Source organism: Papaver somniferum, chromosome 11 (assembly GCF_003573695.1).
Source record: "Papaver somniferum cultivar HN1 chromosome 11, ASM357369v1, whole genome shotgun sequence".
Taxonomy (NCBI): Eukaryota; Viridiplantae; Streptophyta; class Magnoliopsida; order Ranunculales; family Papaveraceae; genus Papaver; species Papaver somniferum.
Window position 1 is genome coordinate 80193897 of NC_039368.1, and position 72089 is coordinate 80265985.

The 72089-nt window shown below is 36.2% G+C and overlaps 2 protein-coding genes across 2 annotated transcripts; one reads left to right on the top strand and one right to left on the bottom strand.

Moving 5' to 3' along the window:
* Nucleotides 1-25403: 25403 nt before the first annotated feature.
* Nucleotides 25404-26488, top strand: LOC113324645 (uncharacterized mitochondrial protein AtMg00810-like). Its single transcript, XM_026572942.1, has 2 exons — nucleotides 25404-25946; nucleotides 26309-26488. Exons 1-2 carry the CDS (start codon nucleotides 25404-25406, stop codon nucleotides 26486-26488), a joined length of 723 nt encoding a protein of 240 aa, XP_026428727.1.
* Nucleotides 26489-30273: 3785 nt separating this feature from the next.
* On the bottom strand, nucleotides 30274-31180 carry LOC113324646 (LOB domain-containing protein 1-like). The gene is made up of 2 exons (XM_026572944.1): nucleotides 30956-31180; nucleotides 30274-30840 (listed from the first exon to the last, which is right to left on the bottom strand). The coding sequence occupies exons 1-2, from the start codon at nucleotides 31178-31180 to the stop codon at nucleotides 30274-30276; spliced, it is 792 nt and encodes a 263-aa protein (XP_026428729.1).
* Between the last annotated feature and the right edge of the window lie 40909 nt (nucleotides 31181-72089).

A 72089-nucleotide genomic window follows, 5' to 3' on the forward strand; every position in this document is an offset into this window, starting at 1 on the left:
AAGAGTATCCATCGAATAAGGCGAGCTTTAGCATCCTTCTTGGAAAGAAGATACTTCAAAGCCGCATGGTCAGTGTATATGATGATCTTAGATCCTATGAGATAAGATCTAAACTTGTCTAATGCGAAAACGACACAGCAATTCCTTCTCGGTAGTTGTGTAATTGAGTTGAGTATCATTAAGGGTTTTGCTAGCGTAGTATATCACGTATGGTAGTCTATCAACACGCTGTCCTAAAACAGCACCAACAGCATAATCAGAGGCATCACACATGAGTTCAAACGGTAGTTCCCAGTTGGGTGGTCGGACTATAGGACTAGGAGCGCGGTGAGAAGAGTTTTTAATTCCTCCCAAGCTTTCACACAAGCATCATCGAAATTGAAGGTAACATCTTTGGCGAGTAGACTACACAGAGGTCTTGAGATTTTGCTAAAGTCTTTGATGAATCGCCGGTAAAAACCAGCATGACCTAAAAATGATCGAATTTCCCTCACAGAGCGGGGTTTTGGTAAATGTCGGATGAGGTCTACTTTAGCTTTATCTACTTCAATGCCTTTTTCCGAGATGATGTGTCCTAGAACTATTCCTGAATTCACCATAAAATGGCACTTTTCCCAATTTAGAACAAGGTTCCTTTTCTTACATCTGGAACACAAGGGTAAGATGTCTTAAACATTTATCAAACGAAGAACCGAACACGGAGAAATCATCCATGAAGATCTCGAGAAAACTATCTATCATGTCAGAAAAAATGCTCATCATGCATCGCTGAAAAGTAGTAGGTGCATTACACAACCCAAAGGGCATGCGTCTATAAGCAAATGTCCCAAAGGGACACGTGAACGTAGTTTTTTCCTGATCTTCTGGTGCAATGTGAATTTGGTTATAACCGGAAAAGCCATCTAGAAAACAGTAGTGACTGTGTCCAGACACACGTTCTAGCATTTGGTCTATGAAAGGGAGCGGGAAGTGATCCTTCCTAGTTACTGTGTTCAACTTTCTGTAGTCGATACATACTCGCCATCCTGTGGTTGTACGTGAGGGACTAACTCATTCTTGTCGTTCTGAACTACAGTAATGCCTGACTTCTTAGGCACAACTTGAATGGGACTAACCCATTTACTATCTGGTATTGGGTATATGATACCCGCATCAAGTAGTTTCAGGATTTCTCCTTTGACTACATCTCTCATGTTAGGATTAAGTCTCCTTTGCATTTCCCTAGATGGTTTGGCATTCTCTTCGAGATTAATGTGGTGCATGCAAATGGTGGGGCTTATTCCTTTGAGGTCTGAGATGGTCCATCCTAAGGCCTCTTTGTGTTCCTTAAGTACTTCTAAAAGCTTACTTTCCTGTTCCGTGTCTAAACATGATGAAATAATGACAGGTAAGTATCAGAAGAACCTAGGAATGCGTACTTCAACGTACTAGGCAATGTTTTCAATTCAAGCTTGGGTGGCTCAACAATGGATGGAATGAGCTTGGAATCAGAGAGTAAGGGTGGTTCCACTTCATATTTCCTTTTCAGTGACGTCCATTTGAGGTACAGATTCGAGCAGAGATAGGACGTCACTACAGTATGCATCATCATAGGAATCTGAGTTAAAGTTCTCCATACATGCTTGAAAGGGGTCGACGGATAGAATGTTAGTCAACGAATCTTGTATTAATCCTTCAATCATATTAACTTCATGCACATCATCATCATCAAGATTCACAGGTTGTTGACTAATATCGAACACATTCAATTCTACCGTCATGTTGCCAAAAGACAGTTTCAACACTCCATTACGACAATTAATGATTGCGTTGGACGTAGCCAAGAAAGGACGTCCTAAGATGACAGGAATGTGACAGTCTGGGTTTTGTACAGGTTGAGTGTCTAAGACAATGAAGTCTACGGGAAAATAGAATTTGTCAACCTTGATCAAAACGTCTTCGACCACTCCACGAGGAATCTTGACAGATCGGTCTGCCAGTTGTAGAGTGATAGATGTTGGCTTCAACTCCCCAAGACCTAACTGCTCATAAACAGAATATGGCAGAAGGTTAACACTTGCACCTAGGTCTAATAACGCTTTATTGACCGTGTGTTCTCCTATAGTGCAAGAAATTGTTGGACATCCTGGATCCCTAAACTTGGGTGGAGTTTTGTTCAGAATGATGGAACTCACCTGTTCAGCTAAGAAAGCACGTTTGTGCACATTAAGCTTGCGCTTTTGAGTACACAAGTCTTTGAGGAATTTAGCATATGCGGGATTTGCTGATTGCTTCAAGAAAAGGAATGTTGATGTTGACTCTCTTGAACAGATCTAACATCTCATTATAATGGGTACTTTTCTGTTGATAGATCAATCTTTGAGGAAATGGGGCAACAGGAGAATGAGTTGGCAAAGGGACATTCACAGCAGTAGAATTGTCAGGCTTTCCAACTTGCTCAGATTCTTTGGTTTTCTGGGGTTGTGGAGACAGCGTGGAATTTGTATCAGATTCATTAGGTTCGCCCACGTTGTTCTCGATGACTTTACCACTTCGGAGGGTGGTAATGGCATGGACTTGATCGGGTGAGGTTTCAGTGCAGGATGTTGTGCCTGTTTGAAATATCCTCTTTGGATTTTGTTGGGGTTGGCTAGGAAGTTACCCTTTTCTCTCTCGCTATGGAATCACAGATTTGACCCATCTTTTGATCAAGATTTTTCTGACTTGCACCAGACTCTGGACATCTCCTCTAGGGCGGATAATCTCTTGTCGGTATTGTGTTGAGGATATGATTGTTGTTGAGAGTTTGATTGTTGAGGGTTCCTAGGATATTGATAACCTTGATTGTTCTGAGATCCCTGATTGTTTTGATAGCTCTGATTGGGTTGAGATGGTCCTCCCTGAGTGGGTCCTTTGGACCATGAAAAGTTAGGGTGGTTTCTCCATCCTGGATTGTAGGTCTGTGAATAGGGGTTATGCTCTTGTTTTTGAAACATGGCATGTGCCTGTTCAAGCCTAGATTCCTGGACTGCAAGCAAATCGGGGCAATTTTGGAATTGATGGTTGGGATCGTTACAAGCGGCACATACAGACGAAGCGACATGTTCTCGGAGAGTAGTGGTGGAAGGTTTTGAATTTTTATGTAGTTCTAACTCTTCTAATCTCCTAACTATTGATGCCATGTTTGCTCTTCCCTCGAAATCTGCTTCAATCCTAAAAGCCTTAGCTTCGGATGTAGTCTTTCTGGGTTCACGGATGGATTCCCACTGTTGCGTCTTTTCAGCTACTTCAATCAAGAAGTCCCAAGACGCATCAGCAGTTTTGTCTACGAATAGACCATTACACATCGACTCAACCGTTGTTCGGGTGGACACATCTAGACCTTCATACAAAATTTGCACAAGTCTCCATTTTTCAAAACCATGATGGGGACATTGGAGCAATAATTCATTGAATCTCTCCAGGTATCTAGCTAAGGTCTCACCCTCTAATTGCACAAAGCTATTCAGACTTTGACGAATTGTCGCAGTCTTGTGATTCGGGAAAAACTTTTTGAAAAACTCCTTTATGAGGTCATCCCATGTCATGATGGATTGAGGCTGTAAAGCATAAAGCCAGGCCTTTGCCTTATCTTTCAGGGAGAAAGGAAAGAGCCTTAACTTTAGGGTTTCGTCGGACATTTGAGTGAAACGCAGAGTTCCACAAATTTCCTCGAATTCTCTCACGTGGTGGTACGGGTTTTCATTCTCAACACCTCTAAAAATAGGAAGCATCTGTATTGTGCTTGATTTCAGCTCATAATGGCCATTAGCCTCGGGTAGCACAATACAAGAAGGTTGACTGGCTCTAGTTGGGTACATATAATCCTTGAGGGTACGGGGTTCTCCCATTGTTTCGGGTTGATCTGGGCTGTCTCCCTCAGAACTTAGAATTTCGATAGGTTCGTCTTGATTAATTCTAACAAGTCTGTTTGTTTGGTCTCTATAGGTCACAATCATGTCCTGTAGGTACCTAACTAACATTTGGTCAGACAGAGCAATCGGAAACAATTTGCCCACAAGGGTTAATGGGTTTTGAGATTTGGTTTTGATGGTGTTGGATAAGGGATTTTGGTTTTTGGTTTAAAATTGGGCTTTGGAAAATTTTTGAACTAAACCTAGCATAAATTAGCACAACCCATAAAAGAAAATAAAAACAATAATAATAATTACAAGCCCATAAAAGAAAAAAAGAAAAAATAAAAGAAAATAAAGACAAAAATAATTACAGTCCCAAAGAAAAGAAAAAGAAAAAGAAAATAAAGGAAAAATAAAAATTATTACAATCCCAACTAAATAATTAAATTAATTATTACAAGCCCGAATTTGAATTTAAATGAGGCCCAAGTGGGTTAACTCATGGGTTAGGCTTACTTGATTTTTGGAGGGAAGCCCAAAAATAGGCTTTTGGTCCCCTTTTAGTTGCACAGCCCAGTTGGGCTTTAGGATCGTCCTAAGCAGCTCACGCTCAAGCCCAGCAACAACAGGTGGAACAGAGCCCAGCAGCAGCAACGAAGCCCAGCTCACAGAAGACCACGAGCCCAGCAACAAAAGAAGGCAGAGCCCAGCAGCACTTGGCAAGCCCAGTTCAGTTGAAGTTGGTGAAGCCCAGTTCAGAGAAGTACAAGCCCACCAGTAGAAGGCAGAGCCCAGCAGCTTCAGTTGGAAGCCCAGTTGCTTTGGCTTGGCAGCAGCAGGCTTGGTTCACCAACAGCAGCAGCAGCAGCAGCAACAGTACCTGCAAGTGAACAAGAGTGCAATGATATCAGACAACTCTGCAATGATCTTGTGCAATGATTGCAGGGCAGGAATGAATGGCATGCAATGATCTTGACAGAGATGCAATGGTAGATGAAAGACAGCAAAGGAAATCAGCAGATGGCAGCACCACTCCCCGGCAGCGGCGCCAAAAACTTGGTGTGAAAATGGGGTTGCACACAAAACTTGCAAGTATACAAGGCCAAGTTTTATAGTATAGGGATGAGTAGGGGTTTGTCCACAGGGAGTGGGAGCATACAAGAAGTTTTCCTAAGCTAGTAATGGAGACAAGGCACTATGGCAGTGAGCAGGGCAAGGTAACAGTGGTAGTGAAACAAAGGCAGCAGCCTAAGGCAAAGGTATTGAGCAACAGTGACAGAAAAGGAAAAAGATGCAGAACTGTGTGAAGTTACTAAGGAAATTGAATCCACCTTGTGCCCTAATCAAGCAATGCAATCTAGGTTGAGTTGAAAATCCTATGCATACATCTAGAATGGGAGGAAAATCAGCTTGCTCACTAATATGCCCCTAGCATTGACTGTCTTTTGACAGCACAATCAATCACAGGCATGCCAGAGCACTGAGTACTTCCCATTGCTCAAGCAAAACAAGCATCAAGAAAACTATCCTAACCATGCATCATCTAACAGTGCACTAGGCTTCATCAGAGCCTTAGTTGCAGTGAATTAGCTCATGCTAGACATGAGTATAACAACAGCATTCATCAAATAAGCTAAATTAAGATACAACATGCACACAGGTTGCACACAATCAACTGTAGCTAAAATGGATTTTGGAAAATGAAAATTGATTGCAAATATTGTTCACTGGCTAGCCCAGATATCATTTCTACAACACCCATAACATCAATTTATAGTTTACAGAACCCTAAATTTCTACAAACCCTAAATTGGAAAATCCCCAAATCAGCAGGATTAGGGTTTCGACAAATAATAAAATTAACTCACCCTCTGATGCAAATAGACTCGACCCATGCTTGTACTTCTCCTCCTCTGCTAATCCTCTACTCGAACGTGCTCCAATTTCCTTCTTCTCTCCACTGTGAAACCCTAGCTATGTTTGTCTTCTTGGTAGCATCAAAAATTAATGCTAAGAACAAGACAGACACGACTAGGGAAGAGGTAGGTGATGGTGGTGGTGTCCTTGTGGTCGTGGTGGAGATGGAGACGGCGGAGCAGACATGGCAGTGTCTGCCATGGTCGGGGGAAGAGGAGAAATTTGGGGGAAGTGAGTTTTGGGGAAGAAGAAGGTGGGTGTTTTTTTGGGGTCGATGGGTTTGATGGCTAAGGTGTTGAGCGGAATCATCTGAAGTTGATGCGCAGCGAGGAGATCCGTCGGATGTGAAGATGGTAGGTGGATCCAACGGCGATACGGAGGTAAGCGTGGAGCGACCGTCGGATGAAGGGATGTAGCAAAACGGACGACCCAAGATGGATATGGGCGTTGCAATGTAAAGCGGGCCTTCGGAGTTTGATGTGCGATGATTGGAGCGACCGTAGGCTGAAATGCTTCGATCTGACGGCTGAAATCCGAGACGGGCTTGGATAGTGGAAATGTGTTGAGTAGGGTTTTGGGCCTTGGGTATGCCAAGCCCATATCTTCTTTAAGGACAATTCTTCTTCTTCAAGACCATTCCTAGCCTCTTGGTTTTGTGCACAACGTTCTTCGCGGCTTTCCTTGCTTATATTTCTTCCGGCTTTTCATCACTCTTCAGCTCTTTTCCGCTCCGCAAGTCATCCAGACTTTATTTATTACCTAAAATGCAAAATTAAGTAAGAAAAATATTTATTTTTGAAAACAATGAAAATACAGAATATGTGATAAAGTAGAATTAATGCACAAAAGATGAGTTAAATGCCAAGAAAAAATATATAGAAATATGCACTTTTTAGCACTCATCAACCTGCAAAAAAAAAAAAAAAAAAAAAAAAACACCAATGCATAACTTCCATACCAAATTAAAGTTCAAGTCTTTCAATTTAAGTAACTAACCTAACAACAAACCGATAAATCCCATATTAAAACCTAACTCCATGCATCTGCATAAAAATACCAAAAAAAAAAAAAATGGTTAAAATCAACAAGCCAAACCTAACATCAGTATTAAACAAAAGGTAAAAATCACCTAAATCGAATAAAATCAAGTATACCCGATATGAACTGCGACTAAAGATGTTGAGATCTACCTGTAAAAGATCTGAACTGCAACTTAAGTTGTTCCATCTACCGGAAACCAACCAGAAAAAATAATTGTTAAACCCCCATTAAGAAAATCGACCAGTAAGAAATCAAGAAGAGAAAAAAAAATTAAAATAAAAACCCTAACTGTACCTGATGATTTTGTAAAATCAAACATAACTGCTGCGCAATTGAGAGATGTTGAAGGCTAATATTCATAATGAATTTTAATGAGGTTTTGTCATATAGGGCTTAAATGGTTGGTAATGGTAGAGTTCAAAGAGAGGAGGAGATATTTTGGCTGGTCTGGTTTTCGTTTGCAAATGAACTGATGAAAAGAGAGGGGATACAACAGGTAAAAGTGATAATTAGGGTTATGGTTTGCTTATATTGGTGGCAACGGTTGTAATTATTGTGAATCTTTAGGGAAAATTCGCGACATTTAGGGTTTCTCCCAAAATAGATGGCCAATAACCATCTATTGTGTCTCATACGGATTAAGAATCCAATGGTTTACATAAACCTATTTTGTTCATACATATCATGAAGTTTGTTTTTATTTGCTAAATTGTGTTTCTTTGCTAAACTCAATTCGTGTTTTTGGGGTATTAACAACCTTCATTATGACCAAGTATATTAATAAATGTCGTGTATATTTTAGTCCACGTCTAGATATCGATCATATTTCACATTGTCATATTTCGAATTAATAGATATGAAATATATCATATTTCAACATCTCGGGTTCAAAGATTACTAGAGTTAAAACAGAAGTTCTCATTTCGATGAACTGAATATGAAATATATCGGATTTCGACATCTCAGGTTCAAAGATTACTAGAGTTAGACACGAGGTTCTCATTCGGATGACCTGAGGATGGATTATATGAGTTCTTATCATCCCGGTTTCGTATATTACACGAGTGAGACTGGAGTCTCTCACTCGGATGAACTGAGGATGGATCATACGAGTTCTTATCATCCCGGTTTCGTATATTACACGAGTTAGACCTGAGTCTCCCACTCGGATGAACTGAGGATGGATTATGAGTTCTTATCATCCGGGTTCGTATATTACGTGAGTTAGACCCGAGTCTCTCACTCGGATGAACTGAGGATGGATTATGAGTTCTTATCATCCCGGGTTCGTATATTACACGAGTTAGACCCTACTCTCTGACGCAGCGGTAACGATAAGAAATAGCCTTGAATCCACAAGGTGTGTTTTAAATCCACAGAACAAGGTATAATCTCAAGAGATTTGTGTTGTTAATCCATAAGAACAACAAATAGAACACTTGAAGATACACAAACAGAAAACAAGTTTCTCTGTGTTCCATTTTTTCTATTATGCTTTCAAACAGTTTATTTTGGTTTTATCTACAAATAGAGGTGTTCCTAGATAAGAATCTTTCAGGGCTCACTGGAACAGAAGGTGAAATTAGGGATTCAAGAGAATCTCCCAAAAAAGGCGAAGAGAAAGATAGTCTTCTTGCAATAGAGATATTATTATCAGATAAAGATGGGGAATCAGTATTTGGTATCGGGTCTGGAGAGTCCGACCCAGATCCGACTTCAAGAGTAGTCATGGGACCCGCATAAGCTTGGTTTTGTGTTTTTTTTTTTTTTTGAAAAGACCACCAGGGAAGGGATAGAAAGGCACAATTAATTTTGACAAATCAAGACAGAACTAGGTTGCATGCAAAACATATCATTCTGCCGCACGTCCTAGGTTAATTAAGACTGAGAGACTAGGAAGAGGTAGAGGAAGCTCATACAGCAAAAGAAGGAGACAAATCAGCAAAAAAAGATTACAGGATCCTGAGATGATCTCTCTCAGGATAGAGATAGAGACGGACTTAGCATGTTGAAAAGAAAAAAAGATTCTAGGATATGCATGATGAAAATATGATTTACTATTCGGGAATGATTCGGAGAATTGCTAACTAGGTTTTGTTGGATATTTTTACTACCTATGTATTCTATATTGTTTTTAAATTTTAGTGGATTTTTTATACACATTTTTCCTACCTGTGTATTCTTAGTTTTTAAATTTCAAGTCACCCTAACCAGTGATCTTTATCTGACACTAAGCTGCTAACTTCCTTCAAAGAACATGGAGTAGATAAAATATCTAAGCATCAATTTTTAGACGCAGACACGTTTAAAAGCAGAGACAAGCAGCTATACATACATAACTGAAGGACCATAACATGATAAACAAAATATAAACAGATATATCCAGGATATAAGAGTCCATCGCCACTAACTTAGATTTAGAACTACAACTGACATCTTTTTCAACTATACACATCCAAAAAACAGGGACCAACATGCTGGCCAGGAATTATACTACAAGATCATATGATTACAGTTATTATTCGCCATTTGTGCCATTCACCTCTATGAATTATTTCTTGAATAGTTGCACCACAAGTTTGCATCGATAACGAGTAGCGAAAGCAGGTTCGACTTCACAAACAGGAATCTTCCTGACTATATGCTCGATAAACTTGAAAGCAAACACCCCACAAGAGTTATTGCATAAATAGTATATGGATCAATTCTCCAAATATAAGGTTAAAAATTCAAGGTTAAAAATAGATTTCAAGTAAGACTCACGTATCATTTTGATTAGGGGTATTTAAGTCATATATACACCACCATGGACCGCGGTTGTATGCTTTCTCTAAATAATCACGAATTTGACAGACTTCCGGGTGAATTTTGCTTGAGCGATTATTACTATTCGGTCTAAGAGAATCATAAATTATAATTGTCTTCTCCTTTACTTGAATGGAGACTGCGACCCAGTGAATATTTTGAATACAAACTACACCATATACGACATCAACCTTATCCCAAGAGGGTAAATGCCCACCAGGTGGTGAACCACGGCGTCCTGCTAACCCTAATCTGAATCTGTCAACTTGGAAAAAATCACCATTCGCAAAAGGTTGCTATTTCACGAGCAAGGAAGCTCAGTCACAATGTATTCATGAAATAATATAAATAAGTAGAAAATATCCAATCTATTTTGCACAAAAACTTACCGGTAAGTGAGTTTCAAAGTATGACCAGGTACCAGTCGATTTGTTAGAAGGATAAGACTTGTGTAAAAGCACCAACGCACTATCAATAATCTGCAGTAAGACCAATAAACATATAACTTCTCACAACCCAAATAATGTTCTCATTATCATATTTAGTCGTCAATATCAAATGATGCAATCTGACTCACTTTACCGCTTAACCAACCAGTTGAACGTAGTAGTAGTTTATACTCAGAGCAAGACAACATTGATGTACCATCACCATTATAGTTATCGCCATGTTCCTTGCTGTGGTAAATTAAGATCCATTACAAGGAAACACCAGGATTGTTAGTTTACACATATACAACAAGACATAGAAACAAAAGGGTATACTAGGGAGGAGAAACAACAAGACACGGAAACAAAAGGGTATACTAGGGAGGAGGCTAACCCGAGGTTTATGAATCTTTTCACATCATCTATATCCTGCTTCGTTATTCTCTGATCCAATATGTATTCTTCAAAATAATTCGTGATAACAGGCTCTTCGCCTGTCAGAACCTTGTTTACGTTCTTTTTCGCCACTTTCCATGTAGGAGTATACGGGGGCAAGAGGGAAGGTGCGGGGTTTACTTTCCTACTAGCCCTTCCCTGACATTTTGTAACATCATCATAAAGAACGATAATGGGTGCAACAGGGCCAGTGCAGAGTTTATTTTTCTGATGCTTTCTTTTTTTCCCCATTGAGCTGTTACAAATGTTTTTTTCCTACATATCAGACACAGTCAAAAAGTCATACCATGATAGTCTTCTGAAAAAAGTACGAAATATATACATGCTAATGTAGCAACAAAACTAGAGATGAAACAAATACTTACAACAGATCGTCTCACATCAACTTCGTTATTTGGAGGATTGTATGGAAATTGTGGACTTAACTCAGTACTGTTGGATCCATTGTCGGGAGTCACATATGGCTCCTGCATTTCCGCACCATCGAAACCTCCTTCTTCGTTATGTCCTCCAGGTGGAGTCCCCTGTTAAAACAACATAAATATCAATAAAACTTCAATATCATAATAGATGTGACATCCTATCTATCTTAATACAAATAATTTCCAATTAACTCACCGTTTTTGTCTTTGACAATGCGTTGTACGTCTGGGTTTCACCAATCTTATCCTTTATTGATTTGATCTCGGCAGTTAAACACTCCACATGATTCAACATTGTTTTATGTCTATTACTTACCTGGACGCTTAACTCCTCCAACTGACCCTTCACTGCACTTTTAAGTACCTCCATTTCACCAATCACTGTCTTTTTCAAATCATCCGTATGACCAATCATTGCATTTTTGACAAAAGACTCGAATGAAGCAATAACTGAAGTTAATGTCCTAAAACAAAGAGCATCAGGTTAGGAGCTATGAGGTGCCGCACGTGTTATGTCTTCCACCATATTTTCATTCCCTAACAGATCTTCTTCGTCCTCATCATCATCCATTCTGCTCTCCTCCGGAACCTTTTCATCCACAAAAACATTTTCAGACTTTAACATATTTTCTTCCTCACCAATCTCAAACAGATCTTCTTTCACCACCGCATTTTCATTCTTTAACGAATCTTATTCTTCGTCATCTACCAAGGGACCTTCACATAACCCCAACATTACCAACCGCTTTGCATCTTCTCTATGCCACATAATGTCATTACACACTTCATCCTGTAATTTTATGAAGTCACTCGACCAAATTAACAATACAACAAACAAAAAAATAAAGTAACTAAGGTAGTTATTACTTCATACCTTTGAGTCCTCCAAAACCTTAAGTATATCAACATGGTGTATTACTGAATTGCATGTAATACTATGCATATGGGGGCACCAATTTGAAAAAATAGTCTTTTTTCCAAACCCGCTAAGCAATCTCGGCAACACTTCCAGACCCAAAACCTTGGTGAAAAAAGGAAAAACTATAAAACAACAATCGCAAAAAATTAAACTAGAAAATATCAACCCAACTGATTCTTACCACCAGGATATGGGCCATTCCTTGACACTTGTAAGTCACCTCGCTACCAACAGGCTTGTCGGCCTCAATCTGATAAACTAAGGCAGCATTGCTACTATCAATAGTTCTTTTGAACGCTATTTCACCCCAAGGATAAGAGTTGAAGTCGACGAGGTTATCCACCAGGTACCAGTGATCATACTCAACTACTTTGTCATCTCCCTTTCCCAAGACATACCTGTGTACAACGTATAGTAACGACAATTTCACCTTGTCATTATATTCCAGTGGGATTCTGACATTTTCACATTCAGCATTAGAGTTGTTTGATTGGTGACATTCACACAATTTTTCCTCCTCCTCCTTTTTGCTTGATCGCTGACATTTCCTCGATATTTTTTCGTCGTCCTCCTCCTCCTCCACCTCTTTGCCAAAAAGAAATAATTTCAAACTTTTTCCAGTTATTGGTTTTCCTTCATCGGGGAAATGCTTCATCTTAAGGCAGGGCTTCGTGGCGGGACGAGAAAATTTTTTGTTCGACTTCCTAAAACTAATCCCTGAAATCAATGCAAACTCTTTATTTTCGAAGGAGAGTTCCTTTCCGCAAACCATTACCCGCATTTCTTCACGATTACCCTTATCACCTTCATCACCCGTGGAGATCTGACTAGCCAATAAGAAATGAAATAAGGAACCATACCACTTTTTCATGGGTAGGTGCAGTAAGGGGCCAATTGCAGTTGACATAAATTTATCTTGCTCAGCAGGAGCCAGCAGGTTACGCACCCACTTCAAAACCTTTGGGCTTGAGTATGTTTTTACATTGCACGTAAGAGCCCGGTACCTGGCAGGGTGAAGAAACATCCTACAATGCAGAAATAAATAGTTACACCAATAACAACATACAAGTTCTTAGAATAAAGTATTTGAGAGCGGCAAGCACGAACATTAAAAAAAGATAAATAGTTGTACATTCAACCTAATCCAATAACCACCTATATTCAAGTTGTAAAAGTGACTCAAGGAATGACCGGCCTAGTTCCCGTTTACAAGTGGCTTATACCAAATACACTTAGAAAGAACAATGCAGCAACATGGAAAAAATAGGATTCACATAGAGGCATCTAACTTTCTTTTATATATAAATAATTAAACTATTGTTATTGTTCAAATTTAACTTATATGACATTAATGCATACATTTCAGCATTTGACGGGGAATGCTCAACGTTGGCACAATTACAGTATATCATACAATCATATATTAGAACAAGTAGATTCAAAACTATATCTCAAAGTAAGTATTCAGCTCCTCGATCTTTACTGATTATTATTCTCAGGAAATATCTTATGTGAATCTCCAGCAATAAAAAAAAAAGTGACCATACACAACACATAAAATGAATGGTTAGCCTTAATAAGCTAAATATCACATATCTACCTTTCAACACCATCTGTAGATACCACTCTTTTTTCCTCAATAGTGGCATCCAACACTGTTTTATCCACATGAACAACAGATTTCAGTTTTGGAGAACACTTCTTCTTCTTCCTTCCTGCACCCATAACTTGGAACCTACAAAAATAATATAGTCGAGATTAGTAATAACATAGTAGTAATTCAAATTCTTTAGTTACTCAAAGTACACTCCGGACACAAAGTTATAGTGATTAAGAAAAACTAAGTTCATATCTACCTAAAACTACGTGCAACACACACATACCAGCACCAGCATAAATAATCTGAAAGGTCTATTGACCAAAACAAGCTAACAAAGAAACAAGACTAAAAGTTGATGAAATGCATTATACATGTGATATGTAGTTAGTAGAAAAACATTACTGAATTAAATGCGTTATCTGTGGATACCACATCCCTATGGTTGTCTGGACGCTACCAATTGAAAAATAAACTAGTTTTTACTGTGAGCATCATTGGTATACACCAGTGGAAGGATAGATCCTTCACACTCAACAAGCCAAATAAATGCAATCTTAAATTACAACAGGAGGAACAACTTATGGATCAAATTTTAAAATAGGTACAAGCCAGCGTTTTAAGTTGCAAAAGAATCATAGTTTATGGCCATACATCAGAGGAAAAAAGATACTATGACAGCGTTTAATCCTACCACCAAGAGCCAATGTCATAAGCACCATACACAATTTAGTCATATAGTGCCCTAATTCTTCAATCTAAATCATGTTATAAACCCTCATTTCCCAGAGTCTATTGTAAATTCTAAAATTTAACCCCCACATACCCATTGATTTTTAAAGATTAAACCACAAGTTTTTCATTACAATAAGCATAACTGAAGCATCATTTACACATCTTATCACAAAACATAAAAGATAAGCATGTTGTAACATCAGAATAACAAAACCAGAAAATGATAATCTATGGTAATACCACAAACTAACATTACAACAAGTTTGTTATTAAGAATGTTGTAACAAAAAAATAACAAAATGATAATATATGGTAATACCAGAAACTAACATAAAAACATGATAAACAAACTAAGATTCAGTTTCAGAAACCCCAAAAATTTAAAGACAAAATCCCATCTTCAATTAACCAAATAAAGTTTCATAAAACCACTTTTCATTCAAAATCTTAAACACCTAACCATAAATTGCCGACTTTCATTTCATATCCAACAAAATTGAATCCTAGTTTCAGATTGATGACAGATAATTTTAAACCCTAAATCATACCTTTTTTTTCTTCTGCTGGTTTTGAAGTTGGGTTATATCTTTCTATCCTGCACTCTCTTCGCTCTCCGTTTATCCAAATCTTCTTCCCTAATCTCTTCTTTCAAATACCTAATTTCTATCTGTATTTATTAATTCTTCATAGATGGCGAATTGGATATGTAAAAATATAGGGTTTTTCTGGTTTTTCAGTTATGGGGTATTGGTGTTTTGCTGTGAATCGTCTACTGTTTGTCCTGTATATCAATAAAAGATTCAATCTTGTAGCGGATTGAATCTGAGAAGAAACTGAGAGAAAAGTAAGATAAAATGAGGCAAGGGTTTGAGAGGGTTAGGGATGAAATAAATGAAATTCAATCTTGCAGCGGATTGAATCTTCTGAAACTGAGAGAGAACTGAAGAAGAAGAATGGAAGAGTTGGAGAGGGAGATGAAATGAGAGAACTGAAAATGACGGTAATAACAATAGGATGGAAATAACGAGAGATTTGTCTCAGTGACATCTATGCTGAGGTGGTAGCTGACTCATTCGAAATTTTGCTGAGGTGATAGCTGACTCAGTCAAGAGGGTGTGGACTTTTTCTAAACAAGGGTATAAAAGTCCATAAAACCCCAAAAAAGTATTATCTGTATATTTCATTTAAGATGGCAGTTTTGGAAACTTGTTTTCAGAGGGGGCTATTTTTACACATTAAAGTGTAGGGGATTAAAGATGAACGATACTCCATTTTCTCACGATGGTGATGTCATTTTTTTTTTTGAAACGATGGTGATGTCATCTTTTTTAGAGAGGAATGATGGTATTGTTACTACTTTAGGGTTGATGATCAATCAGCTCCATGTGTCGGTTCTGTTTTTATTAGGCTCACCGCACATTATTTGCCCATTCTAAGCATTTGCTTCAATTTTCTTCTTCTCACAGGTGGTCAAGGTTTCCTTTTCCCTTCAAAGCAAAATGATTAAATTTCATTTAAAACCAGAAAATACAACTCTCAAATAGGAAAGAAGAGAATCACAAACTACAATACCTTTAGGATACTTTTGAATCACGAGACATGGTAGATTTCAAGTTGCCAACTTCTTTTTGCCAACCAAATAGATTTTTCCATTTTGGGTTTAAGTAAATTTGGATCATGTGGCAAGTTTTGTGCAGTTTTTAAATCGCATTTGCAGATTCCGGATCGTTAAGTAATCTCCCAGCATTATTATTTCATGGCACAAATGCGACAGGACTAACTTCCTACCACCATGATGATATCTGGTTAGTAAAAGATAGAGACTTTAGTAGTTGGTACATCTATAACTCATTCATCATCCCAAGGGTCCAATTCTTTGTGTGCATCTTCGTCTCGCCGATGCACCTGAAATTCAGGAAAACTAGAATCTACTAAGAAATTCGTCCGTGTCCTTTCTCCAACGATTCCACAAAGACAAATAAACTTGTAGACTTGAAGTTTTTCATAAAACATTCATCTCTGACAACACTAAATGGTCCGGTATTTTCCTTGCCCTTAGAAAAGATAGAACCAATTTGAAAATTTGATCACTTCATAATCTTCATTATTATTATTATTATTATTATTATTATTATTATTATTACTACTAACATTTCACTCCTTCAAAATAATTGGGACCCAATATAAAATTATCAGTGTTGTTTTGGTATTTAATACTCGAATATACGAATATCGTCTCTTCTTTGGTTGAACATGCATATCACAACATTTCACTTTCTTCTTGACAAATTGGATATATGGGGTCTAAAATGGACTGGTGTGTGATAGAGTAGTAACCTAGCGACAAACTCTTACGTTCCTTTCGTTATGGTATTTCCGAACAAGTTCTTGGATGACAGGTTGTTTCGTTCAAAGGTCAACAGCTCAGTAGAGGTTTATTCATAGTTTCCGGCTTTCCACGAGACAAATTGGCAAAAATGTGGTGCATGCTTAACACGAGGTCGGTGCGAAGAGTACTGAACATGACCTTCTTAACTTCTTGCCTGAGGTCATACTTTTCTTTCGTGCAATTTTTGGGTTCTCCTTTTTCTGAACTGTCTCTTTTAAGTGGTATTTCCCTTCGAGTAACAGTATATGTTAAATTGGCCAAAAAAAGACAGTGATAGAGTAATAGTATATCCATGAGAAGGGAAGTATGAGTAGGGAGTTGGAACATCTACCGTTTAAATTTAAGGATATTGATAAAAAATAAATTCCTAAATTCTAGTTAAGTTTTCATCATCTACCTATATTTTATATATTTTATAGTGAAAAATACTATAACCCCCTACTATATGGGTTCAAACATATAGAAGTCTCACTAAATGGATCATCCACTGTCAACTACATAGTTTAAGAAAATGATATTACTAGGTCCAAAAAATCAAATTTTCTTCAGATCTGGTCCATAATTAATTATTACGAATTTTAATAATACCAAGGCTACCCTTTAATATTTATACAAGAGGAATAACAGAAGATAATTTCATTTTCTATTTCATTTTCTCTCTCCGTCTAAAACCAGAGCTGCTCTCATAGATTCATTTTCTAGGGTTTTATCTATTCGGTTGTACAAGATCTAATCTTCTGATTTGATTTCACATCAACAATTTGCAAGAAAATCGATCTGTGATTTAGAAAGAATCAATTATGTATAAATATTTTTGTTCTACTCTATCTTCTGCTAAAAGAATTTAGTGGTTTTCGATCTATGTCATCTATGGCTGCCGATGTACGACGAAGAGGAAAAAATGACATCGATCTCTACTTCTGTATCTGTATCTACTGATGATGTTTGTAGATCATCATTTGTTTGTGAATAAGTCGAAATCGAGATGCAGAGACAATGGAATTCGTCATCAACTATTTGATCTGAAGATTCAACAACAAAAAGTGAGAAAGATAAGTTTCTCCCTTCTAATCCTGTTTAATTCAATTAAAATTCCTATTTATGTGATTTGAAAATAAAATTGACTCTAATTTGTTGTTTCGAAGCTACTTCAGGTAAGGTTTTCTATTTGATTCAATAGGTTTTCCTGATTTAGTAGGTCTACTTTCTTAGTTTGATATGGTTCTGATTTTTGTTTCGTTGACTTTATTCAGATCGGAGAAGAACATTATTTTTATTGAATCAACAGGTTTTGAATCTAGGTATGTTTAGGTTTGTTGTTTGTTTCTGCCGATTTGTTGATAATACTAGTTAAATTCTCCATTTAATAAAAACGTTGATCTCTCATAATTCTAATAGAGCTAGTTGTGGACTCTTGTTGGTGTTTTTATGTTGCTTATCTTGACTACATATGTTGAGTTTGGTTAACGAATCTATGGTGGTGTTGATGGTGGAGATGCAGGTTCTGGAGGAGTATGAGGAGGATGTGGTGGTAGAGGTGGTGGTATTGGAGCAGGTTTGAAGGAGGATTTTGAAGTCAGTGGTGGTGTTTTTCAGAATTGATGAATTGAAGGAGATGATGAGAAGATAAATGATGAACTATTTTAAGTTTCTACTATTGGTGCTAGTGGTGACAGGTAATTAGCTGATTTCACAAGGTTCTCTTCTTTTTTAAATGTTTATGTTTTTGTTGTGATCAAGGTTAACTTGTTCTGATAAATTTACTACGGTAGCATCCCTGTCAATGATTGGTTTTTACTGTTGACTTATGCATCCTTGTAAAGGTAGTATATGAATTCTGTAATGTACATCAAAGGGGTCAATGCTTTCCGTTGAATGAATGTATATCAAAAGGTAGTATATGGATATAGGTCTGTACACTACATCTGTTTAACTGCACATTATACAATCCATATGCATGACAGTTTGCACATTTAACTATCATTGGCAGACTATATATGTGTAACTAGTAGTTACACATCTAATCAAATGTGTAACTTCTAGGTACACAAGCTAAATGAATGTGTATCTACTAGTTACACATGCAAATTAGATGTGTAACTTATAGTTACACATGTTAATTTGATGGGATATGCATATGTAACCTAATATGAAACTTCTATTTAACTGTAACATTTTTAATTTTACCTTCTTTTTGTAGAGTCTGTAACTCTGTAAGGGTGAACTATTAAGTTTTGTATACTTGCTCTAGTTTATTCAGTTATGAGATAGATTTGACTACTCTGTGGCCATTGGTTTTTGATTTTTGGATGTCATGTGTTTGTTCATTTGTATGAGAAGTGTTCTAGCTGCTATGGTACTGATATCATTTGCTTGTCATGTAATTACTAAGAAGGCTGACCCCAAGGTGCTGGCTAACAAAGCTTCCAAGGCTGTCAAAGCTGGAGCATCAACCATTAAGAAGAAGGCTAAGAACATCTGCACATCAGTCACATTTCACAGGCCAAAGACATTGCAGAAGGAAAGGAATCACAAGTACCAATGTATTAGTGCACTACCAAGGAACAAGCTTGACCATTACCAAATCCTGAAATACCCATTCACCACCGAGTCCGCAATGAAGAAGATTGAAGACAACAACAAGAAGAAAACAAGGATGCTTTCAAGAAGATATACAACATCCAGACAGATAAAGTGAACACCGTTATCAAGTAAGCCTTCTTGATTACTTACGACTAGATACTTCTTTTTCTTGAAAGGTAGTATATGGATATAGGTCTGGAATGGTTTCACTTAACTCATACATCTGTATAACTGCACATCACACAAGCCATATGCATGACAGTTTGCACGTTTAACTAGCATTGGCAGACTATGGATGTGTAACTAGTAGTTACACACGCTAATTAAATATGTAACTTCTAGGTACACAAGCCAAATGAATGTGTATCTACTAGTTACACATGAAAATTAGATGTGTAACTTATAGTTACGCATGCTAATTTGATGGTATATGCATATGTAACCGAATTATGAAACTTCTATCTGCTATAGTGGTTATATTTATGAAATTCAGGAAAGAACATCAAGTCCTAGTAGTACGGAGTAGTAGTGGATGCAGATTAGACTAATTAGATGCAGGTTATACTTATAGTTCCACATGTTAATTAGATGTGTAATTTCTAGTTATACATGATGATTGTATGTGTAACTTATGCTAATATGCATGTGTAACTATTGTTTACATGTGTAACTACTGATTACACGTGCATTTTGTTTCCTGGGTTCATATCTATACCCTGCTGAATCAGTTGTGTGATCATTTTTTGCGATATTAATGTGCTAGCACAAGGTTCCCAGGTGTTTGTATTATTCTGCCAGTATAATTACTGTCTGAAGCTTTACTTTCTGTTGCTTAAAATGTCCGTCGTCATCGATAATATGAAAATGGCTTAGGTACATCTAGACTAGCGCAATAAAACGTTTTTCTGTTAATACAGTGCTAACAACGTATTTCTGCTGAAGCAGTGATATCTTAATTAAGAGCTTTTCATTCACTTGCAAGGTTAACTGTATTATTTTATGACTGGTAATTGCTTGATAGTCACCTCTCGTTTTTGCTAGTGTTATTCATTTAGAGATGGATTTGCTGATTTTATGTTGACATATCTAAGTCTGATGCATGTGTAACTCCTAGTTACATAATTCAGATGCATGTGTATCTGCAAGTTACACATGCTAATTAGATGTGTAACTTTTACTTACACATACTGATTTTGGGTACACATACCAATATGCATGTGTAACTCCTAGTTACACTAGTCATATGCATGTGTAACTGCTAGCTACACTAGCCAGATGAATGTGTATCTCCTAGTTACACATGTTATATGCATGTGTAACTCTCAGTTACACAATTCAGATGCATGTGTAACCGCTAGCTACACTAGTCAGATGCTTGTGAAACTGAAATATACATTGTTTTATGTACAGTTCATTTTAATCGTATAAATACTGATTGCTTGTTGTTATATTTCAGGTTTTAGATAACTTCATAAAAGCTAATTGCTTAAACGTGGTAATGGTCTCGCTGGAACTGGAGTTGACGTTGAATACACAAGTTAGATGCATGTGTAACCCTCAGTTACACTAGATAGACACATATGTAACTCTCAATTACACTAAACAGATGCGTGTGTAACTTCTAGTTACACATGCTAAGAAATTATTGTAAATGAATATTAAAGTAATAACTTTTTTTTGATGTCTATTTATTTGCATATATATACAAGTGTAACTTTGCATTACACATATCATAAGATGTGTAACTTCCGGTTACACATGTCATATGCATGTGTAACTTCTGTTTACACCTTCGCACTGTATTTTAATAATTTCGGGCCTAGATTTAATAATTTTGGGCCTAGATTTAAATTTTATTTAATTATGGGCTTGACAATATGCATAAGGTATCAAGGTCTTTTAAAAACTCGGGGCCTAGATTTAAACTTTTTTTAATTAAGGGCCTCATATTATGGGTTATCCATGGGTTGGGTCTGAGCCTAATTTCCCCTATTTTATATGCAAGATTCTTCGGCTACGGACTATGTTAGTCAAAAGGATAATGAGAGGAGAACTATCATGTGGTCTGGTGGTTCTCCGGTTCTCTTCCACAGGGGAAGTTGCAGATCGAATCCTATAATAAGCATAATAAAGTCTGACGAAAGGATTTAGGAGTACTCGAGAACAAATTGAAAAAAAAGAAAAAAATGAGTGTTTTTTTTTCTTTCTTTTTTGTCGGTGTCGCCGCCTTCTGCATAGGTGGTAACTGTGAAAAAGGAATGTCATAGACTCATAAAACTAGCTTAAGATATCTTTTTGATTGCATGTGCCATTATGGATGTACTCTAATCCGGCTCGTATAGAAATTATGAATCCGTTGTAGTTAGCTAGTCGAGTAAGATTTTAGCTTTCCTCAGGGTCACACATTTTGCTCACTCAAGAGTCATTTTATTTCTATGTTAAAAATCTCATTGTTGTCCGGTCCAATCCCTCGCCAGAATAGTAGTAGAAAGCATTCCTTTCTTACGCCTGTGTTACCCTAATATGTGATGTGTCATTACTTTACAGGTTGTCTTTATTTTGATGTGTACTGATTCTAGTGGTCAACTGACTTGTGAGGTGTCATGTTTTGATTGGTTCTGTCTGATCTAATACTGACTGTCTTGTCTGTATAAAACACAACATTGTCTGTGTGTTTTGTAAGCTTTCTGTTTAATAAAGAATTTCACTTCTTGATTTCTAGTATGGTATCAGACACCAATTAGGGTTTTTAATCCATCATTGATCCTGTTTAATTCCACCATTAATTCTTCTTTCGCAACTCAACCAATTTCTTCTGTTGCTACTACAAGAACATCTTATTCATCATGTCAAGAGCACAATAATCTAATTCTTCTTCCTCTATTACCTCAATTCCTCTTCATACTCTATCAAATATCATCCCTCTTAAACTTCAAGAAGACAACGGGTTCACATGGAAGACTCTTATCATTCCAGTTCTAAAGAAGTTTCATGTTCTAGGTTATGTTACTGGTGAAATTTCATGTCCTGATGAATTTGTGTCAATGGCTACCAAAACACCAAAACAGTAAATCCTCTTTACACCTCATGTCAAGATATTGATACAACCATTCTTTTACTAATCAATAATTAAATTTCTCCATCTATTATCTCTTATATTGATGGATCTACTACTTCTAAAGATCTTTGGGATAATCTGAAAGAAAGATTTGGTTCTTCATCTTCTACTCATGTTGTACAATTGAGTACCAAGCTTCAGAATCTCAAGCTAGGTATGTCATCTGTTACTGCTTATATCTCAGAAATTAGCAAGATTTGTGATTCTTTGGTAGCTTGTGGTTCTATGATCACTGATAGTGAATTACTAGTTTCAGTACTTCGAGGTTTACCCTATGAATATTCATCTTTTTGTACCTCAATTCGAATTAGAGATCCACCTGTTTCTTTTCAAAATCTACACAATATTCTACTAAGTGAAGAAATCATCGTCTCTGATTCGAAACAATCTCTTATGTCTGAAGAAAATTCAAAGGAATTTCTTGGTAGTAGGTCTGCGTGTAATTCACATTACAACATTAATTTTTCTCGTGGTGATCGAAATAATAATTTTCGAGAAAGATGAAGAGGTTATAATCAATGCAGAGGAGGTGGTCATTTTCAATTTTTCAATGGAAATTCTAAGTTTCCTATCTCTAGTGGAAATTCTAGTGGAAACCCAAATAATTCTGGATCAAATGCTTATTCAAGAATGGGAAATGATCGTCGAACATGTCAAATCTGTGGAAAATATGGTCATTCTGCTACTGAATGCCGTCATAGAGGTAACTTTGCTTATCAAGGATATTCTGCTCCTCAAAATTTATCTGCAATGATGGCTTCTGGTTCTCATGGTACTGGCATTCTTGGAGAAAATTCCTGGTATTTCGACACTAGTGCTACCAGTCACTTGATATCCAATATGAACAACATCAACAATTCCACACCTTATAATGGTTCTGAGAAAATCAACACGGCTTCGGGAGAAGGTATGTTCATATCTCATTATGGGAAGTCCAACATTAATGTTACAAATCATAATTTTCAATTAAACAATATACTTCATGTTCCTAAGTCATCAAACAACTTAACTTCTGTACACAAATTTGCTAGTGATAACATTTGTTGTCTAACATTTGATTCAAATGGATACTCCATTAAGGATCTCAAATTGGGGAAGACTATATTTTAAGGTCCAACTGAAAATGGACTATATCCATCATACTGCAACAACTCTTCTCAAATTCAACAACCAGCTTCAGCACTTACTACTTCAACTTATTCATCAACTACTATTCAGCTCTCTCCACAATTAAAACTTCAACTGAATGTTGGCATAGAAGACTGGCTCATCCTTCATTTCATTCTTTGTCCAAAGTTTGTAAATACTTAGGATTACATAATGTAGTTAAGAAGTCACTGTTCTGTACGTATTGAATGTCAATTGAATAGAAGTCATAAACACCCCTTTGCTATGTCTTTTTCTATTAGTAGTTATCCTTTACAACTTCTACATATGGATGTTTCGGGACCAGCTCCAGTCGGTTCTTTACTTGGATATAACTACTATGTAAACATAGTTGATGACTTCTCTAGATTCTATTGGGTTTATCTACTTAAATGCAAGAGTGATTTCAAGGTTATTTTCAAACATTTCAAGTATTATGCTGAGAATCTATTGTCCACTCATAATTCTGTTATAAGCGCAGATGGAGGTGGTCAGTTTGTCAACAATGAATTAGGTGGTTTTCTTCTTACTTCTGGGATTAGTCATGGACTCACTTTCCCTCACACTCCTGAAAAGAATGGAGTGGCTGAGTCTAAACACAAACATTTGTTGGATATTACTAGAGCTTTTTTAATTCAATCTGGTTTGTCAGATTACTACTGGGTGGATACTCTTCAAACTGCAAACTTCATTATCAACATATTACCTGCCAAGTTACTTAATTCCTCTTCTCCTTATGAGGTTTTTTTCCAGAAGTCTCATAACTATCATTTTTTATGAAGTTTTGGATGTTTATGCTTTCCTTCGTTGAAACCTTATACAACCAATAAATTGCAACCAAGAAGCATCTCTTGTGTTTTTCTGGGATACAACTCTAATCACAAGGGGTATAAATGCTTAGACTACAAAACAGGAAAAGTTTATATTTCAAGACATGTAGTATTCAATGAAGACTGTTATCCTCTGCTAGCTAATTCTCCTTATAAATATTGTTTACCAGCATTACCAGACACTATTGTTACTTCTTCGGTTTCTAGTGTTTATACTTCTACAAGTGGTAATACTACTTCCACTCATGACAATACTTCTACTTCATCTTCTATTTCAACTAATACAGAGTCTACACCAACTACTACACTATCTACTACTCTGCAACAACTTCAACTCATTCTATGACTACAATAGGTATGCATGGTATTTTTAAGCCTAAAACTTTCTTTGCTACTAAACATGTTCTTCCAACTACCTTATTAGCAAACATTACACCACCAGTTCCTACTTGTTTCACTCAAGCTAATAAGAATCCAAACTGGAAGCGGTCAATGGTAGTAGAACATCAAACTTTACAAGATGCAAATACTTGGACCAAGGTACTACCTCATCCATCTCAAAATGTTGTAGGATGTAAATGGGTTTTTAGATTAAAGTACAAACCTGATGGTTCAATTGATAAATACAAAGCCAGAATAGTGGCTAAGGGCTATCATCAAGAACAAGGTGTTGACTTTACTAAAACATTTAGTCCTGTTGTAAACACAACAACCATTAGAACTGTTATCTCTTTGGCTTTCAATTTTGATTGGAATATTAAGAAAATTGATGTCAGTAATGTATTTCTGCATGGAGATTTACAAGAAGAAGTTTACATGGTTCAACCACCTGGATTCATTGATAAAGATCATCCAGACTATGTGTGTAAACTAAATAAATCTTTGTATGGACTTAAACAAGCCCTTAGGGATTGTTATGAGAAATTGCATGAAGTTCTTACTCAGTTACACTTTCAACCTTCACTAGCTGACTCTCTTATCTATTTTTTCAAAAAGTTGGTTCAAGAATTACTATTGTCCTAGTTTATGTGGATGATATTCTTATTACAAGGAACTCATCTTCTTATTGTGATGAAGTTATCTCTTTCTTCAACAACTATTTTCCTGTGAAAGATTTGGGTTCTCTCAATTACTTTTTAGGAATGGAGGTTAAAAGAAGTAAAGCTGGTCTGTTCTTACATCAAACTAAATATAGTTTGGACTTACTTCAAAAATGTAATATGGTTGGTTCCAAACCATGCAGTTCTCCATGTACTCCTGGTGCTAAACTCAGTATTACAGATGGTGAACCTGTTTCTAATCCAACTGAGTATAGGTCACTTGTTGGAGCTCTTCAATATCTCACATGGTCAAGACCTGAAATCGCTTATGCTGTAAATCGGGTTTGCCAATTCATGCACTCTCCAACAACAGTACACCTATCTTCAGCTAAGAGAATTTTAAGATACATAAAAGGTACTCTTGGACATGGTATTTTATTCACAAAGGGTCTCTCTGCTATATCTGGTTATTGTGATGCTGATTGGGCTGGAGATCCAGACACCAGAAGATCAACAAGTGGTTTCTGTTTATTTTTTAGTAATAATCCAATTTCATGGTCTGCTAAAAAGCAGCCAACTGTGTCTAGAAGCTCCACTGAAGATGAATACAAATGCTTAGTCTCCACAGCTGTTGAAGTTCTTTGGGTATGTCAACTACTTAAAGATTTACACATTTTTCTTTCTACTTCTCCACATCTATTGTGTGAGAATAAAAGCTCAATTTCACTTGATTCTAATCCTGTGCTGCACAGTGGAATAAAACATCTTGACATTGATTACCATTTCATAAGAGAATTAGTTCAATCCAACACTCTGAAGATCTCCTACATTTCTACAGTTCAATAGCTAGCAGACATCTTTACTAAAGGACTTGCAGGGCCAAGGTTTGCTTTCTTGAAGGACAAAGTGGAAGTGTTTTCTCCATTTCAGTTTGAGGGAGGCTAGTAGAAAGTATTCCTTTCTTACGCCTGTGTTACACTGACATGTGATGTGGCATTACTTTACAGGCTGTCTTTACTTTGATGTATACTGATTCTAGTGGTCAACTGACTTGTGAGGTGTCATGTTTTGATTGGTTTTGTCTGCTAATACAGGCTGTCTTGTCTGTATCAGACACAGCCTTGCCTATGTGTTTTATAAGCTTTCTGTTTAATAAAGAATTTCACTTCTTGATTTCTAGTAAATAGAACCCGACTTTTAGTATTCAAGAGAGAACCCATTTTATTTCTAGTCATTTTATTTTGTTTCTACGCTAAGTCTCACTATTGCCGAAAGAATATGTCTAATCCATTCCCCATTCAAGACAGAACCCTACATTAAAATGTCTAATCTAATGAAAATTTCCTCAACAAACATTACTAAGAACCATTTGAAGAATTTAGGATAAGATCGTACCTCGTAAGTCCAAATTATGACATGATATCACACGGTAATCCATTGACACTTAAATCTAGGGTCCACATTGCCGTATTTGGATGCCACTTTTACTTGAATGAAGTTCTCCAACAAACTGGATCCACGTTGTAACAGTAAAATCGTGAAGTGCATCCAACTTTTGATTCTTGCTTTTGATTCCTTGTACTGATAATTTAATTAGATGAAATCTTTGGGGAATATTTTGTTATTATCTTATTTCTCTTTACCTTACTTTGAATTGATGTCCATGAACATTAGTTTTGATTCGACGATGCAAGTCTTGAAAAGAAAATCTTAGTTTTGATTTGATGACTATTGAGAAGAATTTTACGATAAACTCAGACCATCGTTAACGGCGGAAATAAGAGCTTACAGGGTATTTGCTAGAAATGCTGATAGCTGAGATTTAGATTCACACGACTCAGACAATCATATTATTTTAGGCATTAGAGTACTTTCAACAAAAGTATTTTTAACCTAGCCACGCATAAACAAATGTCGAGTCAGCTAACTACGAAATGGATGTAAAAAGTAACGATAAAAGGTTTTGCTAATTCGATCTCTTGCATAGGTAATCTAAATTAGCAATTTTTATTAGGGGAGAAACGCAAAATATTTCGAAAATAAATTATGTTATTCATTTTCTCTTTTAGAAGAATCTAAATAAAGTTCGATAAAATAATACCTTGATTGTAATTCGCCAATAAAATATATTATGGCGCCAAAAGATTCCATCCAAACTCCACTGGTCAAAACTTAAACGGGTAGGGCTAGAATTAAATATAGGCTTATGTTAACTGCGACGTTCGAAAATAGATTTTGTTTCTAAGATTCTGGAGATTTTTATCAGAATTCAATTTCGTGCACATTTCTGTGAAGAGTGTCATTCTGAGGTGATTTGTTTAAGTAGTTAAGGGTTAATCTCACAGTCACGTATGCTAAAATTATGTCCCTCGATACATGAACAACCGACAAAGAGTGTCCGAAAAATCAGACTTCTTTTTCCAAACATATTAATCTCCACTTTACCCTTTTATTATGTGTTAAAACTCCAAGGAATCATTTAATATATGCTGGTAAAGTAGTATTGGCTACTTCCCTAAAATAATCCATATTAATCACAACATGGTGGATGTTTTTTTATAAAAATAATAATCGATTCGCATGAGTATTAGGTTAGTTTGGTATTGTTGCAGCTTTTATAAAGGTACTTTTCTGTTATGTGTTGTTGTACTGTGTTGTGAGAAAAAAACAGTTAGACGTTTGATAAAATATTAATTAAAGTTAAAACTGATTAAAAAAATAACTAAACTGTGTTTGGTAAAATATGAGATTCAACCATTGTTATTGTAGTAAATAATAAAACAGACATATCTCTGCAACAAATTTTATTCAATTCTTTTGGGTTTAAAATTAATTATTTTTTTCAATATTAAATATAAATATATATAAAGGCCATGTGATTAAATTCGCACAAAGCCCTTCTAAGCGTAGGATCGGCTCTGACTCCATCTGTTCAAAAGGAAAAATCTGTTCAAAAATGGTTAGTGTAGGTGCCCGCGGAATTAGCATTAAAAATGATAAGAACAAATGTTTCGGTGAGAAGATCAAGTTAAACCCGCGATTAAAAATCAAATGTTTTGGTGCAAATGTTTTCTACACCACGGTTAAGCCCATACCCAAAGATCAAGTTAAAAATTAGAAAAATTAGGACATCAAAAGAAAACTAAGAAGTATTTAGAGCTTCTCCACTGATCGTGTGGTCAGCTTCATATGTGCAATGTGGAAAGACATCCTTTGTCTAGTTTATCAACTAATTTTCCTAAGAATAAGGGAGAAAAAAAATCTTCTCCAACCCGTAGACATTTTTACCTGTACTTTGCCGAGCTGTCTTATTTCCAAACCGAATATATATTTTTATTCGGTATTTAATGGCTGAAAAATTATCGCGAAACTCCATGATAATTGTACTTGTGTAAAGCTTCAATGGACTGCAATTGGTGAGTGTCGAAGATCTTATGTGCAAAGTTTCTGCAAAACCCATAAACGAACCAAAAGGCTTTGGGACGTACGTGCTAGTAAATGTACATGCTTCCAGCCAAGTAGAAAACAAAAAAAATTGAAGTATCCATCTAATTTCAAAGTAAGATGTTACAGTTCATAATAACTTGGTCCGCATCTTCACTTAAAAACTCATCATGCCAACTGCCAAAATTGCTTCCTGCTCGTACAAATTCCACTAGTACTAGATTTAGGTTATTTTTCAAACTCTTGATAGAGATTAGATTCTCTGCGGCTGTTTATTTTCTAATCATATAGTTTACTATCCAGCATAGGCCTCATTGTTCACTCAAAAATTAAACATCCCTACCCTCAACAAAGCTTCACAGCCATATTGTTGCAGGTCAATTTCTGTGATAGAAATAAATTACTGTGACCAGAATATGACTGTTATCTTCATCAAGGTAAAAGCTTAATTTTACCTCGGAATACATTTGTACCTCAATTCCTATGGATGATGATTTAAAGATGACGATGCAAAGATGGTGTATTGTTTTAACTGGAAGTATGATTGGTTCATATGGTACTATCGACTATCGAGATAGTATGATATAGTACTGTCGACTAACTGGAACGGAAGTTTTCGTTCTAAAAATAAAGAAGAGTGAAAAAATCGTTAAATCATCTTTTATTATAGATTAAAAATCATTTTTAATAAATTAAATCTTTTTTAATTTTAAAATTGATGATTATGATGGCAACAAGTCATCTTGGTGAACCTCTGAAACAAGAGGTTGAGAAAAAAGATGTCTACCTAATATTATTATGTCATGTCATCTACAAGTTGGTTAAAGAAGTTAGGGTTGGAGAATATTTTTTTGGAAAATGGTAGTGGATTTACGTGGATGGAGACTTTTTCTTCACATACATTCCATCGGAAAAGCTCTTAGCGAGGAAATGGATTAGGCTCCTTTGAGGCATATGTGGACTGAAAAACTAAAAACCGTTAGGGTTTCAAAGTTTTGGTCAGAGAAAATGTTTTGGTGAGAGGGGTATGTCTAAGTTTTGGTTAGGGGTCTATATGAGATTTTTTTTTAATAAGAAAATGTAAGGTGAAAACACCTAACCACTAAAAATATAAAAAATTTACAGTAACCATTGCAGAGATTATAATAACAGCAGAAATTACGGAGATAAAGTGGGTAACCGGAAATCACACAAACAAAGAGCAACTATAATAAACTTGACAACTACAAACTCTAACAGAATTTTCTATTTAGTGAAATAGAAAATGGGACCCACTAGTGCATTCTTAATCCAAATGATAGAGGGCTTTTATTTAGTCCATTGATTTTCCTCTCGGTAGCTGCTTTCACAGGGATAGCTCAGTTGGTCTAACAACACCATTTTTGTTGTCTTTATTTTGTTCTGACGAAATGAGATGATTTATTAATGCATGCACTAACATTTACAAAGGGGATATCTTTTTATTTCCTGCACCCGAGTTAAGAGGGCATATCATTATTCCTCCCTATAGTATTTCTTCCTATAGTATTCAAATTAATAAATAATGTTCATAAGGATGGTTCCATTCCAAACCCATATTCGCGTGGCCGAAGATTAGCCCATCGAAATTGTTATCTAGAGACGAAGATTGAGTAATAATGTTATTACTCAAAAAATCATCAATATATTCTTGTTCCAAAGATGATAATGACGATGAGGTAGGGAATATGGTACTAGTTGTGGGTTGTTGTTGTTGCTGCTGATATTGAGTAGTAATGGCATTACTCATCATAAAATCATCAATATCCTGTTGCAATCGCAGAGACGACAGAGATGAAGCAAGCGATATGGTAGTAGCTGTGGGCTGTTGTTGTTGCTGCTGATATCGAGAATGTTGTTTCATTTCCATGCAAAGTGGGTCCACAAATTGAGCTTGTTGACATTGCATGCTAATAACCTCTGCTTGAGATTTTGCTAATTGAACTTGAAGATCAATTACTTGTTTTTGTAGTTGATAAATTGTTCCGGCACAACCGTAAACTGGATCTTTTACTCTCGAATACGCTTCGTAAACCATGCTACTGACTGCATCAACTCTTTGGGATTCAGGAAGTTCCTGATAAGAGAAATCGAAGCCAAATAAATAAATAAAAAGCTTAAATACCAAAAGCTAAGCTGCAACTGATGGGATTAGCTTATTGTAATTCAAGTTTTTATTTTTAGATCATTACCTGTAGCATTTTGATGATATTGCTAGCACCAAAAACTCTATGAGCAGTAGTAAACTTTAAGGGTTCAGTTGGTGGAAAATAAGGAGCTAGTACACATTTTTCACCACATCGTCGACGAAGGATTTTACAAGCAGCACAAGGAGTTAATACTACTTGAGAAAGAGATGGAGCTGGTGATTGAGTATGGATGTTGGTGGCAATGGAGGTATCAGTTGATGAACCCATTCCGACAAAAGAAAAGTACAGAGAGTTTTCGGGAGAGAATCTTAAGAAAGATGATTGGGTGCTTTGGTTTGTGGAGAGGGAGTGAACATATTTATAGGGGGAGTGCCCGTAGATACTCCCTCGGTTCTCGAAAAGAGTTACATTCAATTTGACATACTTTTAAACTAGAATGAAGAAGTGATGGCGCTTTCTTTCGCAGTGACGTAGTGTTTTAGAGAGGAATGATGTCAATGCTGATATGCATCTGGACTGCGTCATTATTGATTAGAAATAAGTCAAGATGGAAACGACCAAGAACCATCATCATTCTAACTAGTACTAGGATTATAGAGACGGTTTGCGAATCCAAAATTAGCTAAATATGTTGAATGGCATTGGTACCACTTTAGGGTTGATAATCAACCAGCTCCATGAGGTGTTTTGTTTTTATTAGGCCGACCGCACATTATTTGCTCATCATTTGCTTCAATTTTCTTCTTCCCACGAGTGGTCAATTCTTCAAAGCAAAACGTTGAAATTTCATTTAAAAACAGACAATATAGCTCTCAAATATGAGAGAAGAGAATCACGAATTGCATTACACGTTTACGCTGCTACTTATAATCAATCAATAAATCGCAATCACGAATTTGGACTAGATAATAGGTTTTAAGTCTGGAGATAAATTTTAAGCTTAGTGGCAGATTTTGAATTACTTGGAAATTTTGGGGCTAGAGAACAAATGTTGGATAAAAATGACACATCTGGGATTAAGATTATTTATACTTAATCTCATTGTCTTCACCCTTTAAGCAAGCTCCCAGCATCTGGGTAATAACTAATAAAACAACTCGAGGTAGGTTGGCATAAACGAGACAGGACTAACTTCCTACCAATTCATCGTCCCATGGGTCCAATTATTTGTGTGCACTAAATTTATCTTCGTCTCGCCAGTGCACCTAAAATTCACGAGAACTGGAAACTACTAAGAAACTTGTAGACTTAGTACAAGTATCGATTGACTTCATTCTTCTTCATCATCAACATCACTAATTTGGAGTCCTTGTACTAACATTTCACTCCAAAATAATCGGGACACAATTTGAAATAGACCAGCTTGATAGAGTAGTAGTTTGATCCATTTAAAGAATTAAAGGTCAACAGGACAACTGTGGTCATAGTTTTCGCTGGAAAAATCGGCAAGAATGGGATGCATACTAAGAATTAAAGGTCAACAGGACAACTGTGGTCATAGTTTTCGCTGGAAAAATCGGCAAGAATGGGATGCATACTTAGCTCGAGGCCGGTGCCAAGAAAACCCAACAATATCTTCTTAATTAACTCCTTGCCAGGGGTGTTATACTTTCCTTTGGTGCAATTTTGGGGCTTTTTTTTGGTTCCAGTTCTCCTTGTTGTGAAATATCTCATTCTTTTTATTCTTTTTCTTTCTTTTTTATGTGAAATGTCTCTTTGAAGTGATATACTCTCATTTTATTGTTTTTCTTTATTCGGCATAGCTGAGCTCATTTCGCAAAATTAGGAGATCAAACCCTTCCTAACGGGAGTAAATTCCCTACCTCTCGCCTGCACTATGAACAAAAGGAAATGTGTTGTTGTTGTACCAGACAGTGGAACACCTCTTTTAAGCGGTATTGTCTTTTTGAGTGATACGCTAAATTGAGCCAAAAAGAAGAAGCAGTGATGGAATAGTAATATGGGCATAAGGGTGCACACGGTACGGTTCGGCTCGGTTCTTGCCGAGACCGAGTACCTGTACCTTACACCCTTCGGTATCCAAAAAATGGACCGGTCCCGGTACCGAGTACCTCGGTTCCGGTTTCATTTCAGGGGGGAAAAAAAATCTACTGCCCTGTTTTTTACTTTTTTACCTGTTTTTTTACCTATTTTTCAATATCTCAAAGCAACAACTAATAAGTAGCAATATTAATAGCAAACCAAACAAGCAATGTCTTGAAAATCTTAAAAAAGAAATAGCAGTAGTCACAGACACACACTAAGTCTTGAAAATGAGAAAATCTGGAAAAAAAACAACTAGCAGTCTAGCAGTGCTTCTGTAATCTTGAATCTTGATCTTCTAATCCATATCAGCAGCACTTATGGTGTCATCACTGTTGATAGGACCAAGTAACGCTGCAAAAAAATAATAATAGCAGTTAGTAACTATTAGACTATATATATTACTGCCAAACACAAGTAATAATGTAATATGTTACCTTCTTCAACTTCAACATCATCATCTGGTATGTAATCAGATAGAAGATCAAGTTGTATTGGCTTCCTTAGCCAGCTTTGTGTGCAAAGCAATGCCTCAACTGTCCTTGTAGATAAAGAGCTTCTACAAGGACTTAAGACTCGCTTTCCTGTGCTAAAAGCAGACTCAGAGGCAACAGAAGACACAGGAATGGCTAATATGTCCTTAGACATATGTCCAAGTATCTTATACTTTGTACTGTTGGTCTTCCACCAACCCAATAAGTCAAACTCCTCATCATCATCTTCTCCTTCACCTTCTTCATACTCGTCAATGAAATATTTATCCAACTCTGTTTTTCCCTCATCATCATTTGGGCTTTTCTTGAACCTCTTACTCCTTGACATCAACTCTTTCATACGACTTGGCCCTGCCACTGGTTTACTTACCACTGCTTTGGATTGTCCCTGGATAGAACTACTTGACTCCTCCTCATGAACTGAATAGGCATCCTTATATTCTTCAAATAGAATCTTAAAATCCAACTTAACAAGCTTCATAACAGATTCAACCTTAGAAGAATTCTTCCCATACAAGAGCTCAAGAGCAAATTGTAGTCCTTTTTCTTTCTCTCTAGGATCCAACAACATGGAAAAAAAGGTTGTAGGGTTCATCTTTGCATAATCACCCCAATATTTGTTATACTTCTTAAAAAATTTTCCAGCCATAGTAGCAATAAAAGGATCTTCATCTACATTATCTCTAAACTCAACTAGTTGCTCATATATGATAACTAATTGCCATAATAAAGTGTTTGTTGTTACCTTAGTTGAGGCTGAAAATGCAACAGTGGCATCAAAGAATACTTTCTAACATTTGACAAGGCCTCTGGCAAAGATCCAGTCCTCTTCACATGGAGCAGGTTTCCTCACTACTACCTTCTTCTTCTTCTTTTGTGCCTTCTTCTTCCCTGTCACCTCAACTTCCTCTTGTTCTTCTTCACTAAATTCTTCTTCTTCTTCACCAACATTAATATCAATATCAAAATCATTATCATCAGGTAGATCTTTCTCACTCTGTTTTGGGTAATAAAACAACTGCCGATATTCCTTGTCATACCTTTCTAACCTAATAAATGCTTTTTCTAACACTTCTGCAGCCTGTAGCATCAAGAATGTGCTGTTCCACCTAGTCTTAACATCTAATATCAATGTTACCTTAGACTCTATTCCAACTAATTTTGCACAACGCTTAAGCTTAGCCAACCTAGATGGAGAACCCTTTATATACTTGACAACTGACCTGATTCTTGCAATTGATTTGTTGTAGACCCTCACAGCATCTTTTACCACAAGTGCAAGTACATGAGCTGCACACCTTACCTGAAAAGGTGAATTCAAACAAGTTAGAAAGTAATAAACATAATCCTAAGTTAGAAAGTAAAAAAAAATAATAAGTCATATTCATATACATATACTTACATGAAAGTACTTAGATCTCTCTTCTGCCCTTGTCTTTGAAACAATACTAGTCTTCAAATAATCCATTGCTACCTTGTTGGCACTCACATTATCCAAAGTGACAGTAAACACATCTTTAAGCTCCCAATCTGACAAACACTTCTCTAACATCTCACCAATGTCAATTCCTTTGTGACCACTAACCTCACAAAACATAATAATTCTCTTTTGATAGTTCCACTGCTGATCAATAAAGTGAACTGTTACCCAGATGTAGTTGAAATTGTTTGGTGAAGTCCATGTGTCTGTTGTCAAACTAACCCTCTGCTTGGTTGACTTGAAGTAATTTTTCAACTTTTATTTCTCTAATACATACATGTCTAATAAACATCTATAAATAGTCATTCTACTTGGCACAACAAATCTAGGCTCTAAGACATGCATCATTCTCCTAAAACCTTCACCCTCAACTGCTCTAAATGACATCTCATCAATTATAATAAATTCAACAACTGCCCTTTTACATTTCTCTTGACTGAAAATAGTAGAGACTAACTGACCTTCATCCTCACCCAGTTGTGCTGCAGGATTTAATGTCAGAGTTTGTTGTCCTTTTGGCTTTGGCTTGTTAGGATTCTGCTTGCATCTGTTGAAGTGCTTCCACATTCCACTTGTACCATTCTTTCCAGTATGAGCCTTTATCACCTTCTTGCAGTAATTGCATCCAGCATCTTGAACATTCAACCTCTTGAAATGATTCCAAATGTTAGAAGTTATCTTACCACCCATTCGAGTAGAAGTAGCTTCTACATCTACTGTTGTTGTATCTGGCTGTGCTGATTCATTTGTTGGTTGGATTGAGGATCCAAAAATTGCATCTGTGGCAGTGGTAGGTGTAGCAGTTGTAGGTGTGGGGGTATCTGTTCCATGAGCTTGACTTGATTCATCCATGCCAGCTTATCACTGAGAAAACAAATGAAACTGAAATTAAATGAATGAAACTGAAATGAAATAAGAAATGAAACAAGAACTCAACTGAAAAATTAAATAAGAACTGAAATGAAATAAGAAATTACTTCAAAGACATGTGTTGGTGTTTCTTTTTTTTCTTTTTTTGGCCAGGACACATTCAGTATGTCGTGCTCTGTCACTAAAATTCATACAGTCTGTTATTACTATATGTTAGCTACTTAGTTACTGATGATAGATGTACCAAATGACATCAAATGTTAGCTACTTAGTTTTTGGGTGAGAACTATAGGATGACTATGAGCTCATAAAGAAATGATGCTTCATTGATCCCTGGATGAATCTCCACACATTTACATATCCCTTACCTTTTTGCTCATCACAGGAGTATGGGGAAGAAGTAAATAAAGCCGTAACTGAGATGGGTGAGAATTTTACTATTTACGTTTGTGCCCTGCCAGTCTGTAAACTTGTTAAGCACATATTATCACAACTGGAGCATGTGAAACTTGATGATGACATAGCATATATGAACTTGAAATGAGAGCTTGTTGACTGAATTATGTTTATGCCCACCACAGGTAGACGAGGAATGAACAAATACCAAATGACAAACCTTGAATGTGCAGTATCAGCAACCCTCTAGAATTACTGAATTAGTGAACTCCAAGAACTTAAATCTGCACTTCAGCACCTAATCAAAAGCACAAGAAAAACAAATAAATTAGATTTCAACAACATTTAATAAACCCAATTCAGAAAACCCACTCCACTCATACACTTGATCAAGTCAGATAACTTCTCAGTACCTATTGATTCTTCATTTCAATAAAATCCATTTTATTTAGACAAACATGGAGGTGATGAAACATAAGAAGATTCATGAAACATAAGAACTAACTACTTGTCATTCTTGTCCTGCTCTAACATGTAATTGCAGTTAACTACTTGGTACTTATATAGCATCATCAAAAAAGTCTAACAGCAGTATAATGAACCAAATCGTAATCCCAGATTTCTAATTGTAACTAGTAGGAACACCTAACCCATATTAACTTTATAAACAAAAGTTACAAAACCACAGAATTGGAGCATCACTGCAAGTAAATGCACTTTGACAACACCAGAAATCAGAACAATTACTAATACCCTAATTTCATTAACAAAAAGAAAAAGAAGTACTCAAATTACTAAAACAGCACCATTACCATTCAAAAATTAGCACTAGACACTAGACAGTGAATTAGGAACAACATAATCCAAAACAAAAACAAATCTCTAACCTTTTCCTTCTCTTTCTCCACTCCCTTAGATAATCTGATTGATACTTAATCCAGTTCAGTTCCTTTCTTTTCCCTTTGTCTTACCCTGTGAAAGTGAAACCCTAATATAATTAGACATAGATTTCAAGATTAAAAGATTCAAAACTTCATAAAAGTAATGTTACCTTCTTGAAGATCAGATAATGCTGTCATTCAAATTATGAAGCTCAATTATTGCATGTTGAACAGATTAGGAAGAAAAGAAAAAGTTGAACCCCAATTAAAATTCAAAACTAAAACAAACCAACAACTCAAATCAAAATGAATACATTAAAATACAAACCAATGTTCAGATTCATCAAAAATGCCCAAAAATAAATAATTCATGAACAACCTAATCAATCCTCAAAGTTCACTGGATCTAGACCAATCAAAACCAAAATCATAAAATTCTGATAACAACTAAACATGATTTGGCGAATCAACTAAAACAATTAGAAACCACATACAACATGATCTTCGTAATGAATCACCACAAAAAATTACAAACCTAACTTCGTAATAAATCACCACAGAAAATGAAAATCCGCAACATCTGATTACCTCTTAGTAAGAACTGAGACATAAACTCATATCAATCAACGAGACAGAGGAGTAATCCAACAGAGTTCTTCTTCTTCACTTATTCAGTTATTCTCCTTCTCAGAGACAGAGGAGAGAGTCGAGAGACGGAAAAAATAGAAATTAGAAACCCTAGCCTATAATGTTTGCTTATATACCACCACTTAATCCAACGGTTATTATTGATCTATCATCCCCTAAATCTGACGGCTACAATCAATCGGTACAGACGGTACGGTTCGGTACGGGACTAGGCCAGGGCCGTGTACCTGTACCTCCCTAGCCTCGGTTCCTATTTTTAGGACCGGTACATGTACCCCGTTCCTCGGTTCGGTACAAAACCAGGTACGGTTCCACCGGTTCCGGGACGGTCCGGCTCGGTTCCTGTGCACCCTTATATGGGCATGAGAAGGGGAGTATGTTATATGCTGTTTAAAGTTACGAATTCTTAACTTTGAATATGAGCATTCCAAGAATGGTAATATGAGCCTTCGGAGACGTATAAGACATCTACCATTTTGAATATGAACCGTTGAAGATTAATGGTTGAAATTAAATTTTATGGTTGGTGAAATTTTGTATATCGAAATACTTTCATTTTTAGCAGGAACGTAGAATAATATAATTGGAACATGTCGCTAAAAAATTAGCTTCAAACTTGTTATTTCTTGAATTTCATAAAAAAAAATAGCGAAATCATGTCATGATTATGTCAATATAACCATGTCATTGTATCCTCGCCCTATTCCAAATCTGTTTTAGTTAGCTAGTCAAATAAGAATCAAGGTCACATGTTGCTCGCTATTAACAAAAGTCATTCCATTTCACTGTTAAATGTCATTGTTGTCCAGTCAAATCCCTCAACATAATGTCAAAAGATTCCCATTTTTTTCGATGAATGAATGCTATATTTCACTATTGTCCCGTAGACACCTCAAGCTAGGGTCCGCATTGCCTTGTGTGGATGCCATTTTTACGTCAATGAAGTCCTCGACAAACTTTTTCCAAATCTTAAACCATCGATTTCAGGTTGATTAATTAACCAAAGTTTGGTATCAAAATTCTGCATTATGAAGATTGCCAACTAAATCATGCTCCGGAGCGCTGCATATGGGTTGCACAATAGATAAGATCCACATGCATTGTCGGTGATCATTCCTCATTAGCAACGTTAATATTCAACGTGATTTGCCAGCTAATTGAATTCATTTTCAAATTTACACTTCGGTTTTGTCCTTTTTCTTTTTTCTTTTTTCCCTTTTAGTTTTAAGATGATGTTTACGTATCATTGAATGTGTCTTAAGTCTTAACCTTTTTTTTTTCTCTTTAAATACGAAAATCTCATTGAGGAAAAGGGAGAACTACATTATTAAGGAGTCATCTGTTGGTGCTACTCATACACAGTTTATCCTAGAATCTTGTCATTGCTAAGTTGTTAGTCACATTATTTGCATCATGATGTATGAAAGTAACTTTCCAATTTTCAAATTTATAGGGACGGAAAAAATAGTCCTGGATAATGTTTCAGTTTGTCTACTTCACGGTAGCATAAACATTCAACAATTGATGATCCCCGCACAACTTATGATAGTTTAGTATCAAACCAAGATTTTTCCCATTCAACAATTGATGATCCCCGCATAACTTTTGATAGTTTAGTATCAATGGTAGCATAAATATTCACTATAATGGGGCAATCAACAAATATGTGTTGTAAAGATTCAGAGTGAGCAAAGCATAAAGGAAAAAGCGGCATTTGGGAGTCTCCGACCCCACTCTATTTTTCTCTCTATTTTCTCTCCGGAAAAAAGATAACGAAAACTCTAAAACTCTAAACGCTTCTCTTGGAACCGATCTGAGCAGTCAAATCCTCTTTTCTATCCTATTTTCTTGAGTTCTATCAATCCTAAAGTTTTAATCAATTTTTTTTCTCTTTTGATTTCGTTTTTTTAGGGTTCATGCTAATTTCCCCTTTTTTTGTTTCTGTTGTTAATCTTAATTTCCAGTAGCATCCTAATTAGATTCGAGTTATTCTAATTAGGGGTCTGTTCTTTTACAACCTCTCTTGGTGGTTCGATCTGGTTCCTAGTTTAAATTATTTTCCTGTCTATTTGATATTTTCAGCACTTATTTTCTTTTAATCTCTGCTTGATTTACTATTTATTGTTGTGATTTTTAGTCTTACACGGGTTTGTTGTTAGAAGTGGTTTATCATTTTAAGGGTTTTGTTAAGGATTGAGATTTCATCAATTAATTGTCCAAGATCTTGGTGTGTTTTTTCAATCAAGCAGGACCAGTTATTCACATCAAAGAGGCCTCTTCAACCTCAGCTCCAACAAGTTTCGAGTATCAAGCAGCGACAGTAAAAGATTATCTCATCAGTTATATCAACAGCCATCCTGATGCTGTTTCAGCTTCCCTCTACAACAACAACATGTTTCCCAAAGACACAGGTACAAGTTCTTACAAAGACATTCAAGACACATATACAAGTTTTTACAAAAACAACTAAGATACTGGGACCAATTTCGATACCAACCCATATCACAAAAGACCGATTCTGAAATATTATAACCGATTTAGGTTCTATTTGTTACTTTTGTTAATGTTATACTTGCTACATGTGCTACTGTTACTTTGAAACAGTCATGGACAAATGGTTGGATCTATGGATCCTTTTATACCTATGTTACATGTTTTACTATGATTTTCAAAAAAATCTTGAGAAAGGGTTGGATGTATGTATCCTAACATGTCTATTGATTCTTTATTTGTTATATGGTTTGGATGCCCTTTTTATCCAACCAAGACCCTTTAAACTTATCTTGTTACCTCTGAATCAGTCTGGACTGATAGGTGTTCGTTGTCATATTAAGTCCTGGGACTACGGTGTTAAGTGGTGTGGATGTCCTGGTAGTCCTTGTAATCTTTTTGAACTTGTTGTAACCGTGGAAATTATCCAAGTCAGTCATGTAATTGCGCTCCTGATTGTGAATCAGAGACTCATGAATGAATACATATGAGGCTTGCCTCTTTTTCGGGAAAAAAAAAAGAATCTAGTTATCTTACCTCTAGTCAGTAAGTATTAGTGAATGAGTTTCCAAATAAAATATTAAAATTTAATTGGAAAGTGAGTTTTCTACATGGATGTCTGGAATAAGTGGAGAGACATAAGGATGAGTATTAAAAATAGCTTTATACGAGACTTCACATAGAACAACTCACTCTCGGATTGTTTCCATCTAATATTTTCTCTGCCTATGAGGGATTCTAATCTCCTTGATTACATTTACGAAATAGAGTATGCAAAGTGGTTATATCCTAGACTTTGTTATCTTGATCTATCAGTTGAGAGACTTTGATAATATTGGTGGAATGGAAAGTACATTCAGGGGACCATCTAAGCAAGGAATCCAATTATCCTTCCATATAGATATGCTATTTCCATCACCCAATTCCCAACTGTAAAACTTTTTGACAATATAAAGACCCCCACATATTCCCCTCATAAGTCATGTTTAGACAAATCACATTTTAATGGTTCAGAATCTTTAAAGTATTTATGCTCCATAATCTTGGCCCATAAATAGTCGGATTGTTCAACAAGTCTCCACGCAAGTTTCACCAAAATGGCTTGGTTGAGAATGTCTGTGTATATTTAAACCTCCTAAGTCTTGCGGAAGTGCCTATGGTGTCTTTATTTTTGTTCCACCGAAAATATCTTTATGTTGCATTTATTTTGTTTGTTACTTACTTAGGCATTTGGAAAACCATATGATGTTCCACCGAAAATATAACTGCATATGGTGTTTTTATTTTTGTTCCACCGAAAATATAAGTGCAGTTATCTTCCATATCTTAAGATAACTGCCTATGGTATTTTTATTTTTGTTCCACCGAAAATATATTTACATAGCATCTATTTTGTTTGCTACTTATTTAGGCATTTGGAAAACCATATGATGTTTTACAAGAGTTCCAAGAACATATTGGTTCAAAGCGATCTAACCTGGTCGATTTAAGAACTTTGAGTTCCAAGCAGCAAGCCTATCAAAAACTCATCCATTAATGGGGACAATAAATCAACTCTACTTCTTTGCAACATTAATGGCACACCAAGATAATTGTCTTGAGAGCCATTTTCTTTATGTTCAAAATATTGACAACATCAATTTTAACATAATTTTAAACTTTAAGACTAAGCTCAATAACTAATTTATGAAATCTCACAGATCTATTAAATTGTTCAATGATTGAAGCAATAACTCTAGATTTACTGGATCTAAGCTTAGCAAATATGAGGCAACCGTCTGCAAAGAAAAAGTAAATGGCAGATTGACTATTTTTCGACACAGTTATAACCATGTATTTGATCCGGTTTTTCTTTTTTGCATGGTTATGATCCCTAGAAAAATATTCCATACACACAATACAAATAAGTTGGGGACATGAGGTCACCCTGTCGCAATCTTCTCTGTGGTTTGAACATTTCACATGGAGAACCATTTAATAATATAGAAGTTGACACTATAGATATACATTATTCAATCATGAAATACCAATCATCAAAAAACTCTAGACTCTTTGAAGAAGCAATAACAAAACTCCATTCAAAGCCCTGTCAAATGCTTTTGACAAGTCTAGTTTCAAATCCATCCAACAATTTTTGTTTTTAGTTTTCTTCATAGTATTTATCAGCTCATGTGCTTCAAGGAGATTTTTCTTCCCATGATACCATCTAGTTGTTGCACGTTTTTGAATAGAATTGGAAAAGTTTGATTCCTTACGAGTCTGACTTGAACCTTTCATGATAGCTTTTTATCCCATTTTTTGGAGTGGGATTCTGATTCTAAAGTTTATTTCTAACTTATATTAGATATGTCAGGGCTCATTAATTACTCATGTGAACCTTTCTTTTGAGCAGTAAACATCCTATAAGATACGAAACAATAAAATATACCAGCAACCTTGTGTTACCACTTTACAGTGAAAGAGGAATATTGCAGTGGTATCAAAAAAAAGGTAGTTAGTATTGAAAATTTATTATAGGAATTAGACAAGTTATTTTAAAGATCAAATCAAGTCCAAATCAAATTTAAATTGCTCCATTTCCCATCCACGTGGATGGGAAAATTATGTTTCCCACAATGGGAGAATGGGTTAATCTAAATAATGGAGCCATTTTTTATATAAACAAATAATTGTTTTGGTTAAGTGGGACCGATTTTATTTTGTAATTAGAGTATATTGTTGATACATGAAAATAACTAACCCTAAAATAGATAGCCCCTTAATCTATTAAGGATCCCTTTTAAGATAAAGAGACTCGGGGACTAGGCCTACCCACAAGGTTGGGATAGTCCTATCTCATGAAAGAGGATATTAAAATAGTCGGGCTTTGGCCAAAGAAAGAAAGATAAACCTCTTATGGTTTGTTAATAACTTTAGGGAGAGGGAAATGGTAGTTTAGTAATATATTAATTTTATGGGCACTTATTCATGGGAGAGGAGAATTATTATAAAGGGAAAAAATATGTTTAGAGGACACAATTAATCCACCATCACTTCTCATAAACCTCTCTACACCTTGGGAGTACTTTCTGTGATTCGGTCTAGTTCCTCTTTCCCACGTTTTACCCCATCAACATTGCGACCACAGTGGGAGGTTCTTAGCCTCTTTTCCATCATGATACTCCCAAGTGCGAGCCAGGAAGCACCAGCTGGCGGAGCACTCCCGAACTTGGCCAATGTTTCTATGGAAGACGTGCACGGAGAGACCGATGAGGAGATACGGTTCCGAGAAGTGGTCACCACACCTATTATACAAGGCGCAGGAACGTCCCATAAAAAAGGGGAGACTTCTAAAAGAAAGACCATAGATGAGATGAGCGAGAAAGAGATGTCCGAGATGCAAGAGGAGTTAGACGCGTTTATCCAGAGGCAACAGGAACTATGTGGGCTCCCGAAGCGAGCAAGGGAACAGAAAATGACAACTTCCACGGTGGTCAGCGCGAAGAACACTATTCAAGGAATGACGGAAGACGCCATCGCAAAATATCTGGAGACTAATTACCGAGTGACAAAGAATGATGCATATGACTCACTAGAGCCACCATACTTCGTCGAGGTTGCTGACTACTTATATCCTGAGGATTATACATCGCCAAAATTTAAAACTTACGGAGGAAAGGGGAATGCACGAGAACATGTGAGTTGTTTTATATATATCAGCAATGAATGCCTAAGCCCAGGACGAAAGCCTTTTTTATGCGAGAATTCCCAAAGTCACTGAAGGGATATGCCTTTACCTGGTATGACAACTTAAAACACAGAAGTATTAGCTCGTGGCCCGCCGTGGTGCAGCTTTTATTGAAGAAATTCTATTCTGCTCAAGGAGAGTTACAGCGATAGATTTGAGAAGATGTACCCAAAGGGTAGGAGAAGAGATCGGGAAATACATTACTCATTTCCGATATTTCATATTAGAATGCCATGAGGATATCCCAGAGTAACGCCTAGTATAGATCTTCATTAGAGGAATGGACGTTGTTTTCCTATTAAATTTGACAAATTTCAAATTTCAAACCTTTGTGAAGGTTCAAGAATCTTCGGTCTGGATATCAAATTGTGCGGACGCTATGCACTCAGGAGGAGGCGGATATATATGCCAACAAAATTTTGTCAATGCTGCATCCGCACTTGCTTTTAATAACCAAATGCAAACAAATGAAAGAGGAAAGGGTGGAGATACTTTCGGCTCTTACCGCGGGCAGTATGGAAGAAGAGGGGGAAGAATAGATGGAGGAAGGTCCAATCCTCCACCTCCTTTACCATGCAATAAAGAAAAGATAGTAGGACTCTTGAAACAATGGGTATCGAACAAAGAAGAGACTTTACCGCCAGTATCCGCAGAACCCACTGCAACGAACAAGATGCACGAACAATATTGTCATTACCGTAGAGTGTTATTCCCTTCGGTATATTGTGAAAAGAAAGTGAGCCAGAGGAGAGCCGGAGATAGGGGACCAGAGAATTAACAACGATACGCTTCCTCAACACCAATTCATGATGATTTTACACGACCCTACCGATGAAAAAACTTGGAGGCCTTGGGAAGATGCAGAAGAAGAAGCATGCGAGGCTTCCGAGACAGCGGTCTTCCCGGACACAAATGGAGTTGCCATTAAGTTTGCTCAAACTATTCTGGCTCAACAATTTTTCGACTCTCTAAGTTTTCGTGAAAACCAAATTCACGAAGCATCCAAAGCCATAACCGCAATTCCATCTGAAAAACCATACAATCCGACACCTAAAGAAGCCATTACTTTTACGGACGAAGACATATCTTACCCGGGAGAGCAACTTCGCACCTTATACCTAACAGCCCTTATTAACAAACAACCACTCAAGCGAGCTTTCATAGACGGCGGAGCTTCATTTAACTTAATTTCACTACATACGTTGGAGTTTCTGGGAGTGTCGCGATCAGCAATTAATATGCGCACAACAACTATAAGAGGATTTAGGGGACAAACTCATACGGATATTGTAATAGTACATTTGATGATGAAAATCGGACCTATCAGAGTGCTCACCTCTTTTTAAGTTCTTGAGGATGACACCACATTCCACGTACTACTCGGAAGAGGATGGCTTTTGAACCACAAAGTAGTAGCATCAACATATCATCAGTGTGTCAAAACTAATATTGGAGGAAAGAAGTACCGGATCCCAGCCACAAGTAACCCATTCGAGCCTAAAGAGGCTTACATGGACGATGCAGTGTTCTATACACAGCCCATCCTGAATCAAGAAGAATAGACGGAGCATCTTATACCTCTACCAAAATGGGAAGAATTCCAAATAGAAGAACAAATAAAGGAAAAGGCTAAGTCAGTGTTCATCCGGTCAAGGATGGGACCTGCCGCAGGAAGCAAAAGATTAATAACCGAGACTAAGAACATTCATTTCAAGCGCTTCTCGCGGAAGGAAGGAGGACATGTTTACCGCTTATAGCAGTCAGCCGGGGAATTCTCTCATCGCCAACACCATTGCGCTACGTCATCAGTAGATGAAGAAATGGCTGAGACAACCCCAATAGCGAAAGAATTATAAGAACAAGCGAAAACTCCAATCTCAGAAGAAGAGATGATGAAGAAGTGACCCGAGGATAAGGTAAAAGTCGACCCGACACTGGATGGGTTAGAAGAAGTAAACCTTGGTTCAAAGGATCATCCCCGTTGCGTGCGCATTAGCAAACACTTGCAAGGAGAGGAAAATGAGCGGATGATTAGGTTGCTCCGTGAATACCAAGATGTGTACGCGTTTACATATGTTGAAATATCAGTTTTGGATAGAAGATTATTCATGCACAACCTTAGTGTCTCACCCTAGTACAAGCCAGTTAAGCAGGAGAGTTGTAACTTCCCGGAAAAGATATAACTCGCTATCAAAGAAGAGGTGGAGCTACTTAAAGCCAAATTTATCAAGCCAATCAAACACCCTGTGTGGTTAGGTAATATCGTGTCAGTGGATAAGAAGAATGGGAAGGTGCGATGTTGCATCGGTTATCGAGATTTGAATCGATCATGTCCCAAAGATGATTTCCCGGTGCCAAACATAAACGTAATGGTAACAACACGTGCAGACATGATATGTTTTCTTTTATGAATGTGTTCAGCGGATATAATCAAGTGAGGATGGATGCGGAGGATGCTCATAAAACATCCTTTCATGCACCATACGGAAACTTCTATTATGTTGTGATGCCTTTCGGGCTGAAAAGTGCCGTCGCAATCTATCAGCGGGCGGTGGTGGATATTTTTCACCATATGATGCATCAGATAATTGAGGTATACATAGATGATATTGTGGTGAAATACATGGCGCGAGAAAATCATTTAGACTACCTGAAGCGCGTTTTTGACAGATGCAGGAAATATCACCTGAAGATGGCCCCCCTCAAGTGCGTTTTTGGGGTTACTTCCGGAAAGTTTTTGGGATTCGTTTTCACGAACAAGGGAATACGGATTGATACAAGAAAATTAGAAGCAATAACTACTATGATACCGCCCGCGAATGTGAAAGAACTACTAAATTTCATAGGAATAATATCTTATGTCCGGAGGTTCATCCAGGGATTGGCCCAATTACTATCCGCTTTCTCACCGTTATTGAACAAGAACAAACCATATGAGTGGAGAGATGATCATGAGAGAGCCTTTTCAGAAACTTAAAGAATGTTTGATCAGTGCACGAGTTTTACGACCACCAATTAAAGGCGAGCCCCTCTATCTGTACACAACTATTACCAATATGGCGGTCGGAGCGCTGCTAGTCCAAGACCTCGGCAATGATCAGCTATGTCTGATTCATTACATCAGTTGAGGCTTTAGAGACGCGGAATGAAGATACTCAAAAGAAAAACACGCATGTTTGGCACTCATATATGCCACGCAGAAATCGCGATCGTATTTACTCGCTCATGAGACCATAGTTGTATCAAAGCCAGTCTTATCCGGCAGAACAGCTCGATGGTTACTACAGCTTTGCTAGTTTGAACTAAAGTATCAACGGTCCAAAGGAGTTTGTGGGCAGGCATTTGCGGATCTATTAGTTGCGTTTACAGGAACAGATATGATGGAAATAAGTGAAGAGATACCTGGAGAAGTCGCGGAGGTTGAGGAAGAAGATCGATGGGCAATGTTTTTTTACAGATCATCATATGGTTCTCATGGAGGATCCGGCATAGTTTTTGAAAAAGCGGGGGTCTAACAACCACACACAATATTTCGATTAGCAATCTGTACGGACTAACTCCAATATACTTTTAAGATAATAAACTTGACATTCAAAATCAATCTTAATAAAAATATATCAAAGAGTTATATCTCACTTTATCGATTCAATACTTACTCAAGCAAATAGAATCTGCGAGTTTAATTGAATACAAGAGAAATCACTTGAACGGTACCAAAGACCAATGTTCAAGGATCAATTAATTTCAATCAACAACCAAAGGTTGGATTTCCCAATTGATTGATTCAACGCACAACCTGTGATATTTCAATTATATAACAAAATATAATGGGGAAAATAAATAACACAGACACCAGAAAAAAATTTAACGAGGAAACCGCAAATGCAGAAAAACCCCGAGACCTAGTCCAGATTGAACACACACTGTATTAAGCCTCTACATACACTAGCCTACTACACACTAACTTCTGTCTGGACTGTAGTTGAACCGCAATCACTCCCGCACTGATTCAAGGTACAATTGCGCTCCTTACATCTCTGATTCATGAACTTGGTAGACACGGTTTGCAAACTTGCATTCCTTAGTTTATATAAGTTTAAGTTCACGAATAATCGTTTTTAGAAAATAACCAACTTAAGTACGCATACTGGTACGCGGACTTAAGTACCCGGAATAAGTTTGTTTTGAATTCACAAACTCCAGCAGAAATTCACGGGATGTGAACTTCCGACAGTACGCGGACTCTAGTTCCGGTTTTCCTAAGTAAAAAAGTACGCATACTATGGTGCAAGGAATAAGGACTTATACACGTATGATTTACCACACAATTTTTTATATCCAACCATGGTTATATAATCTAAACTCTCATTTCAATCATTGAAACATTCTTAGAGGACGTTATATAGTTTTTGTTCACACACTATATTTCGTCAAAGCAATTTTCAAGTAATTAAAACTTAATATGAATTTTGTCACTAGTAAAGATGAACTTGGCCAAAGTGAAAGCTTACCAAAACATATTTCGAGAAATAGATAAGCGAGATAAACTCGGCTCAAAATAGAAAATGTGTATAATCAAAGTTTATATAGCAAACAACTTTTGTCTCAAGATAGGAGATAGAGTAGATAGACTTTTTAGCGATAGATAAGTTCAAGTATCCACATACCTTTTAGTCGATGAAGTTCCACCAGTTCCTTGAGTAGTTCTTCTTCTTTGTATAATGATAGCCATGGAGTCTTGAGCTCAACTACACTTTCTATCCTAGTCCGATACTTAGCTATAAGTAGACCAGAAATCAAGACTTATAGTTTTGATCACTAACATTGACAAACATGCTTGAGATAGCAACACATGCGAGTTCGACCGAGCAGTGCTCTGACAATCTCCCCATTTGTCAATTTTAGTGAAAAAACTATCAATACATATGGAATACAAATATAGATAAATAAATTTTTGTAGCTTCTCTTCCACATGCCTGATCTTCTTGGTTCTTCAACATTACTCGAAATCTTCGTCACTTCCAAGTACTCCAATGATCCCAAAGGTTTTAAGTTTAGTATCATCGTTGTTGAAAATCTGTAGCCATAACAATGAGAAAACAAGAATTCTCAATCATTGTTATACAGTGTCATAGTATTATTACGCAGCATCAAATTTCAATTGTATCACAACTTCGACAACAATACTATGTGATATGTATTACTCCCCCTTGGTCAATACTCCATCTCACATGGAAACCGCTCCCCCTTACATAATGATCCGAAAACCATATGTATTTGTAGTGTGAACTACACATTAATTCCCCCATTTTTGTCAATAAAATTGGCAAAGGTACGAAAACTAGTGGGATCCTAATGAAATTTCCATAGAGATATTTCATGACCAAAATAAAGCACATATCAATTTTTTAGATGCAATCGTATTGCCGAAGCTAAATTCTTTCATCAAGGAGTTTATAAAGATACAAGATAACCTCTATAATATTCCACAACCGCACTCCCCATAAAGATTTTGCAATTAAGCGCAAGTTCAAAATCAAGAACTCTCCCCCATAAAATGTCATTCCCGAAAGAACAACAAGAGCGACCTTACTTTCACAAGAAAAGAAGGGTTTCTTTGGACATAACAAGTCACATACGAATATGAATTTGAAATCCAAAATTACTCAATTAAATTAACCACAAGAAAACCCATGATTAATTTATTCGGAAATTCTCAACATAAGCGAACTTACGGATCCGCATATTATATACATAAAATATGGATCAGGGAAGATCAATACTGCGGAATAGACAAGGATTCGTTCTATATTCGATCACTTTTTGCACAATGACATATAATAGGCATAATCCTTATACACAAAAGTCCATCCTATCTTCCATCAATATTTTCATAATGACATATAATAGGCTTAAAACTTTTGTAATGTCAAAAGTTCATTCATTCTTTTATCAATACATGCATATCGACATACGAAGGACTTAACTTTTGACAAGGTATGGGACAATCATAGTTCACGGACGTAAACACACATATCCCATAAAAAATTGTAATATATAAAACCATAAAGATTAATACTACAAAAAATCATCTTCCAAACAATTTTAGAATTTAAACAAATAAACCTAAAAACATGAAGATGAAAACGTTGGACATAGCTATGTGTAATAATGGCTATTCCAAACTCTAGTTATTCTTCCAATCAAAACAAGAAAATAAAATAAGAATATTTACTAGGAGAAATCAAAGTTCATTGAGAACCTCATACCTTTACTCTCTTGACCGTAGACACACCATGTTCGTGAGTTAGAACACTAACTTTACGATCAACAACCCGAGCAAGATGTCTAGCCTTGAAACAGTCCATGATGAGATTCTTTTGATTCCGCATCAGAATATTCTGATTAGCAAGGATTCTGGCCTGACCATCTAAGATTTGGTTTATTTGCAGTTGAAGATTCGCAAACTCGAACTTTGAATCGTTCTGAAAACGAGTTAAATCCTTGATAGAATCTTCAATCCAGGAGTTGTGATCCTTTCTTTCAATCATCTTCTTTATAACCAACTCTTGAATTGACTCACGTCCTTGAATGTTTTCCTCCATATAAAAATGCACTATCTCTTGAGATTTTGCAGAGTTCTCTATATATTTTTGATAGGGATGGAATAACACAATAGAGAGTATATATGTGTTTGTAAAACAGGAGAAGGAAACTCTTGTTATGGAAACCGTATGAACTAATAAGAGGAAGACACAAACGTTTGTGGACCGGCAGCAATAAAACACAAGCAAACCAAAACAGAATATTATACAACACACTTGGAGCATTCTTCAATCGTCATCCTTGCACCTCTCAAACTAGAAACAAGGATAAGAATACCTGGAATCAGGTGGTAGAGTGAGAAGTAATCCCACTACAATCATTGAGGAAAGAGTTGTACACATCATCTGAATGTTTGACTTTTGTGTTCTTTGCCTTTCTTCGGTTGACTTTCATTCCAGATGAGTATGACGCAACCTGTTTAACATATCCATCAGATGGATTTTTCTGACGAAAAAATCTAGAACCTCTTGAGATCGGTTCAAGAGGATCAGGATATAGAGAGATCCATCTTCTAGACTTAGATTTACCAGACTCATTCTTATAAACAAATGGAATGTGTTCATTAGTGGCACAAGATTTTATACCATTGGTATGAACATGTAACCTGTGACGATTTCTAACAAAGATATCATGTTTTTAAGAATTCTGGATTTCTGTGGGCATGAGATTTACAGTAAAAGTCATAAGACAATTTACTCCATTGACAGTAGAAATAAGCAAATTGTGGAGATTAGAAATTTGTTTCCTCCTAGCAAAACAATTAATAGCATAGTGATTCTTTTTCCCACAGAAGGAACAGGTTCTTGGAGGAGAAACGAAAACTGGCACCCGTTTTAAATTCATAGCCGTATTAGAAGTTTGTAAGTCATCTAAACTTTTCTTAACAAAAACTTCTTTTGGAGAACATCTCTTCATGTGCAGTAATTCATCTTGAGAATTAGTCGGTACAGAAAAATTTCTCCTTAAAACATAGTTTTCCTTTTCCAAGGATTTGCACTGTTCATGGGCAAGAATAAGGGATGCACCTAGTTTTTCTTTTTCAACACGAAGTATGTTTAGATCTGATGAATGTTTCTCGACCAAACGTTTTTCTCTTATTGAATCTTCCTTGATAATATCCTCAAGAACACTAATCTTTTCAGGTTGTATAGTAGTTTCTTGAAGAAGTTTTTCAATATTGTTAGAGAAAGACTCAATGATATTATAGAGTTCACGTTCTCGACAAAGAGACATTTCAAATTCATCAATGAGCTAAGCATGATTATGAAAATTAATAGTCTAAGTAGAATTTTTTTGAGATTCTGGTGAGCTCCATTTCAGCTTTTGCAATAATGTCAAATGTCTCATTAGAGGGAATGATATCAAAATTTGATAGAACAACTTTTCTACCTCGGGATTCGGAAGAATCAGCTAAGGAGTAATCCTTTGAGGTAGTCCCAAGAAATTTGGCATAGTTGAGAGCTTTGGAAGATATTTTGGTATGCGTAAATGCCAGAGATGAGATTCCGTCCACAGACTCAGATTGCCACAAACACAGACTTGATTAGCAATCTGTATAGACTAACTCCAATTGAAAAAGCGGGGGTCTAACCACCACACCCAATATTTCGATTAGTAATCTGTATGAACTAACTCCAATATACTTTTAAGAGAATCAACTAGACAATCAGACTCAATCTTTAAAAAAGTATATCAAAGAGTTATATCTCGCTTTCACTAGTACAAATCTTCACATTGGCCACACTTAAGCACCGTGTCCATAGGCTTTTGGTCATGGATTTTTTTCACTCCAAAAATGTGGCATCAGGTGCCGAGACAAAAAGGTATCCCTATGGCTACATAAACTTTGAGTGGCTATAAAATATGATTTACCATGGCCATAACTCTAAAACCGTGTCTATATGGTACTCAATATTTTTTTTGTAGTTAAGCATTTTCACTATCACCGTGGCCATATGATCCTTATAGACACACAATTTAATTATATGTGGCTAAAGTTTACCTTAAAGTCACGTAAATTTTATTATAGTCGTGGCCTTTGTCATCAATTGGACACGCAAAATTCATTTTATCATGGCCAATTCATGAGTTGCGGTCACACTAATTTTTCTCAACCATGGCCATCTCTATCATTTGGACACACGGAAAATAATTTAACATGGCTAATACATGATTTGTAGTCACGTTTAATCTATGGTACCATGGCCATCCATATTTTTGGACACATGATAAACATTTTACATGGCCAATTAATAAGTTATGGCTACTAAAAATTTGTAGCACCGTGGCTAAATTTTTTCGAAAGACACATCAAGTGTGTTGAATGTAGCTATTGTTCACCTTTTGGATACATCAAGTGTTTTCAATGTAGCTATTGTTCACCTTTTGGACACATCAAGTTTTTTGAATGTAGCTATTGTTCAACTTTTAGACACATCAAGTGTTTTCAATGTAGCTATTGTTCACCTTTTGGACACATCAAGTTTTTTGAATGTAGCTTTTGTTCACCTTTTGGACACATCAAGTGTTTTGAATGTAGCTATTGTTCACCTTTTGGACACATCAAGTGTTTTCAATGTAGCTATTCAAAAATCACCTAAATAACCATCCATAAAAAATTAATGAAGACTAGAATTAGAATTGTACCAAAATAATTTCATTTCACAATATAATAAACATCTCAATCTGATAATTGTGCAGTAACCTTGAGAAAACAAACTTTCAAAGAGAGACTTAAAAGTTTAAACATCCAAATCCTTTAGTCCACGATTATTTCTATTAATAATTAGGCTGCAGTCTTGAGTCTCTTGCTGGATCTCCGAGACTTTAGTTCCCCGCTCTTCATATATGAAGGTTTCTTCTTCTTTGTCTTCATAGTGTTTGGGTCAGAATCATATTCATCGTTTGGGTCAGAATCATGTTCACCGGGGTCTGAAAGTGGATGGCCCTGCAGCAAGCCAGTGGATGTATAATTAAGGGAAAAAACCATGTTAACAGTTATATGGTCAGGATGCAGAAGGTAATAAACATGTATAATAAAGCAACTTACACTAGAGCAAGAGATCACAAACTCTTTAGGCCAAGCTACTATAGATTTTTCAGCATCCTCTACTGTTTTGAGATGAGTAGATGGGACTGGCAAACAATGATTCTTTAATATCGACTTTTCAACCGTCACTCTGACACAATCATCCCGGAGTGGATCTCCATGAACCTTCTGACCTGGCACTGATGGAAGAACCGAACCCCATGCAATGATATTTCTCAGTGAAGCATGAGCCAGTTTGCATTTACCAATCTGCAAAACAGAAATGTTATATTGAATCAACAGATTCAAATCTCAAAATGCTTAAATGCCTGTGAAGGACATACCGTTGAAAGTTCAGTTTTGTCTTTCGATTGAGAATTGTCTGGTGAACTAAGGGGTAGATGCTCAGATGCAGGAGACTTTTGTTTGTATTTTCCAGACTACAAAAATATACGCTATATTAACATCAACAAAAAATGGAACTCTCAAAGCACTATATATTTAAATACCTGCAAAAGAAACATACCATTTGGAGTTCAGAACTATCTTTCGATCCCGTAGACTGAGATACATTTTCAGATTCAGGGTCATTTCTATTTGTATTAGATTCATTCCTTTCAGTCGGAGAAATGCTTGTAACAGGGAATTCAAGCATAAGAGACTTCTCTCTAATAGGAGATTTCTATATAGTGCAGTTGACATATTAGATACTGCAGAATTATTAGGAAATACATACTTAATCAAAATTACTTGGATGATGTTAAACATACCCGTGCCTTTTTGCTTTTGATTTTCTTTTTCAATATGCCTTGAGATTTTAGCTGAGACATTAAGCTGCTCATCATTTCTTCTTGTGCCTTCATTGCTGCCTTCATTTCATTCATTTCTGCATCCTTCCTATCTCTCTCCATTTGGTTCGCGCGTCTTTCATCTTCCAGTTGTTTCTTCAGTTCAATGTGCTCCTTGGATGCTCCTTTCCGTGGCAGGTGCCAGTACGTTGTTGGAGTCACTCCCTTGCCTATACATCTTACACGCCCAGCATGTTCTTCCCCAAACACAAGGGTGATAGAATCATTGCCTGGTTGTTTTCTCAAAGTTCCATCTTCCAGCTGCTTATCAAAATCCTCCTGCACAAAAAAAGAATTAAGGGATTAGAAGTGATAATCAATTAAATCAAAATTATTTTCACATTTACTCAAGCACAAAACAAATAGCTAGATAGTTTCAGTCGTCTTACAAGCTGAGCTGCTTTTTCCCTAACATCATCGTCATCGTATTCTCCATTTTTGTTTTGATGTGCCTTCCTCCATAGTAAAGACCGTGAAGGATTTTCATCTTCAAGGATCTCTTTCTCATTAATCTAGTAATTATAAAATACACAAGAAGAAAAATTAGATAGATAATACTATAATTTAAACTGGAAATAATAATAATTTTGTATAACAAACTGGACTTACTAATTTTTCCAACAGCCCTGCATACCCTGCTCTTCCCGTCCTGTGGTTATATTTGTGGTTCTTACGCGCCTTAGCTCCCCTAATGGACAACTCCTGAGCATACAGATTTAAAGAATTTCATTCATAAAAAAGTTAGACTAATTAATGAAATTAATATCAATATTTCCAAACTAAAACGTGCAATATACAACCTTGCATTTATCAGACAACCTCCACTTTACGAACTTGTCCCATTGTTCTTGGTTCACAATGACACGATATTGTTTAGGAACATATTTAGTTTAGCAGGTTTACCCAAATTGGGCACTATGAACTTTACATACAACTTTCTTCTGAAGTTGCGCAAATGTTCCCCAAAATATTTCATAATTTGTCTTCTCATAGTCTCCTCAATTTCATAAAACCGCTGCCAAAATATGGAGATGTTAACGGCAGGTAACAAATTAATAACAAATATAGTATTAAAAATCAATATAGATCAGCATATACATACCAATAGTTCGTGCCATAACTTATCCCTCATCACTGAATTCACTTCCTTCCACTTCAAGTGCCTTAGACCAACGTCTCGACGTACCAATACACCCATGTAACTAGCAATTTCAGCTTTATATTTCCCCTTAAATCGACCAAAATTATCAAATTCTATCACATGCTTCTCGCCGTCAAAATTTTTCTTTAGCTTCTTCAATCTTGTTAAACCTCGAACATTATTCTCCTTAGACTCTACTGTATTGTTTGGAGCTCCTGTGTCTTTTTATAGTTCAAAAACCCAAAATAAGAGTAAACATGGTGTAAGAGTGTACTCATATTTTTTAAGTCCAAAGCAAACAAAAACAGACAAGCTAGTATAGCATTACCAGGCTGTTCAGGACTTTCAGTCGATTCATCATCAGAACTGGAGCTATCACCATCGGAACCGGTGCGACTACCATCGGAATCTTCGTCTTCATCCTCTGACTCTCCTAAATTCTGCAAGGCTTGAGCCTCCAGGGCTGCAGTCTCATTTTCAGCATACTCATCATCATCATACTCTGGCTCCCAACTCGAATTCTCTTGTGTAGTCATATAGGAAACTGCATATACATGTATATGATTCAATCAAATAAGGTCTGAATTCTTTTCAATCAAAAGTCAAAAGTTATTAAGCTAGACACAAGCAAAATTAAATAACAGTCAATTAACATGGTCTTGATTATGTCAGTACTAACATGGTCTTGATTAGTATGATTAGATGCAAGAGCAGGATGCCGTCTCAGAATTGTTAAAAGATATAACAATTAAAAAATTATTAATCGCTGAGGTTTTTACTAGAGCATTGAAAGAACTCAAGCAAGACTCCAGTTCAAACATACACAATTATGTAAACCTACCAAGTTCCCTAAAAACAAACGACGGATGCCGATCTCCGACATAATTATAATCCCATTATACAAAATGTCAATGACTCGGGAGTATACACGACAGATGGAAGCTTACTGACCAGCTAAAGTTGATGAAAATGAGATAAAAATGTGATTTCTAGTGGTTTCAGGGAGAACCACAGAAGTTTAAACTATTGGTTTGCAATGTGAAAAACATTCATCAGAATAGACAGATAAAAAAACCAAGGAATAACATTCAATTGACCTAGCTCTGACATAATTATAATCCCATTATACAAAACGTCAATGACACGGGAGTATACACGACAGAGAATGTGGCCAGCTAAATGAGATAAGAATGTGATGTCGAGTGGTTTCAGGGAGAACCACAGAAGCTTAAACTATTGTTTGCAGTGTGAAAAACATTAATCAGATTCATCGGAAAAGAAAGAAAAAAACATAAAAGAATAGCATTTCCATAACCATAGAAGACTGAGTTGTTATCCAGCCACTATGCAACTTAGAATACAATCTGCATAAAGATCCTAAGCATAACATAGGAAAAGCTTAAACATGCATGCACACCATTGTTCTTCTTAATAAGAAATAAACAGGTGCATAAACCCTGCTTTCAATGAATCAAAAATTAAGAATTAGGGTTTGAGTCAAAACTTAACCTTTGAATCAATTGGGTCTGATTCAAAAATTAAGGTTTGAATCAATTAGGGTTTGAATAACTAAGCTTTTTAGACGAAAGAAAGATTGAGAACAGGATATACCTTTATAAGATTTAGCCATGCAATTCCTCAACACCATACGGCCCTTTATAAAGTCGCACAGATTGAATAATCCCGCCGAAAATATTTTGCGTTTCATTTTCATCCCGCTCAAAATTATTTAGGGTGAACTGAAAAATCGATTGAGTTTGGTCTACGATTTCCTTTTTTCGGAAAAATCTCCTAAGAAAATACCATTTGATTTTGATCCTACGGTAGACCTAAAAATATTTCCAAACTTTAGAAATCCGATTTCCCTTTTTACTCTAACAAATCTCAATGTTTCCCTGATTTTAAGCCTAGAACTTTATCCCCTTTTTACTCTGCTTAGGTTTCTCTAGTTCTCTCCGCTCTGTAACTCTGGTTTAGGAGGAAAGATAAAACGAACAGAATTTTGAGGTGTTACATAGCGTAAGATAAGAGGTTCTTCCCTATTAATCTAACTATTGGTTGGGCTTGTGATAAATATATTCACCGTTAGATTTACTATGGACATCCTATTCGATGCATTTTGAAATAACATAAGTAAAATCGTAATGGACTGGGCTGGAGTGTTAGCTTAAACCATGTAATGGACTGGGCTGGAGTGTTAGCTTAAACCATGTAATTGACTGGGCTGGACATAAATGTGGCATAAATTTTTTCATTATTTTTCATTTTTTACTTAAATTTTTTTCATTTTTTTCCTTTTTTTTCTTTTTACTTTTTTTTTTATTACATAATCAAAATTTAGTTACATAATCAAGACTCGACACTTCACCTGAAATATTGATCGATTCGGAACGAGTTCGAGTAAAACTGATGAAAACGGAACTTCGTCCTTTGGAATCGAGACACGGAAAAATTTAGTTATTACATAATCAATTTAGTTATTACATAATCAAAATTTAGTTATTACATGATCAAAATTTAGTTACATAATCAAGACTCGACACTTCACCTGAAATATTGATCGATTCGAACGAGTTCGAGTAAAACTGATGAAAACGGAACTTCGTCCTTTGGAATCGAGACACGAAAAATTTAGTTATTACATAATCATAATTTAGTTATTACATAATCAAAATTTAGTTATTACATGATCAAAATTTAGTTACATAATCAAGACTCGACACTTCACCTGAAATATTGATCGATTCGGAACGAGTTCGAGTAAAACTGATGAAAACGGAACTTCGTCCTTTGGAATCGAGACACGGAAAATTTAGTTATTACATAATCATAATTTAGTTATTACATAATCAAAATTTAGTTATACATGATCAAAATTTAGTTACATAATCAAGACTCGACACTTCACCTGAAATATTGATCGATTCGGAACGAGTTCGAGTAAAACTGATGAAAACGGAACTTCGTCCTTTGGAATCGAGACACGGAAAAATTTAGTTATTACATAATCATAATTTAGTTATTACATAATCAAAATTTAGTTAACATGATCAAAATTTAGTTACATAATCAAGACTCGACACTTCACCTGAAATATTGATCGATTCGGAACGAGTTCGAGTAAAACTGATGAAAACGGAACTTCGTCCTTTGGAATCGAGACACGGAAAAATTTAGTTATTACATAATCATAATTTAGTTATTACATAATCAAAATTTAGTTATTACATGATCAAAATTTAGTTACATAATCAAGACTCGACACTTCACCTGAAATATTGATCGATTCGGAACGAGTTCGAGTAAAACTGATGAAAACGGAACTTCGTCCTTTGGAATCGAGACACGGAAAAATTTAGTTATTACATAATCATAATTTAGTTATTACATAATCAAAATTTAGTTATTACATGATCAAAATTTAGTTACATAATCAAGACTCGACACTTCACCTGAAATATTGATCGATTCGGAACGAGTTCGAGTAAAACTGATGAAAACGGAACTTCGTCCTTTGGAATCGAGACACGAAAAATTTAGTTATTACATAATCATAATTTAGTTATTACATAATCAAAATTTAGTTTACATGATCAAAATTTAGTTACATAATCAAGACTCGACACTTCACCTGAAATATTGATCGATTCGGAACGAGTTCGAGTAAAACTGATGAAAACGGAACTTCGTCCTTTGGAATCGAGACACGGAAAAATTTAGTTACATAATCATAATTTAGTTATTACATAATCAAAATTTAGTTATTACATGATCAAAATTTAGTTACATAATCAAGACTCGACACTTCACCTGAAATATTGATCGATTCGGAACGAGTTCGAGTAAAACTGATGAAAACGGAACTTCGTCCTTTGGAATCGAGACACGGAAAAATTTAGTTATTACATAATCATAATTTAGTTATTACATAATCAAAATTTAGTTATTACATGATCAAAATTTAGTTACATAATCAAGACTCGACACTTCACCTGAAATATTGATCGATTCGGAACGAGTTCGAGTAAAACTGATGAAAACGGAACTTCGTCCTTTGGAATCGAGACACGGAAAAATTTAGTTATTACATAATCATAATTTAGTTATTACATAATCAAAATTTAGTTATACATGATCAAAATTTAGTTACATAATCAAGACTCGACACTTCACCTGAAATATTGATCGATTCGGAACGAGTTCGAGTAAAACTGATGAAAACGGAACTTCGTCCTTTGGAATCGAGACACGGAAAAATTTAGTTATTACATAATCATAATTTAGTTATTACATAATCAAAATTTAGTTATTACATGATCAAAATTTAGTTACATAATCAAGACTCGACACTTCACCTGAAATATTGATCGATTCGGAACGAGTTCGAGTAAAACTGATGAAAACGGAACTTCGTCCTTTGGAATCGAGACACGGAAAAATTTAGTTATTACATAATCATAATTTAGTTATTACATAATCAAAATTTAGTTTTACATGATCAAAATTTAGTTACATAATCAAGACTCGACACTTCACCTGAAATATTGATCGATTCGGAACGAGTTCGAGTAAAACTGATGAAAACGGAACTTCGTCCTTTGGAATCGAGACACGGAAAAATTTAGTTATTACATAATCATAATTTAGTTATTACATAATCAAAATTTAGTTTTACATGATCAAAATTTAGTTACATAATCAAGACTCGACACTTCACCTGAAATATTGATCGATTCGGAACGAGTTCGAGTAAAACTGATGAAAACGGAACTTCGTCCTTTGGAATCGAGACACGGAAAAATTTAGTTATTACATCATAATTTAGTTATTACATAATCAAAATTTAGTTATTACATGATCAAAATTTAGTTACATAATCAAGACTCGACACTTCACCTGAAATATTGATCGATTCGGAACGAGTTCGTACTAATTTAATTTTAATCGAATAATTTATAATTTAATTTTAATTTTAATTGAATAATTTATAATTAACTATAATTTAATTTTAATTAAATTTGTGTGGGGAAATAATTTAACTTTAAAAAAAAAAGACAAACACATGCTCGGTTTTGATGTTAACAATGTAAAATGGGTATCTTCTCAAACAGGCATGTACGCCTATCAGTTCATCCCTAAAATCCTTAATTCATTCATCCATATCTCTCTATCTTAAGGAAAAAAATTCTCCAACTGATATTCTGGCAGAAAATAAGGGGATTTTTAGGGAAGATTTAGTCTTCAATTTTGGAAATATTTCTGCACCTCCATAGGATGAAAATCTGATGAAATCAAGAATATTGAGAACATCTAGCGGTAATAATCCCAGTCAATTTTTTTTTTATTTGAACCCTAACCTTTTTATTTTGGGGTTGAAATCAAAAGAAATAACTTTTGGGCGGGATTATTGCCCCTTGATGTTTTAGAATATCTGTAGATTCAACCCTAAAATCAGTCTGATTTACTCCCATCTTAGGTATGTTGTAGCATTCATTCTTAGATTGCTGAAATTCTCATTATACTAGATGATTTTTGCGTAGTAATAAGTGTTACTATGTTAGCTTTTTGAATTTTGTTGTAACCCATTCAAAAATCTGCGGTTAGCTGTTTCGGCTGATGGAGTTGATGTAAACACAGGCACCAAACATCACAGTGTATGGCCAGTTTTGGTTGTGATTTACAACCTTCCACCGGGGCTGTGTATGAAGAGAAAGTTCATCATGTTGTCGTTACTTATAGATGGTGCGCCAGGAAACAACATCGATGTCTTTTTAGAACCTCTTGTTAAAGATTTTCAATTCTTATTTGAGAAGGGAAAGAGAACATGGGATGCATATGCCCAAGAAATGTTTACTCTACGTGCAGTTGTTTTGTGGACGATAAACGATTATCCTGCTCTTGGTACACTATGTGGTTGTCGCTACGCTGGATATCATGGTTGTGTGGTGTGTCGTAAAAAACGCACAGTATTAGGCTTCATGACTCAAACAAGAATGTTTATGTTGGTTATAGAAGATTTTTACCCTATGAGCATCCGTTCAGAAGGCAGAAGGGGGCATTTGGCGGAAAACAAGAGTGGGAGACTGCTCCAGAACCAATGACCGGGGAAGAAATATATGAGGAGGTAAAATGTATAAAGAATTCATGGGGAAAGAAGGGGACGAATACTCAAGGGGAAGACGTGCAGGCTACACCTGGAAAAGGTGGAAAGATGAAGCGCATCGGAAAAACGAAAATTGAGCGCATCAGAAAAATATCAAAAGAAGTCGATAGGTCAGGTGAGGAAGGAAGGCAGGGAAACCACTTACTGGAGCAAGTACAACATATGGCAGCGACTACTTAGATATTGGCGCTATAATGATGTCCAACATTGTATTGATTTCATGCATGTCGAAAAGAATGTGGGACAAAGTCTTGTTGGAACGTTGCTGCACAACGGGAATACAAAAGATGGATTAAACGCCAGAAAGGATTTGGTGCGTTGGGGTTAAATCGGAGTTACACCCTAAGACAGATGACAAAGGAACGATACTTCCCGCAGCATGTTATACATTAACTACGGAAGAAAAGACATATCTTGGAGACACTATCCGAGTTAAGAGTTCCAGAAGGGTATTGTTCGGATTTTTCCACCCTTGTGAACCTAAAAGAGCGTAAGCTGATCGGACTCAAATCACATGATTACCATATGCTTATGCAACAATTTTTGCCCGTCGCTATTCGATCATTATGCCTACACCTGTGAGATATGCTATTATCAGGTTTTGTTTCTTTTTCAGATCAATATCTGCCAAAGAAATCATGGTGGAAGAGCTAGATAAATTGCAAGAGGATCTCTGTGTGACGTTATGCTTACTAGAGAAGTTTTTCTTCCATTTCTTTGACATCATGATTCATTTAACTGTACATCTTACCAGGGAAGTGAAGTTATGCGGTCCGGTTTGCTTTCGATGGATGTATCCTTTCGAAAGGTGTATGAAGGTTATAAAGGGGCATGTGCGAAACAAGAATCAACCTTGTGGATGCATGCCGAAGAGAATGTTGCAGAAGAGACGATTGAGATATTGTGAGTACCATAAAAGCATCAGGACAATTGGTATTCCACTAGATAGGCATATACATCTCAGGAGGGAGAACCGTTATCAGCTGAAGAGCCGTGTATAGTTACCCCTGAACAGTTGAGACAAGCACATTTCTATGTAATGCAGAACACGCCTGAAATTGAGCCTTACATAGAGTAAGTATTAATTTGTTTTTTTTTTCCTGTTTTTTTTTTTTTGTACAAGTATAATAACATTTGGTTATTGTACATACCAGCCGACACAAGCTATATTTGGAAACTAACTATTCTACTAAAAAGCGAGCATGGCTAGAGAAAGAGCACTCTAACACTTTTGGCGCTTGGTTAAAAAATGTGGTAATAGGTCATAGAAAAAGTGTCTTGTTTGATGTGTTATATTCCTTAAACTCAAGGTTCCCTAATAATGAATTTCAGGTTGAAAAAGAGTTGGCAGACGAAAGAGAAAGTATCTCAGAGAACTTAAGATGGATATCACACGGCCCTCACTACGAGGTAACGAAATACACTGTATATCGCATCAATGGATATCTATTCCGCACAAGATCCCGTGATGGTAGAATTCACCAGAATAGTGGGGTTAGCGTTGCAGCAAATGATGCACATATCTAGAGTGATGATGTTACATATGGTTAAAGCCTCTTATTATGGTGTCTTGCAAGAGATATGGGAGTTAGATTACTGTGAAAGAAAAGTTCATCTGTTCAAGTGCAATTTGTTTGATAATAAACGTGGGGTCAAAAGAGATGCTCTTGGCTACAAGATTGTTGACCTTACTATGTTGGGATACAAAAATGATCCTTTTATTTTAGCCTCACAAGCTAAGCAGGTATTTTATGTCAAAGACCAGTTAGATAAGAAAAAGTCTATTGTTTTTGTGACACCTCCCAAAAAATTATAGATATGACGATGGCAACGATGAGAATCAGTACAGTAATCTTTTCTGCGAATGATAATATCTTGCCGTCTGTAGATCCACAAGACTTGGGAAAGAATCCCGAAATGATTACTTCCGACTGACTGCCGAGGTTTACTTATACGCAAGCCAAAATGACACACTCCCGCAGGTACATCGCTTTATTTCCTTTAATCTGTGGTTATTCGGTTAGTGACATGATATTGAAAGAACGATAAAGATGGAACTTATGTTTAATCCTGTTCCTTAGCATGCTTTCTGTATGTTTGCGTGCTTTATTCTTTGTAAAATGAATAACATCATTTCTCCGTGTCTCATATGGAACTTCAATTGAAATTTCTACTACTGTACTTTACAACTTGCTACTCTGGTCACTTTTAAATAGATATCCAAGAGAATGAGAGTTGGTATGTTTTTGTCCTATTGCTTGAATATTTATGGGCACATGCACTATAACTACATGTTGTACTTGTATTTCAGAAATCTTTTATCACTTCATAACATTACTCAAAGCATATGGTGAAATGAATTCCAAGTACCCAAATTAGATTCGTAACCCTGTAGATATATGATGGAAACCAGTTCATTAACCACAAAAAAAAACATTTAAAATGATGGTGCTAAGGTCTTATGGTTCTCAATTTATGGTGAAAGCATTTGGGGGCGGACTGATGCTTTTTCCTAAGTGAATTGCATGGAGCGGTTCACTTGCTTGTGTGAGGAGTTTGTATTGTGTAGCTGTGAAGAATAGTGAATTTTAATCTCATTTTCCTTGTTCCAATTTAACCCTCAACCGTTTTGAATACCATACTTGACAGGGTTTTTCCCATATCTGTGAAAGTCCTCTTTGTAAGAAGTCTTGACCACAATTTATGTTGAGTTGGGCTGACACCTTGTATTAATTGTTGTGCCCTCGTTCTTCTTCCTTGTTTTTTTTGAACTCAGAACCCTATTTTCCTGTTGCAGGTTCGTTGTGGCTATTCAACACTCTACATTGTCCCTGAGCTTTGACGAAAGTCATTTTTATGCCATCAGATGCCTCTATAAGTTGACACTCGAATTGTAGGACACGAACTCTGCATCTAAAACATCAAGAATTTGATTATGGGATTGTTTTGTCTTGTATATAAGAGCAAAATGCATTCCTACTGCAATCGTAGTTTTGGAGTGGCTGGCTCCAAAATCAATTTGATGTATATTTTTGTTTTTTCTTTTGGAAAGAGGTAAATAAAATAGTGTTGTAGATCTAAATTTTTCATTAAATATATTGGCTAAAAAATATAAAGCTTTTTGAATTGATAGTTAAACAGGTTTGGTTGTCTCACAGATGGCTCCTGTCGTTTGCAGTCCTTTTATGTATGAAAAGTTTAAGATATGGTTTCCTATTTTGGATTTTGGCATGGTTATATATCGGGAATTTTGGGAGAAAGTAACACAACAGAACTCCACTATACATGTTTTATTTTCACAAAACACCCGGCTGCACCCGCTGTATTGCAATTACCTTGGAAGCCACAATCACTTGTAATGTATCCTTCTATACACCAGAGCTTGAGGTTTCTTTATTGCAGTGAACATGCATAAACATTACCCTAGCATATGTTGCTTGAAAATTAAGCATACTAGGAGCATTTGGCCTAGAAAAGACTCGGTAACAACCATGGCTAGTACTTTAAAAGTTAAAATTCAATCTCATGTGTCTAATGGATCCGACGCTATGTTCACAATTTGTTTTTCGTGTAGCCATATCATAATCCTCCCAAAAAAAAATATGGAGTAACCATATGTCAATCTTTTGTCATGTTTGATATAATGTGTCAATTCCTTAGTATATGCGTGTCTAATAAACCAGATATTATGGACACATAAACAAACCAATGTGGCTACATAAATCCTCTTTCCGTCACAGTCTAAAAGGTGTGTCTATTGTCATCCGACACTTTTGACACATACAAAATTATTTAATGTGGCCATATACGCATCTATGGCTACATGTGATTGGATTAACTGAAAACCATGACCAAACGATACCCTATGGATACAGTTGATGGGTTTAGGAATAAACCCATGACTAAATGGTGCACTATGGCTACATGGTAAAACAAAATGTGGCTATAGTTATACTGATGACCAATAGCCACACAAATAACCTGAAACGTGGCTGGACTGTACACTAAAAAACGTGGCCTATGTGAAGGTTTGTACTAGTGTTTCTCGATTCAATACTTACTCAAGCAAATAGAAATCTGCGAGTATAATTGAATACAAGAGAAATCACTTGAGCGGTACCAAAGACCAATGTTCAAGGATCAATCAATCAACAAAAGGTTGGATTTCCCAATTGATTGATTCAACGCACAACCTGTGATATTTCAATTAAATAACAAAATATAATGTGGAAAAGAAATAACACAGACACCAGAAGTTTTGTTAACGAGGAAACCGCTAATGCAGAAAAACCCCGGGACCTAGTCCACTTGAACACACAATATATTAAGACGCTACAGACACTGTCCTACTACGAACTAACTTCGGTCTGGACTGTTGTTGAACCCAAATCAATCTCACACTGATCCAAGGTACAATTGCGCTCCTTATGTCTCTGATCCCAGCAGGATATTGCGCACTTGATTCCCTTAGCTGATCTCACCCACAACTAAGAGTTGTCACGACCTAAAGTCGAAGACTTTAATAAAAAAATCTGTATCACACAGAAAAGTCTACGATAATAGATAAATCTGTCTCCCATAGAAATACCTACGATTTTTTGTTCCGTATTTTGATAATCAAGGTGAACAAGAACCAATTGATAACCCAGACTTATATTCCCGAAGAACATCATAGAATTATCAATCACCTCACAATAATCTTAATCGACTAGCGAAAGAAGATATTGCTGAATCACAAACGATGAGACGAAGATGTTTGTGATTTCTTTTATATCTTGTATATCGAAGAAATTAATCTCAAGCCAATCTTATGATTTTACTTAGTACGATAGAAACATCAAGATCAGATCACACAACTACAAAAAAAGTAGTATCGGTCTGGCTTCACAATCCCAATGAAGTCTTCAAGTCGTTAACCTACAGGGTCTCGATAGAAACCTAAGGTTAAAGGAGAATTGACTCTATCTAATACAACTAGTATCACACATGATGTGTGGGGATTAGGTTTCCCAGTTGCTAGAGTTCTCCTTTATATAGTCTTTCAAATCAGGGTTTGAAATCAATGTTAGCTTAGTAACAAAGCATTCAATATTCACCGTTAGATGAAAATATGATTAGATTCGAGCTAATATCTTCCAACCGTTAGATCGAAACTTAGCTTGTTATATACAAATGAAATGCACGTTTATTTAGGTTTGTGTAACCGTACCCAAACATGTACATCTAGTTGGTTCAACAGTAGTTAACCAAATGGTTAGCCATATGAGCACTTTCATATCAACCATATTCTTCTTTACCATAACTAGTTCAAATGACTCAAATGAACTAGTTAGAGAGTTGTTCAATTGCTTAGATCTTATAGAAGTATACAAGACACAATCGAAGCAAAAACGATTTGATTCACTCAAATCGATTCATGAACATTATAGCCACGGTTTGCAAATTTGCATTCCTTAGTTTATATAAGTTTAAGTTCACGAGTAATCGTTTTTAGAAAATAACCAACTTAAATATGCATACTGGTACACGGAATTAAATACCCGGAATAAGTTTGTTTCCAATTCACAAACTCCATCAGGAATTCACGGGATGTGAACTTCCGACAGTACGCGGACTCTAGTTCCGGCATTCCTGAGCAGCAAAGTACGCATACTTTGGTTCAAGGAATAAGGACTTATAAAAGTATGAGTTACCACAAAATGTCTATATCCAACCATGGTTATATAATCTAAACTCTCATTTCAATCATTGAAACATTCTTAGAGGACGTTATATAGTTGTTGTTCACACACTATTTTTCGTCAAAGCAATTTTCAAGTAATTGAAACTTAATATGACTTCCGTCACTAGTAAAGATGAACTTGGCCAAAGCGAAAGCTTACCAACACATATTTCGAGAAATAGATAAGCGATATAAACTCGGCTCGAAATAGCAAATGTGTATAATCAAAGTCTATATAGCAAAACGAATTTTGTCTCAAGATAGGAGATAAAGTAGATAGACTTTTGAGTGATAGATAAGTTCAAGTCTCCGCATACCTTTTAGTCGATGAAGTCCCACCAGTTCATTGAGTAGTTCTTCTTCTTTGTATGATGATCTCCATGGAGTCATGAGCTCAACTACACTTTTTATCCTAGTCCGAGACTTGGCTATAACTAGAAATCAATACTTATAGTTTTGATTACTAAATTGACAAACATGATTGAGATAGCAACGCATGCGAGTTCGACCGAGCAGTGCTCTAACAGTTTTTGAAACACCTAAGCGGGATTTATTGTCATTCGCATTCAAGTTAGATTTCGAGTGCAGCAATAACGTGGCGGAATATGAAGAATTAATCTTAGGGCTGCGTATGGTGGAAGAACTTAATTTTGGAACAATAGACATAAAGGGAAACTCAAAGCTGGTTACAAGTCAAGTATCAAGGGACTTCCAGGTGAAAGAAGCGCATTTAGCTCTCTATCTAGCGGAAGTCCAAGAATTGATATCAAAGAGAGGGAGTATTGTCATCGAGCATACGGGAAGAACCACTAATCTCCATGCAGATGCATTAGCCACTCTAGCAGCAAAAATGCAATTGAATGAAGCGGATGAAAGGACAGTGGTAATAAAGAAAAGGGTGTTGCCAAGTACGTGGAAAAAAGACGCGGCGTTTGAACAAAAGGATGACTGGAAAACAACTTATATTGAGGACTTAACTAGAGAAGCGGATGAACAGTTGTTGCCCACTAAGGTATTAAAGAAATTTGTCATAGTACGAGGGCGCTATATTATCGAACACCCGGAGGAGCCCTATCACGCTGTGTAGAAAAAATAGAGGAACAAGAAATATTGAGTCGTGTTCACGCAGAGTCCTGCGGACAGAAAGAAGGAATTCCACTATACCGCCGCTTAAAGAGGATGGTTGTATATTGTCCGAATATGGAATTTCAATCAGCAGTAGTACAGGATAAATGCGAAGACTTCCAAGCGCCTCCACGGAAAACAGAGGTATGCAGCGCAGAGATAAAAGATTGGAGGCAACCGTATACTTACTTTATCCAGCATGAATGTCTGCCGAAAAATAGACAAGACGCACTTAAGATTCAGCCGAAGGATGGTCGATTCTTTATAAATAAAGGAATTCTCTATAGGAAAATCTATGGGGATGCGACACTGCGCTGTTTATCACAAGAAGAACCGGAGGTAGTGATGGCTACATCTCATAATGGGAAGCATCAGGGAATGAGGAAGCTTTTCATACAATTGTACGAAGGAGGATTCTACTGGCTCATAATGGAATTCAATACATCCAAGCATGTGAATAAATGCCAGCAGTGGAAAAGACACGAACCACTAATTCGTGCCCCGCATACGTTGCTACACAGTAACGTCACTCCCTAGCCCTTCCATAGTGGGGGACTCGATATCATTGGGAAGATAAGTCCGACTTCTCCCGGATGACATAAGTATATCATCGCCGCAACCGAGTATTCTTCAAAATGGGTAGAATCCATTCCGCTCCGTGATTACTCATCATATGTCTATTCGGCACATCAATGATCATCCGCTCGGATAATGCTACCTCTGTCGTCAACCAAACTGTCAAGGAATTGTTGGATCGGTACTGTTAGAGCATTGCTCGGTTGAACCCACCAAGTGTTGGTAAGTCAAGTTTGGTTGTCATATTTTAGTGAATCAAAACTCATATTAAGAGTCGCTTGATTATGTACTAGAGTAAACTTCGTATAGTTTAGCTTGAAAGTATTAGGATATGAGACATTACAAGTATTGTGAAGTCTTGAAGATGTGAAGAAGAAAGGATCTACAATGACAACAATCATCTTTCCACTTGAGGTTAGTGATATTTGACTTGAACTGTTTCATTCCCTAACGTATTTTTCAAGTCTTGCATATTGAAACATAACTACGAAGCATATATGAACTCTAGATAGACATAGTGTTAACGAATACAATACGAGGTTTATTGCTTAACCATTAAACTTTGTAGATAAGACATCGCCATAACCATTTGAATGCTATTGTGATTATGTATGGGTATGAGGTGAGGATTTCATCCTATGGAACAATGTTTACATGTGTTCTAAGGAAATAAGTTCATAAACTTGTTTGTGAACCGAAAAGGAAATTGCCAGGAGTTATTGTTTTTGTTATTCATTGCATATCTTATGAACAACCAATATGTGTGATAGAGTATAACCGCTCACAACTTGTTGTGTTCTTGGAAGAACTATTCAAAAAGTCCTGACTTGTGTATTGGTATAACTTTTATTAGTAAAACCAATCTTAAGTAATCACTTGTGGTATGATCGGATTATGTCTGACCTTGGGGAAAGGGAACCGATCCTAGTAAGGGAAAGGGAACCGATCCTAGTAAGGGGTGCAGTACATCAAGGGGAACCGATCCTTGTATGGGGTGCAGCAAGGTTTATAGCAGAAAGGGGAACCGATCTTATGGACATGTGCAAGACATATAAGTTAGATAACATATATATGTGTGGAACCGATCCTAGTACATAGTCAACCGAATCTTTGGGAAACTAGTGTTACTAAGCGTAGTACTCACATGGAGGTAGAACCGAAACTTGTTTTGGTACAACGGTTAAACCCATGATTGTGATTGAATGTTGGTTTGATCAATCACATAGTTCTTGAAAGTCAGATGAACCAACTCTAAACTTCTTTGGAAGTGTGGCAAATTAGTTTCAAGGTTGTAAGTTTGAAAGAGAACTTACAAAGTAAAGATGTCGACAAACTTTGAACACGTGATGTGAATGTTTATTTCTATAATTGTTTAAAGATATTCCTTAACGGCTAAGGGAAGAGAATCCCAGGATCGAAACATAAGTAAGTTAGGAATCTTTTAACTAAGGTTATTAATTTCATTTTGTAGGGAAATTACAGAATTAGTAATGTGCATTTACTAATTAGATTTTCCGAGAGATTTCGATCGTTATTTTTGGACAAAGCATTTCCAGGAGTTATGGAAACCGAATTTGTGCTTTAATGAATATCTTGAGAATAATTTCGGTTTTGGAAATTCCTTGGTGTCCAAACTTCCTTGTCTATAAATACACGAAGTTTTCCTTTCTAGCAAACTAATCCTTCGTAACAACAGATTTACTCTTTTGTTGTTGTTACTGGTGTAGCCGCCTATCGGAGAGGAGAATAATCTAATTAGGTGAAATCTCTTACGGCCGCTCAGTTTAAAGTCTTCTTTGGGATTGAGAAGATCTAACGCGACTCGTTGGTGGGAAACTAGATAATTGCGGTTTATCTTTGTTTTCGATTGATTTGATTGACTAACTGTGCTTGAAATATGATTGCACCTACTTTGTTTATTCTTGAGAATCTTGTCTTCTGATATAATATTCACTCAAACTAGTTCAGAGTTTCGACAGGGATCTTTAGACTGTTATTAGTTCTAAATACGATCTTGTGATAATCCATTGTTAACAGACTTTGTTTTGTGCGTGATTGATCACAAGAGATTCAAGTGATTGTGTTCAGGTTTTTATTGAAAATTTAAGAAGATTTGAGGACAAAGAAGATATTGAAGATATGACTTGGGTTTTACAATCTTTGGTGTGCACAATACTTTTTTCGGTAAAAGAGGATCCAATTAATAATCAGTTTATCCTTGTGGTAGATTGGATTGATTAATTGAGTAGATCGGCATCAACACGGTTCTTCGGATTAAAGGTGTTGTTGGCTTAATCTTAATCGATTACCTTTGGGTGATTGAACATAAGATAGATCTAGACCTGACGAAGGAGTTTGTGTTGAGATAAACGGAAGAGCCTTTGTCCGACTCATATCACTTGGTTGAATAGAGTTGATACCAAACAGATTTCTTCTTCCTTTACTATTTGGAATACGAACCAAAGGGATTGATCCAAGTACGTGACTTATTTATAAGCTGGAGGCGTGGGAATACATACGGAACTAGGTAAACTATATGGTTAGTTACTTTGTCTCAACTATACGAAGTTAGTTTAATTTTGTGTAGCGGATTAATCCTGAGAGTATTCAATTATGGACTAGGTCCCAGGGTTTTTCTGCTTTTGCAGTTTTCCTCTTCAACAAAATCTTGCTGTGTCATTTACTTTTATTTTCCGAATTATAATTATTTTATTATAATTAAAGTAAATTACACAAACGTTAATTCCTATTTACCTGATAAGCAATCCTATTGTGTTTGGTTAAGTACGAACCTTTGTATCAAGTAAACATACTTCATTGTTGTATTGTCTCGATCTCGTATCCATAGACGATCACACGAAGTGTGAACTGATTAGTTGTATTGTCTCGACTCAGTCCATACACAATCACTTTCAGAGAAAAGACTTATAGGTAGGAA

Coding starts and splice junctions, on each gene's coding strand:
- LOC113324645 (XM_026572942.1), top strand. CDS start 25,404: ATGGAGGTTAAAAGAAGTAAAGCTGGTCTGTTCTTACATCAAACTAAA. Junction 25,947..26,308: donor CAGCTGTTGAAGTTCTTTGG/GTATGTCAACTA, acceptor ATTACTTTACAG/GCTGTCTTTACTTTGATGTA.
- LOC113324646 (XM_026572944.1), bottom strand. CDS start 31,180: ATGGGTTCATCAACTGATACCTCCATTGCCACCAACATCCATACTCAA. Junction 30,841..30,955: donor ATATCATCAAAATGCTACAG/GTAATGATCTAA, acceptor TTCTCTTATCAG/GAACTTCCTGAATCCCAAAG.